At 35.3% G+C, this 60,948-nt stretch overlaps 3 protein-coding genes across 45 annotated transcripts; all 3 read left to right on the top strand.

The window, feature by feature from the left end:
• Window positions 1-4,136: 4,136 nt before the first annotated feature.
• LOC141684401 (uncharacterized) lies at window positions 4,137-17,335 on the top strand. 8 transcript variants are annotated; one of them, XM_074489337.1, is made up of 10 exons: window positions 4,137-4,527; window positions 5,615-5,731; window positions 6,023-6,130; window positions 6,287-6,358; window positions 6,813-6,884; window positions 7,105-7,152; window positions 7,243-8,610; window positions 9,472-9,826; window positions 15,060-15,104; window positions 17,201-17,290. In XM_074489337.1, exons 1-8 carry the CDS (start codon window positions 4,494-4,496, stop codon window positions 9,528-9,530), a joined length of 1,878 nt encoding a protein of 625 aa, XP_074345438.1. In that variant the 5' UTR covers window positions 4,137-4,493; the 3' UTR covers window positions 9,531-9,826; window positions 15,060-15,104; window positions 17,201-17,290. The 8 variants fall into 8 exon arrangements, with proteins under 8 accessions (XP_074345438.1, XP_074345439.1, XP_074345436.1 ...); XM_074489338.1 differs by lacking the exon at window positions 17,201-17,290 and adding an exon at window positions 15,633-15,672; XM_074489335.1 differs by lacking the exons at window positions 15,060-15,104; window positions 17,201-17,290 and adding an exon at window positions 13,539-13,674.
• A 1,440-nt stretch (window positions 17,336-18,775) lies between these two features.
• LOC141684404 (uncharacterized) lies at window positions 18,776-25,287 on the top strand. 19 transcript variants are annotated; one of them, XM_074489371.1, is made up of 12 exons: window positions 18,776-18,891; window positions 19,130-19,349; window positions 19,436-19,593; window positions 19,812-19,917; window positions 20,009-20,224; window positions 20,889-20,940; window positions 21,908-21,976; window positions 22,218-22,284; window positions 22,366-23,562; window positions 24,448-24,620; window positions 24,920-25,027; window positions 25,155-25,287. In XM_074489371.1, exons 4-6 carry the CDS (start codon window positions 19,900-19,902, stop codon window positions 20,916-20,918), a joined length of 264 nt encoding a protein of 87 aa, XP_074345472.1. In that variant the 5' UTR covers window positions 18,776-18,891; window positions 19,130-19,349; window positions 19,436-19,593; window positions 19,812-19,899; the 3' UTR covers window positions 20,919-20,940; window positions 21,908-21,976; window positions 22,218-22,284; window positions 22,366-23,562; window positions 24,448-24,620; window positions 24,920-25,027; window positions 25,155-25,287. The 19 variants fall into 19 exon arrangements, with proteins under 19 accessions (XP_074345472.1, XP_074345470.1, XP_074345469.1 ...); XM_074489369.1 differs by having other exon boundaries at window positions 20,889-20,963; XM_074489368.1 differs by lacking the exon at window positions 20,889-20,940 and having other exon boundaries at window positions 22,218-22,266.
• Window positions 25,288-27,300: 2,013 nt separating this feature from the next.
• On the top strand, window positions 27,301-32,909 carry LOC141684402 (uncharacterized). Of its 18 annotated transcripts, none has more exons than XM_074489349.1 (12): window positions 27,301-27,407; window positions 27,535-27,576; window positions 28,004-28,114; window positions 28,279-28,350; window positions 28,469-28,528; window positions 28,838-28,923; window positions 29,107-29,210; window positions 29,327-29,395; window positions 30,254-30,295; window positions 30,505-30,557; window positions 30,657-32,024; window positions 32,470-32,909. In XM_074489349.1, the coding sequence occupies exons 1-7, from the start codon at window positions 27,326-27,328 to the stop codon at window positions 29,203-29,205; spliced, it is 552 nt and encodes a 183-aa protein (XP_074345450.1). In that variant the 5' UTR covers window positions 27,301-27,325; the 3' UTR covers window positions 29,206-29,210; window positions 29,327-29,395; window positions 30,254-30,295; window positions 30,505-30,557; window positions 30,657-32,024; window positions 32,470-32,909. The 18 variants fall into 18 exon arrangements, 16 of the variants coding, with proteins under 16 accessions (XP_074345450.1, XP_074345448.1, XP_074345451.1 ...); XM_074489347.1 differs by having other exon boundaries at window positions 27,523-27,576; XM_074489350.1 differs by having other exon boundaries at window positions 28,007-28,114; window positions 32,470-32,908.
• Window positions 32,910-60,948: the final 28,039 nt, after the last annotated feature.

The raw sequence follows: 60,948 nt of genomic DNA, 5'->3' as shown, positions 1-60,948 counted from the left end.
GGTTGAGATGAACCTTAGATATAGTCTTGGAGCACCATGGGGAGGCAGAGCGTCTTGATTACTCCCAAGGACGAGAGCTAGTTTACTTGACCTTGCATATTCAATTTATTTATATTTGTATAATTTGCCGACCCTTCAGCCATGGAGCTATGGATCGTGGATCCGTCGTGATAGAGAAATTTGTTTATTTCATCCATAAGGTGGAGGTTATGATTGAGGGGAGGGCCTCCGGTGCAAGTTCAAATTAGCTTGTACGCAGGGACAGACCATCAAAAGAGCTAGTGTAGGTGGTAGCCCGTGTCAAAATAAATTTTTCCTCAAAATTACTTGAACTCTTTATCCAACCCCTATGTAAATTCATTTTGAATTGTTCATTTACATGTATATTTTGTTTTTTCTTACTATTTATATCCTTATGGTTGAAATAAATAAATCTTTAAAATAAATAGTATTATAAAAAAAACTAAATGAACAAATATTTTTGTTTTTTTTAAATATTTAGACTTATATAATTTAAAAATCTATACTATACTATAATATCCAGAATGGAGTATAATTTATAATTTGGTTAACCTCTCGTTTTGGTTATCACTTTCCATCACAACCGTCAGATCTTTTTCATCAAATAATCAAAGTGGTTAGATCTAAATCCTAAAAATATACACTCTACAAGTTCTCAGGTTCGAATCTTGTTAACAACAAATATTTATATAATTATTTATAAAGATATATATAAATTCTCATGTTCGAATCTCGTTGAAAATAAACATTTATATTATTATTTATAAAGATACATATAAGTTTTAATGTTCGAATCACACCAACAACAAACATTTACACTATTATTTATGAATAAGATCTCATTAATCAGATGCTATTTATACAATTTGAACTTAACTTGAAATTATAATTATATAATCATTATTTATTATTTAATTATCTCTATAAAATTTTAATAAAATTATATAATTTATAAATGAAAATATATAAATATTAATTAAGACACGTGCATCGCATGAGCCTTAAACTAGTGTATGTTAAAAGAAACAACTGAAGACCAGTTGAATTATTTCATCGTACTCAATTAAATGAACAAGTTAAAATTATGTGTTTGGCTCCTATTAATTCAAGAAATAAGTAACTTATTGTATTACTAGTTTTTGAAATAATTACTTATTTTTTTTAAAAAAATAGTTAACATTCACATTTAAATTATATAATAATTACTTTTCTTTGAAATGTTTATATTAATATGAACATTTTAAAAAAATTATGTTACTTATTACTTATTTTAAGGTTTGTGAAACAGATATAATACTAATTATTAAACTTATCTATTGATTATATATGTACTCGGGGGTTCATGAGACAATTTATTCAATTGAAATGACAATCATGCCCTCTCAATTGTAAAATGACGGTTCAACCCTTATCTTCTATCTTATTATTAATAGCCTAACAAGGGGCAATATTAGTGAGACATTTAAGTTGACTCAAAAACCTTGAGCCATTTTAATTCCTTCTAAAAAATGAGTAATTTTATTATTTTTAAGTAAAAAATTCAAATTGGCCCATCGGCGTAGCCCGTTATCTTTTAGTTTCCCTTGTCCGGACCCTTATGCATCTGTGTTCTCCCTCTTTGCTATTGTGCCAGCCAAACCGTCGGTGGGGATTTTTCCTTAATTTAGAGGGTCGTTTCTAGAGCTGTGTTGTCGGTGTGACCTCAACCATAGGATTCTATAAGTTTTGGTTTTTTTAATTTGGGCCTTTATATTTGGTCGTGTATGTGCTTTTCGTATGGTGAATGAATCGTGCTCATGTGTATGAGTTTATATAGAGTTTTGCCCCTTGTTATGGGATGCTTTTATTTGAAGTTGAAATGCTTTGGATTTACAATTTCATCGAACCTGAGGTTTAGGTTTTAGCAAGTTAATTATTTGGCAGGGTAACTTTTCCAGGTACAATCCTCTACTTCACTTTTAAGCACCATCTAAAGGATATAATTATATCCAATCCAAGTGTGTGAAATCTCCTAACACTTTCATTAACATTTGCTTTCCAATTTTTTCATGCTAATGTTGAAAACAACTGTACCTCTAATGGGGTTGTACCATTACGCCATAGATGACCTATTTGCACGTTTTTTTCCTGGTGTTGCCTTAGAAAACATTGCAATAGCTCAATACATCTGTTAGGAAATGAATAACACACAGAGGGGGGGGGGTGAATGTGTTTTATTATTTTTGAGCTTTTCTTGATCTTTTATGGTTGAACAAAGTAAATTAAATCTTGTAGTAAAAATGTGTTCATGCAGAAATTAAGCTTGCAGAAAATAAAGAACACAAATCTTCAAAACTCACTTAATTTTATATTAAAATTAAGAATGTTTTGATACAAAATTGAGAGAGTTACAAGATATTCTATCTTAATTGTTACAACTGACTAAAGGACCAGTGTTAACTTTATAACTTAGTTAACTGATGGTTTACACAGTGTACAATAAAATATGCTACTAGCTTTTGTAAACAGTCACTTGTCATTTCCATTTATAGAAAAGTATATCTTATATTTCTGGATTAGCATATCTTTAGCATCGTGTGATTATCTTGATCTTCCTTTGTCAGTTAATCTTCACCATTGATCTTGCACATTCTTCAAGCTGCATTTTATAGACTTGTCAATCCAGTTGTTTGGATTGTTTGTTGATTGTTAATCTTGGATATTGAGCTGATCTACAATTTTGTACTTTGAGATTTTACCTCGAGATCTCCATTTGGTCTATATAGAACTTGACATCTCGATAAGTATATTGGCTTATCGAAATCTCTAATACTCCATAGGAAATTTGACTTATAGAGGTCTCTGAGTTCTCTATAAGAGAATTTGGCTTGTAGAGATCTCTAGTCTTCATATCTTCACTTTGACTTATCGATATCTCTGAGTTCTCTAATGGTTTACTGACTTATAGATAACTCAGAGTTCTCTAGTCAAATTTGACTTATCGATAACTCAGAGTTCTCTAGTGAATTTTGGCTGATCGATATCTCTGAGTTCTCTAGTGAAATTTGACTTATCGATAACTCAGAGTTTTCTAATGAATGTTGACTTGTCGATAACTCTGAGTTCTCTAGTGAAGAAATGACTTGTCGATATCTCCAAACTCCATGTCTTCAATTTGGGTTGTCGATATCTCTGTGAGTTCTCTAGTGCCTTTCCTGACTTCTCGATAAGTCATTTTGAGTTCTCGAATGACTTCTCTATAACACTAAATATGTGACTTGTAGAGATCTTGACTTTGAATATTTTTCCTAAAACAGATTTATTCAACTCCAAACTTCTTCATAATTCTTTTGAGGCATGATCTTCTTGATCTTCTTCTAGATAGAATTCTTAGGCTTGACACTGTTTATAGAAAAAAGACTCCAGTCTGCTCCTTTGACATTTTTACAGACTTTAAGTGTTACAAGTATAAAATACAAATTAAGATAACAATACAACTTACTTAGGGTTTACAAAATGTCTTAATCTTGTTTAAGTAGAGGCATGCCTTATATAACAACATCTTTGGTGTTGACATGGATGTCTTCTCTATTGCAACATATAGACCGTGTTGCCATAAGTGGTTGATTTTTTTTAATTTGAATTTAAAATTAAATTTATCTTTAAAAGTAGTATATTTGAATAAAATAGTTTGTAGAGTTTTTTGGAAAGTGAAAGCCCCATATATAAACAAATTATTCTTATATTTATAGAAATTGAAATATTTTATTATAATTAAGATTAAATGAAGTATTTTTTATAATTAATTTAATAAAATAAAAAAATTACTTGATATTAGTAAAATATTTTATAAAAAATAACACCATGTAGTACTATTACTTTTTCATAAATTAATTAATTTAATAAATTAATGATAATATTCATAATATCTGTGATTTAGACAACATTATAAAATTTATAAAATTAAAAAATGAATTGATGTGGGCTGGGCTGCTGAAAAATTGGATTGGGCCGCTAAATTTTAGACAGATGGACAAAGGCGGGAAGTGAAATATCCTTTATCTATATAATAGCAGAACACGGGGTAAAAAATCGTGAGTCATTTAATCCTGATTAAAAGACAATTTTACCCCCCTCTATTTGTCTATATTCTAGCCACCACTGTCTGAACAGGCCACCGCTGTCTGAACAAGCTATAAAGAATTCAAAGCTGTCCAAAAGGGAGGCTGATAATACATAGGATCGAAGGCGGGCCAAGCCGTAATTGTATCCACGGGGTTGGGGACTGAAAAGGTGCGGGTCAATCATCATCGCTTAGAGTTTCGGGAATCGGGGTTTTTTAAAAAACAGTCGAAGTACCACTCCACCCGCGGGGTTGAATTAGACAAAAATGGTGGCTTAATCTGCATCAAGTGAGTTATCTAATATTTGGGCTTCAAGAATAAAGAATTGGAAGTTGAAAATTTCGGCTTGCTTAGAATCAGTGAGCGGGTATGGCTGAACATATAAATCATGTAGGCGTGTCAGGTAATTGATGAGTTCTCTTCGTGCTTAATGAATTGGAAACTTGCTTTAGGACATTAGTTAGAAATTACTTATATATATGTGCTTCTACTATCCCGTGATTTCAGTTTTGGATTTAGAGGGCATAGGGTTTTGATAATCTTTTGATTGTATGTGTTCCTATTGGCACCTTTAGAGGTAAATGAAGTTTAGAACATTATTTTTATCTGTTGTGATTGTTTTCAGGCAGTCATTATTAACTATAGAGCTGAATTCATGTAATCTATTTATCTAACCAGTTAAGTGTTTGAGAATCGCCTAAGGTGACCTATATATTATTGTGTGCTCTCAGCTTATAAATTGATTATTATCTTTCCTCTTATTTGGCTTTCTGAGGTCATCTTATTCCCTTTATATTCACTAAGTTCTATTCAGCATTCTGTGTCTGTGTTGGGTTAAAGTTGGTTCAACAAATATGTTGCTATAGTCATAATGTACGGTGCAGGGGGTTGCAATGTGTGTAATCGGGGCTCGGCACTAAATGAGGACTCGATTGTAGAGATAAAATATCAATGTGATACGGGTTGACTAGCACGGACACCTAAAATGATTACATTGAAATGAAACCTTCATGACCAATTGATAGTTCACGAAATTGGTTTAACCGTTGTTTGATGTAAGTAAACATTTAGATTAGGTACTTTAACTTGGTATTTGCTGAAATTTGAAATTTGAGAAGTGATGTGCTAGCTTGGTACATATACCAGCTTTGGCCTGTTTCAGTTAATATGAACCACTGAAGGATAAAAATGCTCGGGTGCTTGATCTTAAATTGTATACTTAGCGAGTCGAGTATAGCAAGTCTTGAGTGCACATGGCAGCATTATATGGGGTTTCTTATTTCCTTTGTATGTTTGTGTAGCCTGGCCCTCCCACATGATTTACAAATTTAACCTTCAATCAATTCAGAATTGTAATATCGAAAAACCAAATCAAATTGGTCGCACAATAGGGACATTCGAACATCCTTTATGCGCAGATTGTTAGGGTAGAGGCAGTATTACAACTAAATGCGCAAGTTATTGAAACCGTTTATGTCGGCACTTGATAGGTAAAGACGATGTGGGTCCGGCTAAAAAAAGGGGTCGTCCTCAGATTGCGGTGACCGAAGAGGTTTTGGAAAGACGGAGGTTAGCAAGGCAAAGATATAATGCACGCCGTTCAAAGAGTGAGTTATAATAAAAGTTTTGTAATCTGCATTTTTTAACAAGTACCTGCAAATTCGCAGTTATATGCATTTCTAAAATTTTCGCAGGATAAATATAGGCTTATCCTATGTTGTTAGCTGTTGCGCATAATGTTAAAATACATAGTGGGTTCCCTTCGCTTAAATTTTGTCCCCCAACTTTAAATATAGATTAGCTTTCATAACACTATACCTCAAGACTTAAATAAAAGGGTTTTAATTACTATAAATATGATTTTATGCAATTAATTTTTGTAATTCTGTGACTGAAAGCAGGGGAAGGCCCTTCTAGAAAAAGAGGCAGGCCCAAGGGCGTCCACGAAGCTGTATTGAATTCGCAGAGCCAATCAGTGCCAAGGCTTGAAACCTGCCCAATAATGAGTGAGCGCATCCAATATTACATGCATAAAACTCGTGATTCTGCATTTCCATAAGTCGATTATCAAGAGCATGGATTAATACCCGACCAATATAAATGAGCCAAGTTATGTTCAATTGTTCTCATAAATTCCTATGTCCAACAATTTATTTCTACAGATAATAATGTGTCTGGGGCCTCTCACACAGATGCTGCATGGCCCCTCATTCCACCTACAAGCTCAACGCAAGGTAGCATCCATTCATTAATTTTTTATATGCACATTTACATATTGATCCTTAGACTTTTTATTTGTGGCTGCGGCTGTTTTGAATTTCATCCAGAAAACCAAAAATTGAGCGTAGTTCCAGGCATGATGGAGTAATTCGCACAAAAAACGTAGATATAAACTAGCCCTTTATACCTGCATTTTCTAACAATTGCCTGCACATTGTCCATCAAATGTTTATTCCTATTGGATTTACTAAATCCTAACATGATTCCACTTTTATGATTTAGCGTGCCAATTCTACGCATTACTATTTTCTATTTTTTTTATGCCCAAATATAGGGTAATGCTATTAGTTATTCGACATAACATTATATACTATAGATAGTAGCCTTTGTTTGTTATTGATTTATCATTATAACACCGTTTTAAAGATATCTATTTCCATATATTGTTGATCAAATTGTTGCAACCAGATGGGGAGCCTGCAGAAGGTGGAAAGGGGAACAAAGACCCTGGCTCAGCAAGTTGCGGAGGAACAAACCAAGGTATTACTGTTTCTGTGCACCTTCTTCCGTATGCATTAATTATTACTCTGCCGAATGGCTTCACTGAGATTCTCATGCAAACGTTGTCCAACTCTGTAAAATATTCTCTAAATATCTTTGCTCCCAAATTATAGTTAATTCGCGGATATGCCTCCCACTAAAAATAAATAGGTAGGATGCCTTTTTCCATGCTTATGTGTTAGTCTTCCATACTTCGCAGAATCACGGAGAATGCGCACATCCATAAATCAGAAGAAAAAAGATTTTTGTAAGACTTCAAGTTTGTGGATGATTGTTTCTTTTAATCATAGTGCAAATGCTCTTTTTAAATGAACTCGCCGTTGAATTGTCAGAACAGTGGAGTGCGAAACAATCCTCAATATCGGTATACAAGAAGAGATATGTGGTTTCTGCACATCGCACGTTTGGGCTGCTGAATTTACGGGCAGACATGTGGGTACAGGACCCAAGGTCTATTTAATTTGTTATGGTAAAGGGAAGGTTCAACTTCCTTTATTGCGTGAAACACCTCCAGAATTGAACTACCTAATAAGTGCAAACGGGACAAGATCAAATGTTTATTTTAGCAAGAGGCGTGTCTATAACAACATCTTTGCATTTTGTTCATTCGGGGGTAATGTTGATCATTCGGTTAATAATGGCAAGGGGCCATATGTCTTTCGCGTGTGTGGACGTACTTATCATAGCCTCGGCTCTTTGGTACCTCCAGATGGACTAACACCGAAATTTGCACAATTGTATATGTATGATGGTCAGGAGGCTGTGGATCACCGGTTAAGCTTTACAGGAAAGGCAGGGGAAGTGGATCCCACTAATGTCTCAATGTTGCAAGAAATGTTGGAGCGGGAAAATGCTTTAGTCGGTATATTTAAGCAGGCGCATGAGCGATTTACAGGCGCTCAACCCGAACATATTCACCTAAGATTGTTTGAAAGGCGGACCTCTGATGGTCGATTTCAAAATGTCCCAACTGCTAATGATTATGAGTTTGTTGGGCTTGTGGTTGATAATGACTTTGCTAATAATAGGGATATAGTTGTTGAGCATAAAAGAAATGGTCTGCAACATATCAGTGAATTACACCCTTCTTTTATGTCGTTGCAATACCCTTTGTTATTCCCGTTTGGGGAAGATGGGTATAGAATCAATATTAAACATCGTAATGCAAACAATTCAGAAAGTGAAAAGGACACGGTAAGTATGCGCGAATACTATGCGTTTAGGGCACAATATCGTGTTGCTGAAGGACATACTTTGTTGCTCGGTGGGCGTTTATTCCTACAATTTATAGTTGATGCTTGGTGCTCAGTGGAGCGTGTCAGACTGGTTTGGGTGCAGAGGCATCAATCTATCATAAGATCGGATCTTTATAATAACATTGTAGATAGCCTAAGACGCGGTGATGTGGATGCCACAGAGGTAGGTAGACGTGTGATTTTACCGTCAAGTTTTACTGGTGGCTACCGATACATGCAACAAAATTTTCAGGATTCATTAGCCGTCTGCAAAGAATATGGACATCCCGACCTATTTAGCACTTTTACGTGTAATTCGAAATGGGATGAAATTGAGGAGGCTGTTCGGGCTTCTGGATCTCACAGTGCCTCTGTACGACCTGATATTGTGGCCAGGGTCTTCAAAATGAAGCTCGATGCTATGCTCAATGACTTCACCAAAAAACATGTTTTAGGGCGTGTGCTCGCAGGTATATTTTTTCTTAGTTTATGATTGCTACCACTACTTGACTTTGAATATGTCAGGGCTATATGTTTGTTTGGTTACCAAAACATTTGCCTACATGAATTTAACATTCAGGTTTTGACAAACATAAATTCATGTAACCCTATAATTAAAATACATCAATGAATTTATACTAAAAAATATTAAACTGTTTGAATAGTAGCGCCACATGCTAAAGTTAAATCTCGTCATAATACGAACTTGTAAACCAGAGAATGAAACCAAAACGTTTAAGAGGAAGCTCCTTACCATACAGGCAGATGTAAACACATATTTAAACTTAATTCAGAAACTTGTGTACTACCTCATATTATAGTACCTAATTACATGCTTCTGCACCGTCCCCTTTTAATATCTTTTAGGCAGTTGAGTTTTCTAATTGATGACCATTATCAGGTGCTTCAGGTTTTCTACAGTCGAAGTCTGCTGAGAACTTTTTTGCACTTAAGCCTTAACATGGTTTTTCATCACAGTGTTTTCTTTGGAGATAAATGTCAACCATAAATATCAAGGTGTCCATGTCCATGTGCGGCACTAAAATGTAAAACTAACTGTGGCCATGTAATTTAATAGACCTTTTATTACTTTATAAATTTGGTGCAGTTGTTTACTATGTTAACTTCAAAACTTTTATAAATCCGGTTAGGAATCCTGATTGGTATGTTAATTACAAACTCATTCAGCATTAAGCCATAAATAATTTATAGTACTGTCCTTTAAACTCCAATTATTGACATAAAATTGTCCATATAGCAGTATGTTTCAATAACAGCGGGTCCCTAGCAGTATACACACATTCTTACCTTTGTTTTATACTGAATTGCAGTGGTATACACAGTGGAGTTTCAAAAACGGGGACTACCACATGCTCATATTGTATTATAGTTGGCTGCTGCAGACAGGTTGTTGACTCCAGAGGACATTGATAATGTCATAAGTGCTGAAATTCCTGATAAGGAAGCAGATCCAATAGGGTACAAAACAGTTTCCCAACTCATGATGCATGGACCATGTGGACCTACAAATCCAAAATGTCCTTGCATGTCAAAAGGCCGATGCACAAAACTTTATCCCAAATCTTTCAACGATAAAACGGTTGTGGATGCTGACGGTTACGCCTTGTATAGAAGGAGAGATACAAAAGTAACAGTGGAGTATAACAGAATACATTTGGATAATAGGTACACACTTTTCTTCGACATAATATTTTCAAGCCCTGAAAGAGTTTCGACATCAATATGACTACTTTAATCTTTTACATGTCAGTGTGTTTAGAACCCACATGCCTTTCCCTTAAAAAATGGCATGCACATATATCCATAGGATCAGTAATATTGCTCATTTACCTAGATTAAAGTGTAGGAAACCCCTGCCACTTCTGCCACCCTCTGAAAGTGATTGCATGCTTACATCTTATTGTACTCTGCATTATTAACTTTAATTAGAACTCACTCTTTTAACTTTCAATCTTCATTTTCTTTCACTAATAAAATCAAACTCCTTTCGACTAACGAGTTTGGGAAAGCTATATATAAATACATAGATGTGTTTGTGGTCATTCATATTACTTATTGTTAAATGAATGCTAACAATCACTATCATCCTGAAACATTGTTTAACTATTATTTTTATGCATTTTTTTGGTAGTAGTATGTAATTTAAAACGTGGTTGCATCATAATCAACTATGAACACTGTGCCATATCAAACACTCTTCGTAATATAGATTTATAAAATAGATGTTTACTATATATATTCCAACAAAGTTTTCAAATGACGGACCAACATTTGCAGTTATTATAATTTGCTTATTCTGTAATGTTGAATATAAAAAAATAATAAATAAATTTTATAAAATGTCTACAATTTAGTAAGTTCTTTTTTTAATGGGTTCCTTTCTATCGTTAGACATGTTGTCCCATATCATCGTGGATTGTTGGTGAAATATCAAGGGCACATAAATGTTGAATGGTGTAACCGGTCTCTCTCTATAAAATATTTATTTAAATATATTGGCAAGGGTCCTGATACGGCAACTGCACGCTTAGAGAACGCTAACCAAAATCTCTGTAGCAATTGTGAGAGTTCATCGACTCTTAAAACTTCAAGTTCAGATGAAGTGAGCAATTATCTTTCATGACGATATGTTTCGGCAGCCGAGTCATGTTGGCGTCTATTTGAGTTCCCCATTCATCACAGAGAGCCCTTTGTACAACGACTGTATTTTCACTTGGAAAATGAGCAGGATGTTAGATTTCGTGACAACGAGACATTGCCTGAAGTTGTTCGCAGAGTTGATCCTGATGGCACTATGTTCATTCAATGGATGTTATCTAACCGATATGACAACCTCGGTCACAATCTAACCTTTATCAAATACCCAACAAAGTTCTGATGGGATGCATCTGCTAAACGTTGGTTCCGTCGAAAACAAAATATTGATGTAATTGGGCGTATGGTTTATGCGCATCCTGCCTCTGGTGAACGATTTTACATGCGCTTGTTGTTAAACATTGTCATTGGGGTCAAAACGTTTGAAGAAATCAGAACAGTTGATGGGATTGTTTACTCTACCTACAAAGAAGCATGATTTCACAGAGGCTTGCTTGAATCCGATAAGGAATGGCATATTGCACTTACAGATGCCTCCCTATGTGCCAGTGCCTCTCAACTTTGCGATTTGTTTGTCACTTTATTAGTTTTTTGCGAAGTTAGTAACCCCTCAGAACTCTGGGCAAGCCACTGGGAAAAAATGGCTGACGATATTGAATACAAACGGCGTAAAATCACAAATTTTCCAAAACTGAAAATCAATATTGCTGACAAGGAGATGCTAGCCCTTGAAGCAATAAATGAATTGTTAAAGCAATATGGTAAAAAATTGGCTGATTACCCAGGTTTGCCAGAGCTAAATACTGTCTCCACTTCTAAATATAAAAATGAATTATTATTGGAGGAGATGATGTATGATCGCGAGCAACTTCGTTTAAAAGCAAATGAGGCCGTACAATGCTTGAACCAAATGCAGCGCATCATTTTTGACCAAATTGTGGAATCGGTGGACAAGGATATAGGAGGATTTTACTTTGTGTATGGCCCTGGTGGAACTGGAAAGACCTTCTTATGGTCCACAATTATAGCCAGAGTAAGGGGTGAGGGAAAAATAGTGCTTGCTGTTGCTTCATCTGGTATTGCTTCACTCCTGATTGACGGGGGCAGAACAGCTCATTCACGCTTCAAAATACTGATTGATGCCGACGAATTTAGCTGTTGTGACATCAAACAAAATACGTTTCTTGCGGAGCTAATATGCAGCACAAGTTTGGTCATTTGGGATGAAGCTCCAATGACTCATCGTTTTGTATTCGAAGCTGTTGATCGCACATTCAGAGATATACGGTCCAAGGTTGACCCAAATGCCGGGACCTTGCCATATGGTGGCCTGACTATGGTCTTGGGTGGGGATTTCCGACAGGTTTTACCTGTCATTCCAAAAAAGGGCCGCGAGGAAATAGTGGCAGCCAGCATTAGCAAGTCACGGTTGTGGCAATACTGTAAAGTATTCACTCTACGTGAGAACATGAGGATTGAAAGGAATGTCCCAAAAGTTACAATCCGTGGTGAGAAAGTGCAATTCAGAGATTGGGTGTTGTCATTGGGAGATGGTTTGGAGCAAACAATTATAATTGGAGATGACCCGGAGCCATCATGGATAACATTACCCGATGAGGTACATATTACACGCCCTGCCTATCCAAACTTAAACACTATCATTTTTAAATGGGTGCTAATAACCAGGAATTTATCGAGTTGTTCCATTTATCAAGTCACTCTGGCACACTGCAAACATATATATACTTAGATTACGTATATTCGGGTTATATTGTTATAAACATTCCATTACATATAACGATTAAATCAACCAAATTAACAGCAGAAACTAAATAGCATACTTTCCATTCTCTTATTGGTGATAGAAAATCCACATATCTGCCCTCCTCGTGTTTAATTTAATGGAAATTTATTTGTGATAATCAATGTGTACCGGTTCCTCATATAGCAGTTTATGTTAAGTTTCATAAATTGCTGGAGGGTTCCTCTCGTGCCCTTCAGTATATAGAGCTTTAGAGCATACTATATGTATGAATAACACTCTTTATGGGGTACTGCATTCAAGATGTCGGAGCAACTGTATTTCCTCTTGCGGTGCACGTCTTACCAATAATCCCTACAACGCTTCATGTTGTTGTCAGTAATGGCCCCCATAAGATAGGAGCAAGGTTGTACGCCAACTACTATTATGTATAGCGAATCTTCTTGTTGGTCTAATTCTTATTAAGACACAGGGTTGCCAAATCTACAGAAGTTTCAAATTTTGTTGGTTATGGTGTAGTGTAGTTCGGTTCTTGAAAATAATATCAGAGGTAATTGATAGTTTGAATTATTGGAAATAAGTTATTCATGCTTATCAACCTGGTGGCATATACAATACAAAAGGGGGGAGGTCTGGATAGTACTATTGTTATTGTGGGGATTGGAAACACGAAGCCTGAAAATTGTTAGAAAAGGTGTGGGAACAGACCCTTATGTTTTTGTTTGTCTTCTCTAGAAATACATCCTATATTTTCTGTTCTCTCTATCGGTATCTATGTTTCAATGGATCATTTCATGTAAGTTAGTTGATTCATATTGAACTATGTTATTAATATTTTTCTTGCTATACCACATACATTACTTGTGAGAGAATAAGATCAGAACCTTTTAAATTACAATATTTGATTTAACAGAAATTAGTGTACCTGCATTAACCCCCTATTAACATAAATTAATTCTTAACGTAGTAAATCGGCCTCTTAAACCATGGTAACCTAACATACTACAAAATGTTTTACAGGTCCTCGTCAATTATTCTGATGATGCTATTGAGGCAATAGTCAATGAAATCTACAAAGACCTCCATCACAGACATGGAGATGTGGAATATCTACGTAATAGAGCTGTATTGACACCCCTCAATGAACATGTTGACAACATTAATGTCACTGTTTTACGCAGACTTCCAGGGGAATTCAAAGTCTACAAGAGCTACGATAGTATTTGTAAAGGTTCGTCCACATCAGAGGCTGACGAGGTGTTATATCCACCCGAATATCTAAACTCACTAAAATTTAGTGACATGCCAAATCATGAAATTGCGGTTAAGGTTGGTGCACCAATAATGTTGTTGCGTAACCTCAATGCCAAAAAGGGGTTGTGTAATGGCACCCGCCTCATAATCACTCGATGCTACCCGTTTCTAATCGAAGCATTAATTATAATGGGTACCAGGATTGGCGATACAACATATGTTCCTAGAATAACAATGTGCCCAGTGGATAAGACAGTGCCGTTCATCTTGAAAAGAAAACAATTTCCAGTTGCAGTATGCTATGCAATGACCGTGAACAAAAGCCAGGGACAAACGGTTCAGAATGTGGGCTTGTACCTTCCAGACCCAGTATTTGGGCACGGCCAGATGTACGTCGCAGTTTCTCGCGTTACTTCTCCAAATGGGTTAAAAATTGTTACGGTTGATGATAACGAGGTCACCAAGGGTTACACCAAAAACATTATCCACCGTGAGGTATTTGATAATCTTGTGTAGTCGTTGTCCCTATCAGGGATATCAAAATTCGTGACAGTTTTCTGCATTGTTACAGATTCTTAGGTATGGCAAAATCACTATATTTGGTATTTGGTTTCGAGATAACATGATTAGTGACTACGTGGGTAATTTTATTTAATTAGAGTAAGACAAGGTGCAACAATTTAGAATGTTTGCTCAGTCAATCTATTAGCCTGTAGTCAGGATCGTGGTGGGTTGCCCCTTGCTTAGCTTCTATCAAACTAATTTCACGGTATAGATGATAATAGTAGTGCTGCATCTGTAAACTGCATTATAATCTAGACGCCGAAAAGTTGTCTTAATCAACACGTGCTATAAAAAAGCAGGTGTTTTACGACATATTAACATTGCACATAGTAGTTCTAGGTCCTCTTAAATTCTTATGAGGGCACCTATTCCTCCTTTAAGTTATATAGATGGAGGACTTTTACAATCTTTAGGTAATTGTATCCTCACCACAAAATCACCGCAGTACAACATGGAAGAAACTTATCTCACTGAAAACGTGAATAGCCCCCGCTAGCATTGGTAACAAAATTTAGTCCTTTGTATGGAAGGGATTTAAATTCTAGGCATAACATTTCATTGCCATTGTCCATACCATAGCTGCACCTAGCATTTCTTTTATTTCTTAATAAATTTTGACACAAGTATTTCTGTTGCATTACCTAATATTTTCTTTCTATTTATATTTTTCCACAATTGTTTTGGTTGCATTACCTAACCTAAATGCAATTGAAATTCCTTTAGGACAACTGCTTATGCTGATGATGGACTGGTTTCTGAGGAGGAAAGGTCAGTTCCTTTTTCCGCAATGGGTACAAAATCTGATACAGATTTCATACGTGTCACTAATTATTGGAATTGCATACACTTTAATTTATTTCATAATTTTGTAGGAACATATCAACTGTTGAGAATCTAATAGAGCCTATAACAGACTTACCTAAACTTGCATTAGGAAGCACTATAGCTCCTATCAAATGCACAACCAACTAACCCTTAGAAACAGACTAAACCAGTATGCGCTGATACAATAAAACTAATATCATTAATTTACTTATCGGATCAATTAATGACACCTACAGGTGACATTTGCAGAACAAAAATGACAGACCACTACCCATTATCTAATAGACCTATTTTCAAACTCCAACAAAATCATAAACTGTTATTTTAAAACAAACAAACTACTTTCATACACACCAAAAACATTTAGCATGAACTACTTGAAAACATATTTGTCATCCTAGCAAGACTGCAGAACAAACACTCATCGGTTGACGGCATGTTATTGAGCAATGTTAGTTCTGAACCACCCAGGTGAATCGCACATGCCACTTCAATATCAAGTTCAATTGCAGCGTATGGCCCGAAGATAATTCAGAGCAGGAATTATATCTCTTTCATGGTGAGGAGTGTTATATATAGCAACAAGAGTTTGTAGTGTAGGAATTTTTTGATTTTTCCTGCAAAAAAATCTTAAGATATAATTAGCAACCATCGATAAGAAATGACCCTCAGAGGTCAAACAGTCAAGCTCAAGAAAATGGTCATTAATGCATCCAACACCGGAAATAATACTCCTGCATTGTGTATACATTATAGCATCATCAACCACCAAGTGGTTGCTGATATCGAAAAATCGCTCAAAACAAGCAATATCACGAACACTCCCGATTTTTCCAAACTTATAAAGCTCACGTAAAGGAAACTCCTTCAGCAACCGGACTATAACAACAGGTCTTTGCGCTTGTGCCCAAGCAATAAAAAAATTGAAAAAATCTTCAAAACCACCCGCTAACATTAGCTGCATTATGGTAACAATCATAGTTGTGGGCAGGCTTTGGAGATTGGTACTACTACGCTTCATTGTATTAAGAAAAAAATTGCTGGGAAAAGAAAGTATAAAGTGTATAACTCTGATACAGGACACTCATCAAACAAGATGGATAAGTTATGATGACAAACATCATATATATATGTGCAAAAAATAACTCATTAAAATATACAATTATATGACTTTAAATGCATGCATTAATATTCATCAGTTACACCCGCTCAATTCAGATTATATTCATCCTATCAGTTGTAAAAGGCCCTTAGGATACCAAGCTCCTGTATTTAACCCACATTACTTAGCAATTTATTTCTGACGTTCCAAGAAGCTGCCAAACTCCTTTGCTTTAGCTTTTAGTATAGTACAAATATGGGGATAGAGCTTGACATACAACTCTTCGTCTGACACAGATCAAACCTAACTTATACATGTTGATTCAATTATGTCATTACATGAATAAATAAATTAACTCGCATTCTTTTTTTTTTCTTATGATTTTAATTTTTATGTTGATTCAATTATGTCATTATATGAATAAATAAATTAACTTGCATTCTTTTTTTCCGTATGATTTTAATTTTTATTGTCTGAATATTTCTATGTAACTATTTACAAATCCTGTCTCATATGGATATATTTTTACATCTTAAATTCTTTAATAATTACTACTAATTTAATTTCACATACATATAAATAATCTATTTAATTTTTGATGTTTTCAATATTATTAAATTTGGTATAATAATATATGTAAGTATATACTAATTTGTAAAATTCCGTTAGTTACTCATCATATTTTACTCATCCATACTGAAAGAATATAAAACATTACAATATTGGAATATAATTTTTGTTATTAGTGATTTTGCTTTTGAAATTAATTAAATATATGAAACCAGCCTTTAAGGGCATAAAACTTAACACATTAGATGCAAACACATACAATACAGTTCTTAAAACATTAATTCAAATGCTACACCATCGGCCGTTTCTATTTATTTTAATTATCTCATTACACACCCTTCATTCAGCCCTTTTCCTATTCCTGCAGTTACTACCCCCTCTGTATATATAAAGGACAGATTGGAATTATTTGTCATAGAACACCCTCCCGCTTACAGTCTACCAGCATACAGTACACACTCAATCATGCCTCAAAGCACAATGATATCAGCTTTAACATCCAACATGGAAAATCACACAATTCGTGTTCGTGTTGGCCGGATATGGGAAGCTATTAACAAGAAAACAAAGTTGTTGTTGTACACCAATATCATCTTACTTGATGAACAGGTATGCATTAACCTTACTGCTATTAATCATATTAACATGTTATGGTGGAAATGCGATATGTCCCCAAACTAAGAAAATTACTCATATGCTATTCCTGGATATAATTGTTTTGTAGGATAACCATATCTTGGCAACCGTTCGAAACAATCAAAAGCAGGTTTATTTACCCCTGCTTAAGGAAGAAGGTGTCTACAACATCTCCAACTTCAAACTTGTACCAGCGCCTGCGTTATACAGAAGTGTTGACATAGACCTTGCAATCAGCTTCTATTACAAGACTAAGATCGAAGAGAAAACAGACATGAACGAGATTCCCCTTTACAAATTCGAACTCCAACCTTTCGACAGAGTGAAAAACTTGGTTGGACAGGTCAAATGTCTCATAGGTTAGAGCTAAAACACATATTACTTATTCGCTGCATGTATACGATAATAGATGACTAATCATATGCTTTGTCAGATGTAATTGTCATGGTACTCAGTTATGGACAAATGGAAAAAAGGTCCAATGGCGCGGAAATGATGGATGTCATCCTCACCAATGAATAGTAAGCATTCTTTTGCAACTCTTCGTGACTGACATTATAATTACAATTCATATGTGCCTATTATCCTTAACTTAAAATTGCTCTTATAAAAAATTGGTATGAATCTGAATTTACATATTCTTTCATCTAATTTTAATCATTAGGAACTTATTTACGTGAACATCAGTCCATACTTTTAAATATATGGGATATTACAGGGCCTCTAATTACATGATATCAAACCACCTCATGTATATACAATACAGTTTGAGTAGATGACATACATGTTGATGATTCCAATTAAGTTTTAAATTTATAATTTAATTCAAAATAAGGTATTTGTTTTTCCATATTTTAACCACCTCACAAGAAATGTACACATAAAAATAAAGATATTCTTGTCATACTCCTTTTTGTGGTTTTTTCCCGGTAAATTAGATATCCCGATTTTAAGATTTGAACTGGCCAATACACATTCTGGTTACTGGAAAAAAATATTTTTAGTCCCTTTTGTACCATTCCCTGCTAAACTATACGATTGCTACCAAATCTGGAGATGCAACATTTAAATTCAGTTGGGAAAGTGTCGTTTACACAAGTTTATAAAACAATTTCAACTATAACAAATATTTCAAGGAAAAAAAATCATCCACCACTATTAATTCCATTAAAAAGTGTAGCTAACATTAAATTCAAAACTTAAGACCGGAGAGTTAATGTCTTCATTACAGCAAATACTTTGCATAGGAATGCCCCAAAGACCCAGTCCCATCACAAATATCTTACATATTTATGTTGTCTTGCAGGAATGAGGCCATGGTGGTTACTCTATGGGAGGCCAGAGCAAAACAATTTCTCGAGGTATTTACCGACGGGCCTGTTTTTGTGGTCATTACCGGCCTACTTGCAAAGAAATTCTCAGGTAATAATTTACACTTTTTGATAAGTATAGGTAAGCCGTGCACCAACAAAATGACACATGAAGCGTATCAAATGATCATTCTTACCAAAAAAGCAACATGTATATATATATATATATACATAAATGTATTTAGTTATCAAACAAAACACTATGTATATGAATAAGTAAAGACATTTAAATTTATTAAATTATTAATTAGTTTATATATTCAACCGACTAAAAAGAAGTTAAAATGCAGATGCAGCATCCTTGTCAAGTACTGATGGCACTCGCTCTTATGTCAACATTGACTACCCCCTCTGAATGCCCTTAAAAATGCTCTCACAACTGCCAGCACCGGAAAAAAGGAGCCACTGCCTCCTCCAACGGTAGAACAATTTGTCACCTCAAACGGAGACCGTGTGCAGGAGCTAACAATAAATTCTATACTGGAAACTGTTATTCCAGATGGCACGCAGGTCAATCAGCTTTTTCAATAACCTTCAATAATACCTTGCCAGATTTGCCAAAGTGGCTTCAAAAATTTAAATCTATTAATATGCAGGTTTTCCGTTGCATCTGTCGTGCTAAAATAGTTGGGATACTTGACGGAAATGGCTGGTATTACAATTTTTGCCCTACTTGTGCTCGTGCACTTTGAGCCTTGGATGGAGCCTTTCTCTGCTTGGCATGTGATGCAGAGATACCTTCACTAGCACAAAGGTAAAACGCGTACTAACAAGACACAACTTCTCTAATACCCAACTGACTTATTTTTTTTTTTGACTAAATCACAACTGACTATTCAGATACCTATATTAACACCCATAATGATAACACCTCTTTATTAAAAATTAGTCAATACCAAGCCAAAACGGAACAAAATATTTTATTTGGAACATACTCACACACTATATTGACTGACGCTTAATCTTATGCAGGTTCAGAATTGTGGTGCAGATTGAGGATCAGACTACCTTATTCAATAAGGAAGCAGAACAGCTTGTAGGCGTTCCTTTACAGAAACTCATGGACGAGGCCGGAGAGGTATAGACCAGTTAATTTACAACAAAATAGGTCCATAATTAAGTCATTAACCAACTGATGAAATTTCTATTATGTTTCCCTCTCCCTCCAGGAATTGGTAGTCATTCCTCCTGCTGTCAATAATATTGTTGGAAAATTATGCGCCTTTCAGCTCAAAATCACACCATACAATATTATTCAGGGATGCGAGGAGTACACAGTCACAAGAGTGTCTGAGCTTAATGTCGTTGATTCTGGTACTGCCAATTTATCTCATTGTACAAGTGCTGGAAATCCAGTTGGACCCAACTCCAGGAAGAAGCAGAAGGTGACTTAACTACTTCTAACAAGCATATCAGGACCACCTAATAAATATTTCAAGACTATATTTCAAATTTCCAATTTATGGGTAGATTGTTATTTTAACAGACTTCATTTCTACGTTTCATCTTGCATGCTTGCACGACTAGGTCCGTATGCAAATCTTAAGTAATTTTCACTATTTATGAACAAAACATGGCGCACAGACTTTTTGCTGCAACCATCTTATTTGTTATTGCTATTAATCATTTATAGATTATGTCTTTGCCCCATTAATATCACTCTGCAAATGAAAATGATTTCTTGATATATATATTTTCCATAATTTTCTGCGACACTCTGTTCATAAAAAAGGTTCCATTAATATGTTCTCAACAGAAGCTTAAGTATATGTATAACAGTATGAGAAAATTTAGATTACATACTTGTGTGTATATATCTATGCACACCTGTGTTTTAACATCCTAAAAGTCAGCATTTTGTAGGAGAGCCAAGGTAAAGTGCTGTGTGAAATGTTTACATCACTCACCAGTCTTTTAATCACAGCCTGCGTATAAATGTATAAATGACATCAGTTATCCTTGCAAACATGTGCTTTTAAGAGTATGCATAAGCGGTGATGTCAATTTTTGAAAGAAAAAATCACAAAATCCTCACATCTTCAAATACAGGACTTAGAACGAGGGGATCGTATCGGCTGATGGAATTGCTTCAGAGAACCAAGTAGGATTGTACCATCTTTTCAGGTCTCCTAATTGGATAAACTATATTTAATTAAATCATGAAAAATGTATCTACCATGTTCCTAATGCAAGTGGTCAGAATCATTTGAATATAGTTAGTAGTGGGAAATAGAGTTTGAGGGGAGCCTGTAGTTTGAAGGGAGTCTGTATCTGTTCTTACGAAACTAGAACGGTGTAGGTGTGCTTCCCTTCTGTTACTGCAAACCGGAAACTGTGGATCATTTCCACTTTCTCAACTTCATGTTTGTTCCACATCAGTTAAAGATTTAGTCGCCCTTTCTTTTCCTGCTATCCTAATTATTCTTTAGGGTTAGCATCCCTTGCTTACATCTTCTACAGTGTTATATTTGCTTCCTTCTGTTAGAACTTATTTTCTGCATTGCTTTAGTTCCAAGGGGAATCCATCATCAACCGCAAATCAAACATAACAAAGCAAAGTTTGGAACCTCAACACCGTTACACCCCATCCAGACATGGTTTTTAGGACAAAATAATAAAACAGATTAATAATCTGCATGCACAAAAGACACAGCCATACATCCTTCATAGCATTCAAAACACTGGAAATAGGTACTGCATCAAAAAGTGGGTAAATCACTAGAAAATGACCCGTGCCTCGCACGGGTTGTTATGCTAGTTCATACATAAGGGGGAAAATAATTTTAGGGATTCACTTTTGTTTCTTCGTTTCATTTAGAAAAACTCGCCTCTCTCCTTCCTTCTTCATTCATTGGTCCCTAATTTCTCGTCATCTCTCTCTATCTAAATTAGGCTTCGAGGTGAGGTTGAATTTAATTCAAGGGTATGCTAGACTAGTTTGGTTGTTGATTTTGGTTGGTTTGGTTTAATGATGATTTGGTTGTCGATTTTGTATTTTTTTTTGAATTGATGTGGTTATAATTGTGGGTTTTGAGCTTATTGTCTTTTTTGTTTATAATTTTAAGCAGCTGTCTATCCAGCGGATGCTTGATTTCAACTTCCTTTGTGGTTCGTATACCCTTGTGAAACTTTTTGAGGTATATTTGTAAGCATGCATCGTGTTTGTTTGATACACATAGTTTTATGAATAAATTTATATATTCAATATCCAAACGGAATTTTTTAAGGGTTTAGCGATCAAAGGTTTGGTTCAGCAATTTATATTGCCATAATTTTCCTGTTATATATGTTTTTACAAATGCAATACAATGGCTCCATGAAATTGGGTGCAGAGTTAATTGTTGATGATGATTCAGACTGTTAATGATGTCTTTCTAGGAATAACAATGGTTGCTATGTCTCGCTATCTCAGTAGGAAATACGATAAGTTTGCTCAATTATCCGAGTACTCATACAATTTAACTCCCATCTCTATGTTTAACACAACCAGCGCATTCCTAATCTTAAGTAGCATTTTATTGTTTAGCACCAGTTACTTGTGGAAATGGAAAGGGGCAAGATGTAACAAGGAAAAATTACAAGAATCTGCTAGCAAATGCTCATCTCCGAGCACTTCTGGGATTTAATATTAGACCATCCCCAGGATTTTTGGTAAATTCACATATGTATACATACTTCTCCCAGGTCTTTGGATTTGAAGAAAAATCCATCTGCTTACTCCTCAGGGTTTGCTCTTTGATTTAGTATACAATAAACTAAAGTGGGCTGAATTGGTAAGAGTCTTTATAATTGAAGTTATTGGGGAACAAGTGCATCTTTCTGAAAACTCACTTGAGGGTACGTGCGGTGACTTTGTCTACATCATAATGTTCAACTGGTTTTGATCATTTTAATAATTTTTTTATCACCTGAAAAGTCAATATTATTTCAGATGATATTTATTTGTTGTTATCGCTCGTCTGTGGCCTGCATTAGTGAAGTCTGTTATTCTTATAAACTGTGTTGAATACTCTGCTGTGACTTCTTCCAGAGTGAGATCATTTTCCAATAACTTTATATCCCATTTATCAAGTACGCGAATTGTCTTTATAATCATTTGTATCCATCCATACGTTTTATTAGAACTAGAAGAGCTTATTGGAAATGTTTTCTTCGTGGTGAGATTTTTGTTATGTCATAAGTTGCTTGCCAGTTTGCCTTCACGCATTTTTGATTAAATGTACCAATTTATGTTGGATGATAGGAGTTTGGAGAGATTCGGTCATGCTCCTAAAATATAAAATGCAAAAGAATTCAGAGGATTTTGGAATGGAATAACATTATCAAGCTCCTGCATAAATTTATTCCCAAAATTTATTAAAAATAATTTGTTTAATTGCAGAAAATGTTTAGGCATAATACTTGGTAATGTGAAAATCTTTTAGGAGCTATGAAAAAAGGCTTGGAAACAAATTCAAAGATCATTTGCCGAGCAGTTCCAGAAGCTCTGTTTCCTCAAACCTCCATCATTGCGTATCATAACTCCATAAACTAGCTTTTTATCTACTTACAATGAATCTCGGCTCTTTTGCAGATACGTCCATTTGGGTACCATGTGACGTACCGACAATTGTAGCCTGAAGTTAGATAATTAGCCAGTACCGCTTTGGAGATTGGGAGATTGGAGCATGGCAGGAGAATCTAAGGGCGATTATGGACGACCAGATTGGAGGCGACACAGTCGGTATGAATAGAACCAAAATAATGTGTCTGATTATTAATATGTGTTTGGGTTTGTGTGTATGCAAATGTGTTCAGGTACTAAACAATTTACTGTAATAATTTATGTAATTTTGTTGTGTTGTATGCAGTCGCAACAATTTTTTCATACTCAAAACATAGCGTTGTTTATACAATTTTAGAGAATTTGAAACCCACAATATGCATATAATAACTTAATATATATATAGATAATAAGAAAAAAAAAACCATGCAGAAGAGGTATGTGTTCAAATGACTATCTAAAAATCAGTCAAAGTAATAATGAGAATTAACAATACTAATATAGAGTTACCCGCATATCAACTAATATAGAGTTTTGATGGGCCAAGAATAAACTCGCCATTAAAACGTGATGTGTTAGATATGCCTTCATAGTCATGGCATGCACTCCATATTTGTAGATGGAATCCAGGCTCATATGACTAAATCATAGCGGTTCACGTGTGTCATATGTTGAGTAGTAAATAAGCTAAGGTTTCGGGATAGAAGGTATTGTCAACCTGTAGTTTTGTGCTGTGGGTGTAAATGAGTAGTTATTGGGTATGTAAAATATTATGGAGAATGAAATATAGAAGTTTCCTGTGTGTGTCTAGATGTATCCCGGACTACTCTTATATAAACAAGGTTTGTGAAATCCTGGTAACTTTCTCTTTTCGGGAAATATTGGAAATTGCGGTAAAAAAAATTAGGCGTTAGTGCAGGGATGTAATGAAGAATACATTTTTTTCATTATATTATTTAGGTAGGTAATAGCTCCTTTGTAAAATTAAAAGCTACTACATACCATTTATTTACATGACTAATTACTATGTATAAGTTGTGTTCATATTCGACTAATGATGAATAGGTTCTTCAGGCCTTTGTATGATCCCTGTAATGTGAATTGGTGAATTGAAACAGCTACAGCTTCACAGTTGAGGTGGAACATGCCCCATGAATTCATGTTACCCTCTACATGGATTCTAACTGTTAGTATCTGCGATTCAACATAAAATTTTATCTCGTGCTTACGCATTGGCTGTAAGAACCCTAATTTTATTAATTCTAGAATATATATATATATATATATTTGAGATTACATGCTGAATTTTACTATCATGTGTAAATGTACCTATATGAACCCTAATTATTGTTAGTCTTGGAATCTAGATTCTAGACCACGTGATACTAGAAGTATGGTATGATTACATTGTTGCCTTCAAAGGTAATTTCAAAATGTGGTTGGGATGAATGTATTAGGGTAAAATATTGTGATGATGTCTTTCATATGACTTACCATGCCCCCAATATTCATTGGCTCTGTCTTCATTTGTAACTAGGAGCAGGGAAAATGAGAAAAGGGAGCAGCACCGGGCGTGCCGTATCAGAGTCCTTCCAAGGCGGCCAGAGTTTATCAAGTCCAACATACAACATCTCAGGTCATAAAGGTAGGCCGTGCATAAGATTAGTTGGTTGACCCAGACTTGTCGGTCTCTGTTGCCGTGTGTAATTTTACTCCACCTTCCGCTCATTATTGTTTAATCAGGTTGTGATTTAATGATTGTATGTTGCTAGTGTCATATGCATATTTTACCATGGCGCCTGATGCATATTACTTGAATGTAATATGGTGCTTTTCTGGTTCATTACGCAATTGGAGGATACAAGTTTAAAATGTACTCATAACCATTTGTATGCATGATATTCAATGAAGGGGATGTGCCCCCAGGAGGCAGGGGTCGTCCTCCAATACACATGACCGAAGAGGTGCTGGAACACAGAAGGCTCTCAAAACAGCAGGCTAATGCTTCCCGCCCGAAACGTAAGTTCAAATTGTAATATAATCCCAACAGCTTAATTCTAATTATTATTAAATTTATCGTGTCATGCCAGAGGCGACTACATGATTTAATAAGGGAATTACAAATGTATTGTGATTCTGGCACTTTTGTTATTACATTGAAGGGTAATGTGGTATTATACATGAAATAGCAGTGAAAGATTTGAACCAACATATGCGTATTCCTCCCTGCTATGTCTCAATGCCTATGTTATGGACCCATTTTTGTTGGAAACCTGGTCTAATAGAGAAAAAAATAAAAACGGGTTGGGTGTTGCGCTGTTACCTCGAAAGGATGTCAATTGTTGGTATGATGCATGTCATTAGTAGTATTTCCCGTATAAAAGGCGATATGGAGTTGGCACTGTTTACCTTTATGATTTGGTGTGTTTGCTGCCACCACATTGAGATGAATTCCTGAGCGAAATTGAGGAGAGTTATTAAATTACTTTATGGTTTCGTTAAAAAAATGTTATGATGTGCCTGGTTGATAATTCGGGTCGCATATCTATTAGTTCTGACTTATAAGACTACTCCATGAATATGATAGTGATCTTATAGCAAATCAATTACCCCACATTTCTGGTTGGCTGACTTTAGCGCTCATGCATACATAGTTCATTGCCCAGTTATACTGAATTAAGCTGCTTCACTTCTACACAGCCAAACAGAGTATAGCTTTGGAAGCCCAAAACCTTCCTAAGATATTCAATTCCAGTGATTGAGTTGTTACATTGAATTTTAAAAAAATGTTGGATAAAATACAAATATAGGGGTGATAGTTGAAACCAAAAAGAGAATCCTGATATCCAGTATCACTATGCTCATGTATATTTAGTCTGCTTTTACTTTCTGTCTCTCGTGTTAATTACCATTTAACCAACATTCAATAATGTCGTCATTTTAACCAGGGGAAGGGCCTTCGAGAAAAAGAGGCAGGCCCAAGCGTGGCATGCCAACAACCGTCCAAGGCGAGGAGGATTTATCAAGTCTGTCGATTAATACCGCAAGCCAGCAATGTGAGTCCTGCAAAAAAGTTATTAATTATGATATATTTATAAATTTGAATTGTTCCCTGGGATTTAGCCTGCGCTTTCCACTAATCAATCATTTATGTAGATGGTGTTGCAACATCAATTCAAACATCAAATTTAAAGATTCCAATAGCAAAACCAATGGCCCCACAGGAAGGCTTTCTTTTAAATGTTAGTTTAACACTAATTTGGAAGGTGGAAGATATAAAAAATGTGAAATATGCGTTATCATCATCTTCTGATGACATATCCCCGTGTAACCCCCTCAAATACAACTTTTCCATTAGTTGTACATGTAGCCCAGAAGAAATAAAGTGTTGTGGTTTTCGAACTTAGTATTGTAAATGTACTATGCACTATAACCACAGCTGCTCCATGGCCGTATTTTGCATAACATGTTATAACACTGATGTGATATTTGAGGTTGGTGACTGTGTGTGCAATATATTTCTGATTATTAATTCAACTTGTGGCAGCAAATCTTGGGGCTGTGGCTTCACGGAAGCGGGGTCGGCCTCCAATAGTTGTGACTGAGGAGGTATTAGAGCGTAGGAGATTATCAAAACAGAGAGTAAATGCTACCCAGACAAAGAGTGAGTTGTGATCCAAATGTTTGTGTGCATCGCCACTATCATGCAATAGTGCCCTCTTACCTTTCATTTAGTCATTATTTACTCATTACTCATGCTTACCCATACCTTTTTTTGGGGGGGGGGGCACATTATGTTGCCTCGTGAGGGTGCTGACATGCCAGTTTAGCATGCATTTAAATTGATATTTCTCCTTTCATATTGGTTATCTATTGCTTGATGTCAATCAAATGATTATTTCTATATTTCAGAATAGAGGAAGGACCTGCAAGGAAGAGGGGCATGCCTAGGTGTGATGTGATAGCACCTATTGAACATACCCATGGTTTAGAAAGCTCTGAAATTCAAGGATCGTGTCACCGATGTGAGCCACACTTCCGCATACTTAATCATGTTAGACCTCTCCGGGCAACTGCTTATTCCCAATATCTTGTGCACCTTATCGTTGATGTTCGCTGGATCATGTCATGATTCCCCAGCCTGTCATGCAGATGATGAGTGTCGGCTCAGTTCAGTTATATCCTTAGCCCAAGGTAAATTTTTTGGCTCCATTTTAAAAATGTTTGTGCATAGTAATGCTACATATTACCAAACACCTTTATCCCCGTCTTACAACACTGTTTGGTTTGCCAAATAATTATTCTGGTCTAAAAGCGTAGGGTAACTGTTGCCCGGGCAATGAGTCAGTTGTCATCCAAATATTCATGTATGCCCCCACTGTCATGCAATAGTGCCCTCCTGCCTCGCATTTGAATTATTTAAACACTTTTCATGTTTACCCGTGTCTTTTCTATGAACTAAATGCTTACCTCTAAAGGTTGCTTTATGGGGATGTGGGGCGCATCATCCTGCCTGGTGATGGTTCAGACATGCTTGTGTTGCTTACATTTAAATTAGTATTTTAACTTTCATAATGGTTATCTGTTGCCCCTAATAAATGATTACGTCAATATCTGGAAGTAGAGGAAGGTCCTTCGAGGATGAGTGGCAGGCCTAGGCGTGGTGTGACAAAGCTTATTGAACACAACTATGGTTTAGGAAGCTGTGAAATTCAACAATCGTGTGATCAATGTGAGCCACCCTTCAGCATATTTAATCATGTCAACCCTCTCTGCGTAAATTATTATTCCCAGTATCTTATGCGCCTTATCGTTGATGTTTCATGTTAGCCCTCTCTGTGCAAATTATTATTCCCAGTATCTTATGTGCCTTATCGTTGATGTTTGCTTGATCAGGTCATGATGCCCTAGCCTGTCATGAAGCTCACGGATGTCGGCTTAATTCAGTTATAACCTCAGCCCAAGGTGGTCTTAGTTGCTCCATTTTAAAATAGTTTGTGCATAGTAATGATGCATATTACCAAACGCATTTATCCCCGACTTACAACACTATTTGGTTTGCCATAAAATTATTCTCGCCACGTAGGTCTGTCTCCCGAATCTGTTTATGCGCCATTCCATGCACCACCAACAGAGTCTCCAATAGGTACAGTTGGTTGCTCAAAAATAGTTTGCCTTCTGTTTGTCTTGGCAGGCAATAAATTGAGTACCTGTATACACGTTTAGGAACATAGACACCTCATATGTTGTGTTGGGCATTAAATTTATAAAAAATAATGTCCTGTATAGTCAGACATGTTTCTTTATTTGGCAATAATCCTTATTTCCCATCGGCAATAATCTTGCAAAATATTTGCATTTTAAACCTTTAAATGCACAGGCCCTTATGTATGCAGGCCCTTATGTATGCTTCATTACCTATTTAGATAGATAATAATAAACAACCAAAATGTAGAGGACGTCATCCGATTCTTGTCACTCCAGAGTTGTTGGAAAGACGAAGATTATCAAGGAAGAGGATCAATTCCTCCCGGCCAAAAGGTAAGCTAAACATGTGTTCGACAACCTATTGGCCTCTCAAATCCTTTTCTTTGTTACATGTTCCTCAGTATGAGAAACACGTGTTTCCCATTTCGTGAAAGTTATTTGCATTTATTATCTTCCACCTCCCGTTACGAACTTCTGCCATAAAGCGTTTTCTAATGTGCTTTCCTTTTAAAACAGGGGGCCCTTAAAGGAAGAGAGGAAGACCTAAGTATGTCATATCGGATAACAATCAACTCTGTTGTATTTATCATGCACCATGATCCATTACCGGGATAACAATGGTAAGAGCAACCAAAAAGCGTGTATGTCAAAAAGTCATATAACTCTAGATTTTCCAAAAAGTCATGTAATATTATCACCTGAATATCATTCTTATGAGCATCTTCAAATTTTTCAGTAGGTGACGCATCAGCCTCCTCCACAGCTGCCCCACGTGACTTGAGTTAGGATGTAGACTTAACAGAAGGTATCTCCCATTCCTGCATTTTGAAAAACCTAAAAATTAGTAGGTTTTGGTGTGTATAGGCCCAACTAGTGGTAATACTACTTGAATCATGTGGCTTAACATCGAATATATATGTAGGATATGTGCTTACATTATTAGAGAACATTGGTAGAAAAGGTTATTTTAAAATTTGCCAATCAATCTCAATATAAAAGGAAATATAAGAACATGTATATCTCGCATAGGCTGCCAAACTATAACAACCAATTTAAAATTAAAATTTATGTCAACTTTAACACAAATGTTATTGGAGGCAGCTATATATATATCCGTAGTTAGTTAAGTTAATGCCTTGAAAATTTTCAAAGCTTAATTTCATATTTTAACACTAATTCTTTCTAAGAACATAAGCAAATGGGTTTTATGTTTTTTTAATACTGAGGTGGTTTACCATCAAATTAACGGATTGGTTACTAAGCATGGTGATGTCTCTGCACCTGGCTGAGGTTCCGCATAAGTTGGTAACTACTTGCTACATTGCGGTGTCTATCACTAATATCTATGATTTCTCTCAAGATGAGTGGTAGCATTTATATCAAATTCCGAATTATTTTTATTTAATTTTTTATCTTGGCGGCATGAAGTTAAGATGAATGTTTGGAGCAGAATCTTTTAGAATGCATGTCTTCATTATCTCATGCAATAGTCATACAACAAAATTATATAGCATGACATATCATTGGACCTACAATAAGATTCTGAACCATGGCATTAAAATATTATAAATTATGTGCCAGGAACAATTATCCTATATTTTATTTGAATTTTTCATTTTGTTAAAATATTTTTTTGCATGCCTCTTTGGAATCTTACAAACAGGCATGTCGATAGGCAACAATCTACCCTTGGCAGAACGTTTAGGTACTTTCTATATACTTTGTGAAGAAAACATTCCTCCACTTATTCTTTACAAGGACATTCATCATGCTGTAACATATACCATTCCTCTGGATTCCCAGAGGCAAAATAGCTCCACAATTGCCACTATTACAACATTGTGCCTTCATGCAATAGTTTTACGTTTATAACGACCAATGCATACTAACACTGCCGGTTCATGTCACTTGCAGAAACACCACAAATACGCAGATCCATAGATCGGAAGAAAAAGGAATTCAATAAGGCATATTTTTGTCCCCATATGAATTTAATGACAGCTTACTTTGTTCTATTTAAGCTAATGCACCTTCATCCACCTCTGAACGTTGCTTTATTGACATAGTGGAAAGTAAGATGATCCTTGACCTTGGAAGGCAAGAGGAGACTTGCGGATACTGCACCGCAAAGGTATGGAGTGCGGAGTATACAGGGAGGCATGTGGGTTCCGGGCTAAAAAGGTATTCAATTTGTTGTGGCAAGGGAAAGGTTCAGCTTCCTCTGCTACGTGAGCCGCCTCCAGAGTTGGAGGGATTGATAACTCCAAAAGGGGTGACATCAAATAAGTATTTCAGCAAGATTCGGGTTTACAACCACATTTTTGCTTTCTGCTCCTTTGGGGGTAATGTTGACCATTCAGTAAATAAAGGAAAAGGACCATTCATTTTTCGCATAAGTGGTCGTACATACCACAGTCTTGGTTCTTTGGTGCCCCTTGACGACCTGACTCTTAAATTTGCCCAATTATACATGTATGATGGTCAAGAAGCTATCACACACCGAATGGGTTTCTCGAGTAGGATGGGAGAAGTGGATCCAGCGATTGTGACCATGTTACAGGGAATGTTGGAACGTGAAATGTATTGGTGGGTATGTTTAAACAACTGCGGGACCGCATAGCGGGTTCTCAACCAGAACCAGTTACTCTGAGGTTGTTGGCAAGAAGAACAATCGATGGCCGTCTTGAAAACACCCTAATTGAAAATGATTACGAATTTGTTGGCCTTGCGGTGGATAATGATTTTTCAAATCACCGTGATGTTATGGATGGACATAAAAAAATGGGGTTGCAATATATCGGTGACCTCCATCCTTCTTACATGTCGCTATAATACCCTATATTATTCCCATATGGCGAGGACGGGTACCGAACCAATATTAAACACCGTAATGCTGACAATTCTGAGTGTAAAAAAAATAACACGGTCAGCATGCGAGAATATTATGTGTTTCAGGCACATTATCGCAGTGGTGAAGGACATACAATAATTCTTGGAGGCCGCATATTCCTGCAATTCAGAGTTGACGCCTGGTGCTCAGTGGAATATAGTCTCTTAATATGGGTACGAAGATACCAATCTCTAATAAGATCGGAACTTTACAATAACATTGTAAACAGTATGAGACGAGGTGACATAGATGCTACAGATGTGGGGAAATGTATGGTACTGCCATCAAGTTTCACTGGTGGGTATAGATATATACAGCAGAACTTTCAAGATTTTTTGGCTTTATGCAAGGAATATGGCCACTCATATTTATTCATCACTTACCTGTAATCCAAAATGGGCTGAAATCCAGCATGCAGTTCAGGCCTCAGGATCATATGATGCCTCCGTGCATCTAGATATTGTCGCACGTGTTTTTAAGATGAAACTAGACACCATGATAAATGACCTCACCAAAAAATATGTTGTAGGTCGTCTCCTTGCAGGTAATCATTGTCCTCACTTAACGATACACCCTTAACACCTTTTACATAATTCTGCAAATTATCATTCATTTAATTACTCTCGGAGTGCCAATTCAATCACAAGCACCACATTCCTCTCTACAAATGGTATTTTATTTAGTTTTAAAAGCAGCAATTTATGTATTGGTTTAAGGTGGAAAAATTGTTCGCAGAACAGTTCGAATGCGTGCAAGTAGAATCTACTATTAATGCACTTAACCACATTTTAAACTCGGTGTTTGATGTACATCTTTATTATCAACAAATATTTTTGGTGTCCAATTACAATCAATTATGTGTTTAATTGTTGTGGTATACACGGTCGAGTTTCAAAAACGTGGTTTACCCTACGCTCATATTGTCGTATGGTTGGCTACCGCTGACAAGTTACTCACTATGGATGACATTGATAGTGTTATATGTGCAGAGATTCCAGATAAAGACGTTGATCCAGTAGGTTACCAAGCGTCTCTCAATTTATGATGCATGGGCCATGCGGCACAACAAACCCTAAATTTCCATGCATGTCCAATGGTCAATGCACAAAATATTATCCAAAAACCTTTAGAGATGCCACAACTTTGGATGATGACGGCTACGCTCTTTATAGAAGGAGGGATATGAAAATTATGGTGGAGTGTAACGGAATACATCTGGATAATAGGCTGGTTGGGTTTTTATTAAGCTTAATAGGGTCTAGCTCTAATCATCTTATTCCTATCACAAAAACTATATGTTCAGTTTCGTGCACAACTGGTCCCTTTGCCCAGACCCATATTTGTTGATTGGAACCTTAAATTAAACATTATGTTAACTCAGATTAGCTGGCACAAATTTCAGATTGAATTAATGACATAGATTATTCGGTCTAGCTCTTGGTCTACTAATTCAGCAATATGTGATCAGTAGTTCACAACAAGCAAACAGTTGTCCCTGTTCCACTTTTCTGGTCTTACTCTGGTCATTAGAATTTATTTGTATGGTAGCAATGACATTAACCCCAAACGATCCCCAATGTATAGTTTGCGAGTTTGTAGATTTGCGGTTATTATATATAAAACTTAATTATCCAAGGAAAAAGTACAAACACATGAAATTGGAGGAGGAAAGAGGTGAAGTTTAAGATTTTGAGTGCCAAATAAAATAAGGTTTCGAGCAATTAAATACGTACACTGATTTTCGGGTGGATATAAATAGGCCTTCAAGTTGTGGATTGTGGTTTTAGTTAATAATAAACATGGCAGTATTTAACCCTTCGATACATACTTTAATTGAACCGTATATGACTTCCCCGCCTGTTACATAGTATGCAACTACATAATTAATTAACAATTTGTGCTGGCCTGTGGGAATTTAAAGTCCAACCAAACTCAATAGGAAGGTCGTATAAACAATCCTCCATCATATATATTTATATGTATTTACATTATTACTTTAACCCTAACATAGTGTCATCAACAACATGAACTACATTGCTATGTATTGGTGGTTATAAAATACTTTATTTCAATATCTTCCTCAGTTATGGGGAAGTGCACATGTGCTTACATCTTTATTATTGCTTCTTTGTTTAGGCATGTTGTACCCCATCACCGTGGGTTTCTTGTTAAATACCAGGGGCATATAAATGTTGAGTGTTGCAATCAGTCTCTCTCAATTAATATTTATTTAAATATAATAGCAAGGGACCAAATACAACAACAATTCGATTAGAACAAGGCAGGCAACACTAGCTTGGCATTGAAGATGCATCATCTTCAGTCAGGAAAAACAATTGTGATGAGGTCAGCAAATATCTCTCATGTCGACATGTATCCGCGGCCGAAGCCAGTTGGCGCCTGTTTGAGTTTCCCATACATTATAGTGAGCCATTTGTTCACTGTTTATACTTTCATCTGGAAAATGAACAGGAGGTTAGATTCCGTGACAACGAGACCTTGCCTGAGGTTGTTCGTAAGGTTGATTGTGATGGTACAATGTTTATTAAATGGATGCTTAACAATCACTTTGACATCCTAGTGCATAATTTAACCTTCACAAAATACCCAACAAAGTTTCGTTGGGATTCATCCGCTAAGCGATGGTTTCGCCGAAAATAAAATGTCAAGGTTGTTGGTCGTATGGTCTATGCACACCTAACTTCTGATGAATGATTATACATGCATTTATTGTTAAATATTATTATGGGCGCTAAAACATTTGAAGATATCAGAACTGTGTGTGACATTGTTTACCCTACTTATAAAGAGGCATGCTTCCAAAGAGGGTTGTTGGACTCTGACAAGGAGTGGCATCTTGCACTAGACGATGCTCCACTTTTTGCAACTACCCCTGAATTACGTGATCTGTTTGTCACTTTGTTAGTCTTCTGTGAAATAAGCAACCCATCAGAACTCTGGGAGAAACACTAGGCCAACTTAGTAGATGACATTCAGTATACAAAAAAGAAAATGACCCAGTTGCCGAATCTAAAAATCAATGATGCTGACAAGAAGATGTTGGCCCTCGAAGAAATATCTCAATTGTTAAAGCAGTAGGGGAAGAAACTGAAGGATTTTCCTGGCCTGCCAGAGCTCAATATTGTCTCCACAACCAGGTATAAAAATGATTTGTTATTGGAAGAGATGATGTATGACCGTGAAAAGCTTAGGTCAAAGGCAAGTGAAGGGGTTCATTACTTCAACTCGATGCAACACCTTATTTTTAATGAAATTTTGGAGTCTGTGCATACAAATGCAGGAGGCTTCTACTTGGTGTATGGCCCTGAAGGCAAAGGGAATACATTTTTATGGTCAACAATTCTAGCAAGACTAAGGAGCGAGGGAAAGATCGCGCTAGCTGTAGCCTCATCTCGTATAACTTCACTTCTAATTGAAGGAGGACAGACAACTCACTCATGCTTCAAGACACCAATCGATCCTAATGAGTTTACCTGTTGTGAAATCAAACAAAATATCTATCTCACTGAGATGATAAACACAAGCTTAGTCATTTGGGATGAGGCTCCAATGACCCATCGATACATTTTTGAGATTGTCGACTGCACTTTCCGTGATATACGCTCTAAAGTCCATATAGATGCTCGGCCCGACCATTTGGTGGCCTTACCATGCTTCTAGGGGGAGATTTTTGTCAAATTTTACCTGTAATTCCAAAGAAAGGATGTGAGGACATTGTTGCACCAACAATTAGTAAATCACCACTGTGGCAATTCTGTAAGGTTTTTAAACTACATGAGAATATATGGATTGAGCGAGATGTACCCCCTATTACAATCCGGGGCAACAAATTACATTTTATAGAATGGGTTTTAGCTCTGGGGGATGGATTGCAAGAAAGCAGTGCACGAGGTGATGGCCTGGACCCTTTGTGGGTAAGATTACCAGAGGAGGTATGCCTTCCAAGATTAACGCACATGAGTGCAACTGCCTCTGCTACTTCACAATTCACCCTCATTGAGTTACATGCTATATAATTTTGCTTTGAATAACTAAAATGATTATGCCCATAATTCAATCATCTTCGGATTTTAGTTTACACCCATTTAAACATATGTTCATGCGGCTAAAACACGTCACTCCAGTTTTCATGCCTACCAAAATAGGCTGCCAAACTTTCACCTCCATATATATTTTCAATTTGTTCAGGGAACTAACAAGATCTCATTTTTTGGAAGCTCTTCCTCGCGTACTCATGTGATCCCATTGAAGCTATAGTCATTGAGATTTACAAAGACCTACATTGCATGCATGGAGTCCTAAAGTATCTACGCAGCAGAGCAATACTGACACCACTTAATAAAAGCGTCGAAAATTTCAATATGACAGTTTTGAGAGTTTAAAGAATACAAAAGCTGTGATACTATCTATAAGGGTTCCTCCAATTCCGAGGTAGACGAAGTGTTGTACCCTCCAGAATACCTGAACTCCCTCAAATTTAGTGGCATGCCAAACCATGAAATTAAAGTCAAAATCGGTACCCCGATCATGTTGTTACATAACCTAAATGCCAAAAAGGGTTATGCAATGGAACCCGCCTCATAATCACTCGGTGTTATCCCTTTCTTATTGAAGCTGTGATTATAACGGACAAAAGAATTGGTGAGACCACTTACATTCCAAGAATAACTATGTGCCCGTCAGATAAGAATTTTCCTTTCATGCTAAAAAGGAAGCAATTACCAATTTCAGTATGTTATGCAATGACTATAAATAAAAGTCAGGGGCAAAGGGTACACAATATGGGCTTGTACCTGCCTAACCCAGTATTTGGCCATAGGCAAATGTATGTCGCAGTCTCAAGAGTAACTTCGCTGGCTGGTTTGAAAATAGTCACAGTGGACAATGATTTGACGCACGACGGCTACACCAAGAATATTGTCTACCGAGAAATCTTTGATAATCTAGTGTAAGTTGACAGCCAAAACCAGCCTTAAGGGCATGAATGTCATTAAAGCTACCAGCTTATTGTAATAGAAGAATATGCCCCCACTCTGTTTGAAATATAAATACTATCAGTACGCATTTTCTAATCTTACAGAACTGAATGAAAATGAACATTAGTGAAATACTATGGCATTTTTCGGGATTGTAAATTTGCACACAATTCCAACTCCATTTTGCACCTCAAATTATGGGCTTAACTAGGAAGATTCCTGATGTTTTCTTTGTTTTGTTTTAGATTGTTATGGATATAACATCCATATAAAGTGCCTTACTCTTAGATTTTTTGTTTAAGATGTGCTTGTGTTCATGCCGTTGTTGTAAGTCTAAAAACTGACAATCTTATCTAATTTTTATGAAAGCCTATACATGTTCAATTTTTTGATTGTGTGTGTCTCATGTATATTTTGATTTCCAGGAGTGGGTTTCAGGTAAACATTTCTTTTGATTTTTCTCAGTTTAAAAACTACTTATTTTAAACCTATCTTTCGCTACAGGCATTGTCCATTACAGTACCCAAATTTAATAGTTTTAGAGAATGCAACTACGAAATGAGGCCTGACATTATATGGTTTTGGGTAACATTTCTCCACAGTGATCAAGATTAGAGTGGTACTTGTAACTATGTAATATCCGGGAAAAATTATGTGAACATTATATGTTAAATAAATAAATATTATGTGTTTATAAATTTAAAGTGATTATAGCAATGATAATAGATGTTACAGTTGTTAGGTGTGTTTCTGTGCGGGCCATAAAATTTTTTCGATTGATTAATAGGTGTTTAAACTGCAATTATATGAATTGATCTGCAATTCGAACTCGTATTTATTTGCGTATTTACCAAGGTACTCGTTTTATTTCATTTTATGCGCGTTTGAATGTATTCTAGGTGTTTCCGGGATTTTCTAGTAATTTAGGGATCGTTCCTGTATTTCAAAAATTAGTGGACCGGGACCTCACCGGGACATCAAACCCCGCAAAATCCGTGTTTTTATTTTTATAAAATTATTCGTATTCCAAATATCCTTTATTTTTGTATTTTTGAATTTTTCGCAATTTTGGGGAATTTTGACAGTAATTTTGTATTTTATCATTTTTAAAATTATTCCCCGTAATTATTATTCTGGGGCCCTAATTATTATAATTAGGGGATAAAAACACCCTTGTAGGGTATTAATTTATGTAATAATATAAATGGCGGAGTATGAATTATTTTATTTATTTTATTTTATTAAAATTCAGAAAATAGAAATTAGCCAAGAACAGACTTTGGGGGTGTTATCTTGTTCTTGACACAAATCCCTTGATTTTGAGAGATTTACTGAACCTCTGTTAACGCTCTTGTAATCAATACAATCCTCTCGAAGAGACGGATCTTTTGGTACCAAAATCACAAATTGAGGTGAGCTGATGATTAAACTCGATTTTTATGCTTTTGTTCTTGAAATCATTTTTGAGTTGTGATAATTTTTGATTGATTTTGATGTTACCGTTAGTTTTAAAATGATATTTAGAATCGATTTAAGTAGTTGGTTGAATCGTTTTAGTCCCGAAATGCTATGACCGAGTTTAGGTGTTGAAACAAATTTTGATTCGATTATTCTGATTGTTCTTAAATCTGGGTTAATATTTGATGATGTAATTAGTTTAAAAAATAATCCCAGCTTTTTTTTGATGCCTGTAGCATCGTTTTTGGTTACGAGTTGATCGAATTCGAAGTTTTCCGATTTGTTTATCGGAAAATCCGAGCTATTGGCCGGAGAAATCACTCCGGTGACTGTTGTGTATGGTTGTAACTGCTGGAACGTTTCTGGGGAGATGTGGAATTAGTTCAGGGTCGAAACGAGACGTTTTGGGGTGGATTTGAGCTTCGTTGGAGGCTGACCGGAATAAGGCGACGGTCGCCGGTTTCTGGGTTCATCCCCAGATTCCGGCCACCTTCATCAGACTCCGGCAGCTCCCTCACCAGCCGAGTCCGCCGTTTAATCCAAACTCCGGCTATTCCTAGTCTGATTACACGTTTCTGTAATTCCTGTTTAATTTTAATCAAAATTCATTTTTCTTTTGTCTTGTTTTTAAAAATCATTTATTTTTAATTTCAAAAATCAATTACTTATTATTTATAATTCTAAAAATTATTTCCTTAATTATTTTAAATTCCTAAAATTATTTTCTTTTATTATTTTCAAAAATCTAATTTGATTTAATTATTTATAATTTATTTTAGTTAATTATATATGAATTTAATTAATTGATTAAAATCATTTAATCAGTTAATTTTATTAATTAATAGTTAAATAAATGTAAATTATTTAGAATTAATTCAAATAATTCCTAAAAATTATTTTTAAACTTTTAAAAATTATATTTTGGTATTTAAAAGTCAATTAATATTATTATTAATTTATTTAATTTTATTTATTTCTTATTTTATTCATAATAACTAAATCGTTCGTCCATTTAATACGAAACGAATGCGTACAGACTCAGAAAAATATTACGCTTTCAATAAAAATACTTTTAAGTCCTAATTTCTTTTGTATTGCAATGACATTTGATTTGTGTATCAGTTTGAGTCGGTATTTGATCGGTAAATGCTAATATTGACCTAATTTTAATTCTGAACGCACTGAGACATATCTTTTAACGATCTGACTTATGTGTTACATGAAATATGTGATTACTTGTTATACGAATGCCATGATTACTTGCTATGTGATATGCATGCTACATGTTTACAGTTTAAAATGCCATGAGTAGTTATAAACGATCGGGTAGATGTCAAGACATATAGCTACGTCGATTGAGTTTGGTTTTGTCAGTTAAGATAGTTCTTTTGTTTATAGAATCGAGTAGCAAGGAGTGTAGTCAAGTGTTAGAAGGAGATAGTAGCCATCAGCTATAAGCCAGAGTATTAGTAAAAAGTTATTGAGCATACCAGGCAAGTACCCTAACTTCACTTATCGTTCAAGTGACGTTTATTTCAAATCATATTATGTAAGTATTTATATCTTCACTTATCATTTAAGTGATATTGACTCTGAATTTTTATTCTTTCAATTTCTCTACTATTCTAAGTTCAGAATAGTTAAATGTTTTTATATTTCGCTATAACTTACTCTATACAGTGACGCCTTGAATTGAGATTAGCGAATAACTAATTGTTCTGCTTATTTCGCCATTAGTTGTTGAGATAACTCCGGACCATGAGAAATGGGGAGTTATGTGGTTAAGGATGTCATTTGATTCGACTCCTTTGACGGAAAATTGTTTTTTTTATGGGTTGGATGGTTGCGTAAGAGGCCGTGGCGGTGGTCCAACGTGAGCTATGTGTTATACAAGATATAACACCTTGCTAGGCCGATATGTGCCTTGGGTACCTTTTGTTTAGTTGGATATGCTTCGACATACTGGTGTTGCTCCGCGGCTGATCACCGGCGGCAACACACCGTCGTTCGAGGATTCCAATCCCAAAATAAAATATATATGCAAATGTTGTTTATTATCAAATATATATCAGTTTTGATACTGTTCAAGTATTGTGGTTTGGTTTTGTTCATCAGATATATTGTTGTTGTTGTTCTAAATCATATGTTATATACTAATTGCTGAGCATTTCTTTCGCTCATACTTGTTTCATATCCTGATTTCTTTCAGCTAGGCCAGGGCAAGCTTGAGTTCCAGCTCTAACCAGAGGTTGTGTGCTTGTAGATAGTTTGGTGTGTTCTCCAGGTAGACAGTTTGGGACACTTAACTAGTCTAGAGGTTTGTAATAAAATTTGAATAAGTTGTAAAACTAATTAGACTTATGGTTTGTAATAACAGTTGGTTTGTATTAGTGCATGTTCCATACTATAACCTGTGATCGATCCAGTTGCATGCAAGGGGTCATATTTATTATATTATTCTGCTGTGATTATTTTATTATGGTTTATTGGCTAGTGACCCCCAAATCTTGACCTCGGGTTTGGAGGGCGTCACAAACTGCATCAGTTCATGCAGAGTACCTAATTGATTTAATTTTATAATTATTTTTGTCAATATGAAACTTCAACTAAGTGATATATTAAAAGGCAAACTTAGTACTTTAATGTGCCTAGGAAGAGAAGTTTATACTTAAACATCATCGAAGGTAATTAGATGTAGAAACTCAATTGCTAAAAAATGTTAGTAACTTAGTTAAAATCTTTGATACTCGACTGAATATTAAGTTGTTCAACCAGATGTATGCTTTATTTTATCGGGTGATTTAATTATTTATAATTTTTTTAAAGTTAAAATCTCAAGTAAGTTTAAATTTAGTATATAAATAAACTAATTCATAGTGAATTAGTTAGTTTACCGTGAAATTAAAAAAGGGTGCCCCGCTTGCACCAACTATAGAAAAAAGGTATTTCAAATATGGGATCTTTAATTGATTCTTTTCTAAAATTGTCCAAAGAATATTTTCTGCACTATAATTAGTTACATTCAAATTAACTTCAAAATTTCCTAAATATTTAAATGTAAATAAAATTTAAGACACCTGAAGAATTCATGCATGTGTATGTACATCAAGTTATGGTAAAACAATGTGCATCAAATTTTAAAAGGGTAAAATAGGCAGTCATACAGTCCAGTTGAAATATATATATATATATATATCATTCATATTAATTTCATAGTAAGAAAAGATTTTCGTACCTCACTTCCTTTCTCCAGTCGATAATAATATTATTTTTTACAACAGAGTATACATTAATCCTCAATATCTTCTAACATATTTTAGAATATATGAAAAACCCTATTACATGGCCATCTATTCATGCGGCTTACTTTCTGCCTATCGTTTACACACATTTTTCATATACCCACATTACTCTATAACTGTAAGCAAAATTATATTATATAACCCAGATACAAATATCCAGCTAACACGTTATTTAGATAACAATACTAAATCACCGTTTACATTCAGATTTCGAGTACAAAATCATACACTTTTACAAACGGTGACTAAACTTAAAATTAAAAATTAGGTTAGAGAAGATTGATAGACTCATATTCCATATTTAGTAAATGATATAGATTTCTCTGACTGACTCTGGGTGCACTGCTTCAACACTTATTTAGAGAACCCCTTCAACTTAACCACCTCCCACATGGTCACATATTGGAGGCGCCCCCCCTGAGAACGCTTTCAACATGAGGTTGATTGTGCAGAAGAAATAGTCCACTGACCTCGTATCATCATTGAATATGAGCGCCTGCTGATCAGTTAGGTGGTTAGGAAGGACAAAACTTAAACATGGTTCATAACTAGAACCTGGACAACTAGATGAAATATAGATGCTATTGATGTCTATAAGGACAGGGCCAATCCCATACTTATACTTCGGGTGGCCGAAAATTCCGACTAAAGCTTGCACTGTATTGTTGCTTGACTCAAGCTTGTACATGCTATGCACAATAAAATTAGCAATCATGGAAGCTTAATGTCCCCCAGACACAAGTGCTTGTATTTCTGCAAAGTGGCCCTCAATATTCCCCCAATCACATAAAATCCTACGACACCTTTGATACAGAACAACATCAGCAACCCTTAAACTCTCACCAATGCTCATGAACCTACCAAAACAGGCTTTGTCTGCATCACTGACTTTGTCACAATACTTGTACATGGAATGAACAGGGAGATTTTTCAGGAGTAATAGTATCATGGCGGGGCGCTGCGACCTCGCCCACGCTAGAAATAAATTGAAACAGCTTTCAAACCCACCAGCCACAAGAAAATGCATCAGCAGAGCAATGACATCAATTGGGAGAGTTTCGATGTTCAAGCCACCATTACTCATTTTGGGTGAACAAGGGTACCTTATTTTTCACCACAATTTGTTGGCTGCATAAGACAGCAAAAGCAGGAGGCAACCCTTTATATAACAGGCCCTTTCAGGTACTGACATTTCATATACAAAACATATACGACCCTTGGCCTATGCGTTACTCAATTTAAGCCTTTCCATGTCTCATTCATTTACAACCCTTGTAATATTGCCAAGTTATATTACATTATCATATCTTCCTCTAAGCCCAATCAAAATAACTCTGTCATCGCACAAACTTGCCCACTTTTGTTATTTTATGCAGTATAATACAAAATAACCAATGCGATAAATTTATTTAATATAATAATAATAATAACACTAAAATCACCCGGCTATATATCCAAGTACTTGATTTTTAACTTAATATATGGACAAAATTAATTCTATATAGTTTTCAGGGAAATGGAAGCATCAGGATAAAAATATAATTGCGGTACTTTTATTATTTCACTAAAAATAACATATAACTATACGTAATTTACAAGTACTAAAATTATAATACAACAATTATATTATCCCAAAAAGAGAGGGTATATAATTACGTCTTCCTGCAGTGTGCCCATGTGCGTATTATAATATGTGATATAACATTTTCTAATAGGTCCTCGCCTCATAAATTAGTGATGAACACTACTAAATTTTGTGACATTGTCTAATAGGCCCTTCGGAGATTAATAATAAATCCAAATTATACTCAAAGTGTTAGCGAAACAGAAAACGATTTAGGACTTGTGCTACCAACATGCAAATCATTGTTTAGGTTTTTTTGTTAAGGTAACTCTACAATTAATTCAGGTAGCGACCACTAAAAAACCAAGTTAAACTAGTGAGCCAGATTTTAAATTATATTATTGGAACTTGGGGTTAGATTGCATATTGGGGTGGCCATGCTGCGGACATTATTCTTTACTGTACAACTTCAATGATTTATATTTTACTAATAGAAGTAGGAGTGCCGATCTCTTAAAATACTATATTACAAATATATATAATCTGAATGGTTCGCCTCTATAAATATACTCTCATTCCCTACTACTCCATCTGCAACAAGTATACATGAGTTAAGTTTTTTCAATAAAATACAAAATTGGGACTATATATAGATACAAAATTAAACTTAAAGAAAAGTTATAGAAATCAGCCTGAGTTCATCGTACCTCCATAAAATAAAATTAAAAGGTCATATTGTTATACAAATCATCTCCGTCAATATATATGAAATATGAACCGATGCTAAGTGCTCTTAATAAGGTCAGTAAATACTACCTTAAATTAGACATGAGTTACTGGAGATAATAGGTCAAATAGAATAAAATAAAGAGACACCTACTTGAAGCATATAGAAACCTATATAAACAACTCACAAACTCACAAACTCACAATCCCACCAACCCATTTCCTTACATATCACTTCATAAAAAGTTGAACAAACTCAAAAATAACTTCCTCGGACATTACCACCTTAGCTTCTTTGACACCAAACTCTGAGAAGAAGAAAGTCCTGGCCAGAGTAACAAGAATCTGGGAAGCTATTAACAAGCGTAATGGAACGCTGTTGCATACGAATGTTATTCTTCTTGATCAACGGGTTAGTTTTCCCTTCAACAAAAACATGAGTTCCCCACTGCACTATCATATGTGCGTCAGATAACAATATCAATTACATAAAAAATCTACCCCTACTAACTCTATCAACCCTGCAGGGTAACCATATGATGGCGATTGTTTGGAACAACCAAAAAAAACTATTTACCATTACTGAAGGAAAAGGAAGTTTATACCATCTCCGATTTCAAAGTGATGCCTGGACCTAAAAACTACAAAACTGTGGATGCAGATTATACAATCATCTTTTACTACAAGACTAAAATAGAAAAATCCGTTGAGTCCGCAATCAGTATATCCCAATACAAATTTGAACTAAGGCCTTTTCCTGATATGGAGAACTTGGTGGAAAATGTTTCTATGCTGATAGGTATATCCAACCCTTAACTTCAACAATATTCCAAAACATCGCACAAATGCTCTTCTAATATTTTAAAATCCTACGTATAGATGTGATTGGCTTGATCAAAAGCTACTGCAGTTTGGAGAAGAGAAATAACGGGCTGAGAAGATGGACTCGGTGCTCACTGATCACAGGTTTATTACGTTACAAAACACGGTTCTATTTCTAACTTCTTTACTTTATTCACTTAAATGGATATATTTCCGACTTTGTATTAAAATTAAGACATAAGCTACCCCTAAATTGAGTAACGTTGGCGTAATATTCTGTGAAAATTTAAGATAACTTAAATAAGATGCTTGAGCTTCCTCATATAGAATATTTAACATGCAAAATAAAGGTTCGGTTCTATATGCTCTTTTTAGCCCTAGGCCTTTGTGATTTTAGTTCCATGATGTCCAACTTTTAGCTCCTACTCACTACACATTCCTTTTCTCATATTTAAACTATTTAGATTGAATTTACATAAAAAAAGGGTGTACATGTTGCCTTAAGTTAATAGAAATTTGTGTCTAGCCAAGTAAATAAGGGCAAGAGAGTTGGCCTTTAAATATATATAGAATATGTGTTTAACATTATATTTAATTATAATATTCAAGTATTTCAGTTAAATTATTTTTTTAAAATAACTAGGTATACCGAATAGTTTTTAAATAATTCAACTTATTACCATCCTGAACTAACATACATAACATTTGACTTTTAATTAATAAAAATTCAAAAAGTTCTTCGATTAACATAAATTTTTAGTGTGTTTAGATGGTTTCGTTAGCGCATCTGATTTTAAATGTATATATACTATTACACTTTGAGAATAGAGAAAACTTACGTGTGTTCGAGAACTTGTGTCACCTAGAAGTTCTACTATTTTTTAAATGGGAATAAAAAATGCTTCAGTTAATTATATTATTGACATAAGTAAAAAATTCCATGTCAACACTTCCAATAGATTTTTACGTTCATGTTTCTTATTAAAATAATCATACTTTAATTATTCAAAATTATTTTAAAATATCACCATTTTTTTTTGGAATTTAAATTAAATTCCATACGCCATGTGATACTACCCTTATATTTTAGTATCGTCACAAACATATATATATATATATTCAAATATATATAACTGTCACATTAACAATTTAGTTTGGTACCCAAACAAAAATGTGGCAGATTATGAGCAAAAAAATTAGCCGACTGCGATGTAGGAAATAAAAAAACATTCATATGGACATAATATGTGAAATATGAAAAAACAAACATTTAAATATTCATTAAAATTAATTTTTAAATACATTACAACTCTTAAGTAATTTAGTTTAATGCATTGTTTTTTACATAAATTATTATTATTTTTTACAATTACCAGCTTTTTAACATGCAATAACACATAATTTGCTTTATAATTATTTTGGTTTAAGTGACAACTCCTACAATTGCTTTAAACCTCTTAATGTATATATAAAACCCACTCTATATTGTTCAGATACATTGTGTGTATTTCTTTTAACTGAAATAACCCCGTAGCCTAAACACTTCAAAACTCAATTTCCTGCAGGCAAAATTACATGTTGGTCACTCTACGGGAGGAAAAAGCGCGCCAATTCCCAGACATGCTTCCTGGAATCGGCGAGGAACCTGTGTTTTTGGTAGTAACTGTCTTACTAGCAAAAAAAATTTCAGGTAACTACTGAATGTACCCTGTAGTCCCTATTATATATGCCACATCCATAAAAATTTAACCAAAACTACTAAGCCCCAACAAAACCTACAATTGTGGCTTCCCTCTCAAGCACATATGCCACCCGCTGTTATGTCTATATTCACTACGAACCACTATATGCCCTAAAGGAGGCACTGTATGCATCAAGCGCTGGCAAAAATGCAACTTTACATCCGCAAAAAATGGCAGCTTTCGTTGCCTCAACCGGAGAAGCCGTGTCAGAGTTACTAATAAGCTCCATCCTCAACACAACTATTTCTCCAAAAACCCAGGTAGTTCAGTTCTAAACACTAATTCACTAAACACGTGTGTACCCACCATTTACTAATGCACACTCATCCATAACAGTAAATAAAATGTCTTCTTCAATTCACACACGTGGTTACATAATCTATTGACATTACAATAAGTTGTTGATACTATTTAACCTTTATTAATATTGGCTTCAGGTTGTGCGCTGCATTTGTCGGGCCAAAATAGTTGCAATTTTCAATGGAAATAGTTGGTTTTACAACTACTGACCAACCTGTGCTCCCGCCATCAAGCCTTTGGATGGGAAATTTTTCGGTCTCACTTACGGGGAAGAGCCGGAAGAATTGGCATAAAGGTAATATTGCCACTAGAACAAACTTCATAACACATTTATCCATCCTTACAAAAAACTATTCATACAACATAGGTTTAGGGTGGTGGCTCGCATTGAGGATCACACCGGTACCACAATTGTGACACTCTTTAACAAGGAAGCCAGGCAGATTATAGGTGTCCCTCTACAAAAATATATATCTGAAGAGGTATATTATTTAATCTGCAAACAATATACATATACACCTACAACTAGTGAATAACAAATTTGATCAACACTATTTATTCTTTGTATAGGCGGTGAACACGTCAACTCTCCCACCCATGGTTAATAACATCATTGGAAAGCATTGTGCATTCCAAATCAAAATCACTCCTTACAACATAATACAAGGATGCGGGGAGGATACTATGACCCGCATATCTGAAATTATTCAAGCATTTGCGGCACCTGCATCAGGGACCGCGATAACTTCCCCATCAACGACTTCTGCCAGAAGAAAAAGGTGGCGTAGATGGCGTCCATGCTTCCATTTGAAAATTTTCATATTAAATTATATCTACAAAATGTCTGCACAACAACCTTTGATATTTAGCCGGGCTTAATTAATTAAAATGTGTTTCCTTTTCTGATGCAATGCCAAACTTATGCAATATTAAATTTTATTAGCTCCATGATGACACGTTCTCTGTCATTATTTTATATTTACAAGGCTATTGGCAACATAAGTTAATTATCTTTTGTATTTACAAAATTGTTTCCAACGTAATTTAATTTCATGCACAAACTATATTTCAACTCTAATAAACCAAAACTACTACATCAATATACCGTAGAAAGCAAAAATATTTTTCGCAAACTCCTAAACTAAGGCTAATTATTAGGCTACATAAAATAAGTTTACGATACACTATAAAAATTTCACAAACATAAACTTAATGAAAGACACTTTAGCAAGAGAAATACATGGGAATCTCTAAAGGCTTAAAAAATATAATTAATTCAAATATTGGTCTTCTTGAATTTTTAAAATAAATTTATCTTCATAAAATTGGCGTTAACCAAACTCTAACGGTGGTTGGACACCTCCCAACAGTAAGTGATAGATTTTTTTACATAGATTAAGCTCAAAGCGGTTTTTAAAATGCAAATCATCATATAATGGATATCACAAAGTACGACAAATACTTCCCGGAGCAATATAAATTACGTTCAGCCATAAATACTCTCGCAAAGAAATATAGAGGAATGTAATTACAATTACCACTATCAAACAAAAAACATTGCTATAAATCAACTAATTCTTCTAAGTCTCTATCATTTCACTCTGATGTTACGCCCTAAAAAAAGACAAGTATCAGTTGGCAAATTCCATAAAATGCAAAAATACTTTGCAATTCATATAGACGGCTTATAAAATATTTTAATATATATATACTAGAGCATGTCCCGTGACTTGCACGAGTTTTCATGCTAGTTATATATGTAATAGAGCAACTAGGGGTTCATGAGACAATTTATTCAAATAAACTGACAGTTATGCCCTCTCAGTTGTAAAATGACGGTTCAACCCTAAACTTATTTATTTCATGTTAATAACTTTATTAATTATAACATATTAAATTCCATACCATTAATAACTAATCTTCATTAAAGTATAAGTATTAATTTATAAATAATGTACATATATATGTGTGTGTTATTTTAAATAATATATAGTATATAAAAATTAAAAAAAATACTATTCATAAATTAATGATACTCAAAAATTATGACTAGAACATAATTTATGATATCAAATTTTTGATAATATGACCTTTTTTTATATCACGTCATTTAGTATAAATGATTGATAAAAATATATGATTCATCATTAACTAATTTTAGAGTATAGACAAAGTTATTTTAGGTAAAGCTTATACTATGCAATATCAAATACTTACTCAAACATCGAGGCACACGTATCTTGCACGTATCTTGCACGTATCTTGCACGTATCTTGCACGTATCTTGCACGAACCTCCTACTAACTGAATATAATATAAAAAATAATGATTGTTAACCTCAAAACAACTAACTTAAATTTTGAAATATACGGAATTGATGAAAATTTGCTTAATATTTTAGAACATGCTAATAAATGAAAATCATCCAAATTCAACATAAGAATAAAACAATATTCTTCAAAATGGAAGGAACGTAATAATAATTATTTAGAATAATATTAGTCCAGATGATCTTCCAATCCAGAGCTCGCCCCTACAGGCATGGATATTATTGAGACCACATACTAATAATGATGCTCATATAAATGTGAGGTGTAGTATTATAATAATTGGACTTAGTACTCGTACTACACCTGTTGAGATGCAGAAGAAACTGGTCGTTCATATAATTGAATCCCCCTGAGCAATCACTAAGCTATGTACCTTAAATTATATAGAATAAATGGTTGTAACGAGTACTTGTAACAAGACAGAGATATGTTTTGTAGCTTCGTCACCGAATGGGTGCGCCAAAGAAATAACCCGCTGGTTGTCAAAGCTAATTTGCTTTTATCACGAAATCAACAGCCCAACAAATTTAAAATTCATAATTGGAAATGAGGAGTTTGAGGTGTGGAAAACCTGTAACATGAAAATCAGAATTATCAATTCAATTACACATGTCTATCATTTTAAATAATAATAATAATAATAATAAAGAAAAAGTAATTTTAAATAAGTTTTGGAAATATATTTCATTTATTTTTTTAAGAATTTGTCAAAAATGCCATACTTGAAGTATATTTTTGCAAAATTTAAATCCTTGCATAATTAATATTTTTTAAAGACACAAGTTACTAAATTACGTTTTTACGGTTACAACCACCTAGTCCCAATTTCATAACTCTTATCTCTCGTCACTCTCCTTTTAAGTCTCTTTCTCTCTATGTTCTCTCTTTATCTCGTTCTCGATCTCTCTTATTTGCATTTTTTGATCTGTTTCAAGTTATATATATGTACAATCTTCGTGTTTCATTTTCATACATGTGATTAATTTTGTGTTTTCAGTTTTTTTGATGTTATATACATTCATTGCTTAGATACATATATGAACACTAGTTTTTTTTGAAAATTCTCTTTCAAATAGTTGGTTCGAATCATCTATATATCATGTTTAGTTTGTATTTAATTCTTAGATGAGCACGGTTGGATAGCTCAAGTGGTTAAGAGTTTATCCTCTGTCGTCCCAGATACTGGGTTCGATCCTCGCTCACCCCGAGATTTCTGAGAACAGATACTCATTTGTAAGGCTATAAACCATATTTGTCAAAAAAAAAAAAATCTTAGATATATTTTTTTATTGAAACTTACCAGTTATTAGGTATTGATTTATTTTGCGGTTTGGTTTATATATGGTCCAATGTGCTTCTGAAACATCTAAATCCTATTTCAAATCCAAGTTGAATTTGAGTCCTATGAAAATTAAGAGGAATAATTTAGTAAAGTCTCCTATAAAGAAGAAGAAGAAGAAGAAGAAAAACATCTGAACGATTTTAGTTCAATATGGATTCATAGTTGATTTTAGTTGCAATATTGATTTTACAGTTGATTTTAGTTGCAAATGAATTTTGAAGATCTAGTATCCATATTAGTCTGTTTATAATTATTTATGCTCTTGTATTTGAGTTTTATCAAATCATTTATTTTTAAAGTTGTTGTACTGATGACCGGTGAATGTGTAGAAGGTAAGAACATCTTAAGTTTCTTTTGGCTATAGTTGATTTGTTTTCCAAGTAGAAGAGTCATCTAATTATAACATTCTATTTTTTGTGCATTGTTAAATAGTGGAAATTTGATTGTGCTATAGACTAACATAAATTACTTAAGATTAACATATGTTAGTTTATTACAGAATCTATACCATAGTGATTTCGAGAGAAACCTATGATCATTGAATTTCAGGTTAGTAAATTATGATATTGTTGTAGTATTACACTGTTTTATTATCGACATGAATATATTAGGGGGAAGTCATATCCTGAGTTAGCTTTTCATATATAAAACTTATACATATCTCTTTTCCATATTATTAGTTAGTTAATTTATTTATTAATTAGTTTAATTAGAAAAATCAAAACTCATTCTTGTGTTCAATAACTAAATTGTTTGATATTAATTGTGATTTACACACATAGACAGTCCTTGAGAAATGATATCCGGTATTTACTACTATATTACTCGTTTGTGATTGTGTACACTTGCACATTTGAATTTTAAGCAACAGCTTCCGTCTGTCCGTTGCTTTGGGGGTGATATACTGCGGCGAAAACTTTTTATGTCTTCAAGTTTTCACACATCTTCAATCCTTTGCTATCGAACTGCTTTCCATTGTCAGAGACAAAATTATACGGAATCCCAAATGGACATATTTTAGAGTTGTAGACGAAATCTACTATCTTCTTTGTCGTAATCGTTGCTAAGGTCATAGCTTCCACCCACTTGGTAAAGTAATCTACGGCTACAATTACATTCTTGATGCCCTCTTTGGCTTTGGGGAGTTCCCCAATCAAGTCAATCCCCTACGTGGCAAATGGCTAAGGACTTGCCATAGTGGTTAGATGAGTTGCCGGTATGTTGGAGAAGTTTACGAATCTTTGACATTTATCACATGTTTTATCTAATCAAAATGAATCTTCTCGCAAAGTTGGCCAGTAGTATCCCTGCCGTAACACCTTTACTGTAAGTGATCCAACCCCCGAGTGGTTGCCGCATATTCCTTCATGTACTTCTCTTAGAATATTATGACAACCTTCTCCCGCAATACACTTCAATAAAGGTTTATTAAAACCTCTTTTATATAACTCGCCATCATATTCCACATATCGTGTTGCTTTGAATCGGAGTCTCCTGGCTACCATCCTATCCATTGGAAGTGTTCTATTCTTCAAGTATTCCCATACACGAGTCATCCAAGTTTCCTCATGTAAGCTATCAACTTGCATAACCTTTATAGACATGACACTAGATTTTTCCTGAATTTTTAAAGGAATGACGCCTAGAAAAGTTGTTTCCTTTTGAGAGCCCCATTTTGCCAAAGCGTCGGCATTACTATTCTCTCCTCTTGGGATTTGCTCAACTCTCACCTCTATGAACTTGCGAATGAGGCTTTGTGAATACCTTAGATATATCTATGTTTGTGGCCCTCTAGCTTAAAATCCTCCGTCACCTAATGTACTGCCAGCATGGAATCACTTCGAATAATTAGATTTGCCATCTTCATCTCTAAATATAACTTCAAACCACTTATCAAAGCTTCATATTCATCATCTTCGTTAGTAGCCTCCATGCAAAGTTTATCGCACTCATGAGCTGATAACCTTCGGGACTTCCATAACTACTCCAGCTCCAACATCATCGTTATTAACAGCTCCGTCAATATATAATATCCACCAAGATTCAGGGATTTCTTCCTTGTATAGACGTTCTTCATTATTTGGCTCTATTGCAACGAGTGCTTTCTGTCCGTGAAAATCTTCAAGAGGGAACTCTAATATGAAATACACCAACGCCTGTCCTTTAATAGTCGATCTTGGCTTGTACTCCAAATCAAATCGTCCTAACTCTATAGCCCGCTTAAACATTCTCCCCGAAGATATCGGTTTATGCATGATATACTGCAATGGGTAAGCTATTCTTACTTCCACTTTGTGAGCTTCAATGTATGGCCGAAGTTTAATATCCTACTATCATCTTCATGAGAGACTGAGATGTCCATCGTGTCTTTCGCTGGACCAGTATTGCAACTGGCATACAAGGGTCGAGGTCGAAGTCAAAAACCTATTGGTCTTCTTGTGGCACGCCCAGGATCGTTGCTATGCCTGGGGCGCGCCTGAGGTGCACCCGGGGTTTTTTGTCACGCCTAGGGCGCGCCCCGAGCCTTCCTTTGTGAGGGTAATATGTTTTGGATCTTCCAACTCCATCAAGATGTGTTTCGTCTCACCCTGAAGTTCCCTGTCCTTTGTTTAATTACTATCAACACAATATTCCTTCTCGAACACATCATGTCCTGCCTCAATATCTTCTGTTTCTATACTTTCCTCATTCACTTCTTCCCGGCTGCGTGGTGTTTTGACTCCTTTACTTTGATTAACATCTCTTTTCTTCTAAAATCTGACAGAAAAATTGTCATTGCATTCCTTAGAATCCTCATATTGCACGCGTACGCACCCAGTCCCATAAGGTGTACGGAACTTTATGCAGAAGTGGTGGACATAGGTGATTACTCACATCTTTTTTAAAAGGGTTGTCCAAGGAGGATATTATATGATGACTCTTGATCTATCACCATGAATTGGATGTCGTCCGTAGTTGATAAAGGATCTTCTCCGATGGTTATTGGAAAGTTGATGGTTCCTTTTACTTTTATTGCATGCCCACAAAATTTGTAAATGCGACTTTCTTCTTTCCCCATATCTTTATCTCGCAGGCCTAACCTCTTGTATGCGTTATAGTAGAGAACATTGACAGAGCTTTATCGATGAATTCCCGATGAACACTCATTATTCCAATATTGAATCTTATAACTATAGCGTCATAATGAGGACGATGTATCCGATTTGCTACTTATAACCCTTTTTTGCGTCGGGTGGAAGAGATTCTCCCATTTCTTTTGCATGGTCATCGGTAACTTTATGACGCCGTCCACATGGTGAGGTCCTCCAAAGATAACATTGACACACCTTCTCTTGACATCACCCCCTTCTTGTTTTGTACACTTTGAGTATGCTCAGGCCTTTCCAATCCGATGAGGAGATCAACGTGGGCTTCCTTGTTCTCTTCGACTCTTCTTTTTCTTAATCGTCGTTGATTTGAAGTTTCTCGGACTTTTGTCCTACGCCATTGTACACCCTAAACCTTTTGGTAAGTTATTCTCCCTCTGCAATTAATGCATTCGTCACCACGAAGTCTCTTCCTTTTCTCAGAAAGCATGCAAGTGTATACACTAGATCTCTCGCCGAGTGTGTGAACATCCTTCATTTTGGTGTTATCAGTTCTTTGTTCATCTTGCTATCCTCGAGCACGTTTAAGCCCTCTCTGAGTTTTCCCGAATCTCTTGTTGTGACTAATTTCCTCTTGAAGACCTTCTTGAGCATCTTTAATCATTCGATAGCATTTTTTTTTGCTCGCAATCAGAGCTTTTTTGATCTTATCACAGAAGAGCATGCTTGTCATTGCAAAGATTTTCTCTCTTTTTGGGAAGCACACCGGTGTGTATAGGGAGATCTTCCTTGAATTGATCTTCATTTATCCGTGTTTTTGCAATCAAATCCTTAGATATTCATATCTAATTGCGTACTTAAACGGGCTTTTATACAAGAAGGTGAAGATTCTTCTTGATTTTTTTCCAATTTTTAAATCGTTGGATTGAACTGTTTTGGGTTCATCATTAATTGACTCCCCTTTGGAGTGATACCTTCGAGGGCGGTGTTGACTTTATCGCCCTCGCTCAGACACAAGATTTTCCTGAATTGTATTAAAAAATCTTTCATACGATAAAGTTGTTCCAATAAACCACTGTTGTTGAAGCATAACGGTGGTTGTTTATCCTAATATTGCTTAAAGCATGTGTCATCCTACCGTTTGAGGTGTTCATCATCATGTCACTTGAAGCGACCATTAGTCTGCCGTTTAAGGCGTTCATCATTATGTCACTTAAAGCGATCGTTAGTCTACCGTTTAAGGCATTCATCATCATGTCGCTAAAAGTGATTGTTAGTCTGCCGTTTAAGGCATTCATCATCATGTCGCATAAAGTGATCGTTAGTTTGCAGTTTAAGACGTTCATCACCATATCACATAAAGCGATCATTCGTCAGCCATTTAAGGCATTCGTCTCCATGTTACTTGAAATGTCCATCTCCATGTTGCTTGAAACGTCCATCTCCATGTTGCTTGAAGCATCGATGAAGTATCTCCATGTTGTTTGAAGCGTCCATCTTCATGTTGATCATGCATGTATCGTCCATCTTCATCAGAGTTGTAGCCGTTGTTGCAAGAGTTTCCATCATTTTTAGACATCTTTTCCACCTGAGAATTGATTTGATTTAAACCCCTCCTTCTAGCGCCAATTTATTAATGGAGGAATTTGGTTAACAAAGATTTGGGTTTCGTGGCCGGAATCAAGATCTGCAGCGGTGGTCGGTGATCAGAAAAATTACCGGAGTACGTTATTTTGTGCTTAAGAAATGGCTGAGCTTGCCAGGGTTTATTTTTTCCTTCTCAGAGCTCTCATACGCGCTCTCTCATAATGTGACTGCGTACTTCCTTTTATAGAGGATCAAGTCGGACGTAGTTCTTGGGGAGCAAGAAACCTAGATGAATTTGGCTTCTCATTTCGCGACCCAATGGGATTTGTCGAACAACTTCCTATTATAACTTGAACATTCATTTTCTTTATGAGTACCCAACGATGCGGCCTAGTCACAAAGGTCCAGGGCTCGATTAAGACTTCAACTCTTTACGGATAAAGAAACTCCCGGGCCGGTGGATATCCCATCCGCTACCGCTATCTTCGTCGATCGTGATCGCAGATATATCCATGACTTACCGCAAATGTGCAAGCGCATCTTTGCCCCCGATGATGATAATCCACCAAATTATAGGACAGACCAAGCATATAAGTGCAAAATGAGAGATAACCTCAAAGTCTCCCGGCGAGGACAACCGACAAATGCAGAGACATGGCTCTCAAATCACACACTAAGTGTTTACGACCGTTCCCCTACGAGAACAACTCGTTAGACTACAAAATGACACCTTCAACATGTTTTACGGGATGACGGGCTCCCGGAGGGTCCTTTTCATTCTTCGGGCGCGCCCTGTCCCTCGGCATGGAGAGCTCCTCCGGGGCTCCTCCTTTTCTCTTGTATGATTCTTATGCTTCATTTATTTTTTAATTTAGTTGTGGGAGCTACCTCCTTGCTAATCCTTCCTAGTCATTTCACTTGCATTGTGGAGCGGTCACCTCGTGCGGCCATATAGCATGGGGGCGCTCTAGGGGTGTCCGGGATCATTCTTTGTTCCCTGATTATTTTCACTCTTCCTCTCTTAGCTTAAAGTCATTGTTTATAGGCTCTTTATCAATATTTGTCATTCGTCGTCATCTTCTACTATAGAGATCATCGTAGCATCATCGTCGTAGCACGTCACAGACCCCCTTCACTATGGTTGTTGTAATCCACCGTTGTGATACTCGTCGTAAACCTTCATGTAAAACTTGACCAACCATTTTCGTAATTTCTCGTCGTCAATAGTCGTCGTAAGCGGCTCCCATATAGAGTGAGCCCAATAGGACGTGCCCTAGGCTTCGAAGACGCGCTCTACGAAACTCGTCCGTCTTCTTTCTCGGCGATGATCCGATCCATTTCCTTAAAGATCCGATAAAATAACTCATGACGATTTTATGGTATAACCGTCTATTTTAGTGCAATCATGTAAACTGTGCATGTTAGTCTATAAAGCATGTCACAAGTCCTTTGTTCAATTACAACTAAAACAGTCTATAATTTCTTGTATTCTCTCAAGAAGTAGAAGCTAAGTTATAAGATATGAAGAACTTAGATTTGTAGCATAAAATATTTGGCTTTTTAATAGAAGATCAAGTAAATTTTGATAATTTGTTTTTCTGTGTTTTTACAGTTAGTTTATTGTCACTATAAATTACTTAGCCTATTGAGTTCGAGTAAGCCAAAATATCTAACTTGATTTTTTTGAAAACAAATGACAAAGTTTTTATGGAAAAATCAAGAAACACATATTCACCCCCTCTCTGTTCATTTCATACCTAACATAGACTTTCATCTTCTTTTGAGTATTTAAAAGTTAAATTTGTGGTTGTGTAGTTGTTAAATTAGTAAATGATTTTTAATTTGATTTTGTGTTTATATTTTTAATTTTAGGGTTTACTTACTTTTAAGAAATTGGGGGAGTTTCAAAAATGAGTACGTATGTGTGTATATATATGTATACGTAGGTTGTTATTTTATTTTAAATGGGTTTAGTTGGACTTCATGTTTGTAGGCAAGTCTTTGCGAACCTGTTAATATTTTTAACGATAAAAGTTTTTTTGTCAAGTCAATATTTGATTAACGACATTATCATTACTTGCTATTATAATGATGCAAATGAATCCCTGGTAGCAAAAATAATTTTTTTGACATATACCCCTAAGTTAAGTGATTACTTTAAGATTTAACTCAAAAAATGTCTCATTTTTGTGGACACCTCCAACTACCATATGTCAACCAAACTTTACAAATTGTATCAAAATTACACCTCATCCTAAGCGTAATATTTTAACTAAATAATTATCATCTTTCAAAAGAGTTCGGGTTATAGATACCTTTGAAACTTTCCAACTAACAAGGAATTACTAAAATATATTGTTATGGCATTCCATTTATACTTGTAAGGAATATCATAGTCTGTACTATGATTATTATTAAATAAAACCTTCTTTGAAGAAAGTTAGTATTATTCCTTCTAGTGTAAAGTCTGATGCAAAGTCTGATATAAGTTCTGATAAACAACATGTTAGTATAAACTCTTAAATTAAATCCGCTGCAAATGCTAACAAACTTAAAAAGGCCAAAAGATCCAAGCAAGTCTGGGTCCTTAAAACTAACCAATAGTGGTCTTTGTGATTGCAGGGCAAAAGGAAAAATATCCTAGTACTGGACAATAGATGTTCAGGACATATGACTGGAAATAAAGCCCTGTTATCAGACTTTGTGGAGAAAGCTGTCCCAGGAGTTTCTTATGGAGATGGCAACATGGGAAAAACTCTGGGATATGGTAGTATTAATCTTGGGAATGTCAGCATTGAAACAGTAGCTCTTGTCTCAGGACTTAAACACAATCTGCTGAGTGTGAGTCAAATATGTGATAGAGGTTATCATGTGGATTTCTTTGAAGAACACTGTGAAGTTGTAAGCAAGTCTACAGGCAAAATGGTTCTGAAAGGTTACAGGCATGGTAACATTTATGAAGCCAGGCTTTCAACAAGTTCTGATGGTTCTGCAATCTGTCTGTTGAGTAGGGCATCATTTGAAGAAAGCTGGAATTGGCACAAAAGACTCTCTCATTTAAACTTCAACAACATAAATGAGCTTGTAAAGAAAGATCTTGTGAGAGGACTGCCAAAATCAGTATTTGCTCCTGATGGCCTTTGTGATTCATGTCAAAAGGCAAAACAAAGAAAATTTTCTTTCAAGAGAAAAACTAAATCCTCAATTCTTGAGCCTTATCACCTACTGCATGTTGATCTATTTGGTCCAGTCAATGTCATGTCTATTGCAAAGAAGAAATATGTTATGGTTTTAGTGGATGAGTTCACAAGATACACTTGGTGTATTTCTTGCACAAGAAGAATGAAATTGCATCTACTCTAACTGATCATGTCAGACAACTGGATAAATTGGTCAAAGATTATGTTAAGATTATAAGAAGTGATAATGACACTGAGTTCAAGAATTCAATCATGGAAGAGTTCTGCAAAGAGCATGGAATAAAACATGAATTTTTTGCACCTGGAACTCCACAACAAAATGGAGTTGTAAAAAGAAAGAACAAGACTCTCATTGAAGCTGCAAGAACTATACTTGATGAAGCAAAGCTAACAACCTGCTTTTGGGCTGAAGCTGTGAAGACTGCTTATTTTACACATAATGCTACACTCATAAACAAGCATGGAAAAACACCATATGAGATGGTGAAGAAAAAGAAGCCAAATCTGAAATACTTTCATGTATTTGTTTGTAAGTGTTTTGTTCTAAAGGCTCATCCTGAACAGCTGTCAAAATTTGATCTAAAAGCTAATGAAGGAATTTTTATTGGATATCCACTTTCCACAAAAGCCTTCAAAGTCTATAATTTAAGAACAAGGATTGTCATGGAATCTATCAATGTATCTTTTGATGATAAGAAGATTACTGGACTTGAAGATGTCAATGATCATGATCAGCTGAGATTTGAAAATGAAGATTTAAATTCTGATTCCATAATTCTGATGACTTAAACTCTGATCCTGTAAGTTCTGACGGGTTAAGTTCTGATGGCATTGAAACTGTGGTAACAACTCCAAAGGAAAATACACTTTTCTAGGGGGAGCAAGCTGAAGATCCTACCACAACTCAAGACTCTTAAGAAGTATCAGAACCTGTCACTGGCTCTTCAAGTTTTGATTCATCAAGTTCTGATGAGCCAAATTCTGATAATTCTGGAAACTCTAATTCTTCAAATCCTGAAAAATTCTGAAGTCTCAAAGAGCATAACTACAGGGAGAGCATCATAAAATGCTGATGGAGATATCATGGATCATGGGGAAGGATCCAGTTCTAAAGAATAACTTCCATCTGCAAGGAAATGGACCAAATCATATACACCTGACTTAATAATTGGAGATCTTGAAGCAGGTGTCAAACTAGAACTGCAACATCAAATGAATGTCTCTATCATTCTTTTCTATCTCAGACTGAACCAAAGAAAGTGGAAGAAGCTCTTCAAGATGCTGATTGGGTACAAGCAATGTAGAAAGAGTTAAATGAATTTGAAAGAAATAAAGTCTGGACCCTAGTACCAAGACCAAAGAACAGATCAGTTGTTGGCACAAAGTGGGTGTTCAGAAACAAAACTGACAGTGATGGCATAATTACAAGGAACAAAGCAAGGCTGGTTGCTAAAGGCTACTCTCAACAGAAGGGTATTGATTATGATGAAACATTTGCACCATTTGCAAGATTGGAAGCCATAAGAATCTTTTTGGGTTATGCTGCTCACAAAAAGTTTAAAGTCTTTTAAATGGATGTGAAAAGTGCTTTTCTCAATGGAGAATTGGAAGAAGAGGTTTATGTTGAACAACCTCCTGGTTTTATAGATTCAAAATTTACAAATCATGTCTACAGGCTTGACAAAGCACTTAATGGCCTTAAGCAAGCTCCTAGCGCATGGTATGAGACTTTAGCTCAATTCCTTCTGGAAAGTGGATTTCATAGAGGTACAATTGATAAAATACTGTTCTACCTCAACCATGGAAAGGACTTACTTTTGGTACATATATATGTTGATGATATTATATTTGGTTCTACAAATGCCAAACTCTGTGAAAGGTTTGCAAAACTAATGCAGTCAAGATATCAAATGAGTATGATGGGAGAACTTAGTTATTTTCTGGGATTTCAAGTCAAGCAAAATGAAGAAGGTGCTTTTATCTGTCAATCCAAGTACACCAGAAATTTACTGAAGAAATTTGGAATGCAAGACTGTTCAACTGCATCCACTCCCATGATCACTGCAACCAAGTTAGATAAAGATACTTGTACATCAGTAAATATTACTAACTACAGAGGTATGATTGACTCTTTACTCTATTTAACTGCAAGTAGACCTGATATCATGTATGCTACCTGTCTTTGTGCAAGATTTCAGGCTGATCCAAGAGAACCTCATCTAATAGCTATGAAAAGAATTTTCAAGTACCTCAAGGGTACAGCTGATCTAGGATTGTGGTATCCTAGAGAATCAGATATTAAGCTAAGAGGTTACTCAGATGCAGATTTTGCAGGATGCAAAATAGACATGAAAAACACTAGTGGAAGCTGCCAATTTCTTGGAGGCAGATTAGTTTCTTGGTTTAGCAAGAAATAAAAATCAATTTCCATATCAATTGCAGAAGCAGAATATATTGCTGCAGGAAGCTGTTGTGCACAGATTCTTTGGATGAAGAATCAGTTACTTAATTATGGGTTAGAATTTTCTAAAATGCCTATTTACCGTGATAATTAAAGTGCTATTGCTATGACAAGTAATCCAGTTCAACACTCAATGACAAAGCACATCAACATTAGGTATCATTTCATAAGGGAACATGTGATGAAAGGTACAGTGGAATTGCATTTTGTTCCAACAGATCAACAACTAGCAGATATCTTCACAAAACCACTATGTGAAGCTACTTTTACAAGACTGGTAAATGAACTTGGAATGGTTTCAGGTTCTTTTTCTAAATCTGCTTAGTTTTTGTTCTCATGCATCATACTTTATGATCAGTGTTTACAGATTGTCTTATCTTCATGTAATCTGTACTTAAATTAAAATACATTAAATGCTGATTGTTATCTGATGTGGATGTATATACTCTGATAGTGATTTGAATGTTCTGTGACTATTCAATCCAATGAGGATTACTGTGCTAGATGATGACCTAGTAGTCTTTAACATACTAGAAATCCCATGTTTGAAT

Source organism: Apium graveolens, chromosome 9, assembly GCF_009905375.1.
Source record: "Apium graveolens cultivar Ventura chromosome 9, ASM990537v1, whole genome shotgun sequence".
NCBI lineage: Eukaryota > Viridiplantae > Streptophyta > Magnoliopsida > Apiales > Apiaceae > Apium > Apium graveolens.
This window is presented reverse-complemented; position numbering and strand designations above follow the sequence as displayed.

Bases quoted from the DNA above. Each gene is read 5' to 3' on its own strand.
- LOC141684401 (XM_074489337.1), top strand. From the start codon at position 4,494: ATGGCTGAACATATAAATCATGTAGGCGTGTCAG. The intron at 5,732-6,022 runs GTGAGTTATAAT...TGTGACTGAAAG, and splicing joins TAATGCACGCCGTTCAAAGA to CAGGGGAAGGCCCTTCTAGA. The intron at 6,131-6,286 runs GTGAGCGCATCC...TTATTTCTACAG, and splicing joins TGAAACCTGCCCAATAATGA to ATAATAATGTGTCTGGGGCC.
- LOC141684404 (XM_074489360.1), top strand. The intron at 20,225-21,907 runs GTGACTTAACTA...AATTTTAAGCAG, and splicing joins ACTCCAGGAAGAAGCAGAAG to CTGTCTATCCAGCGGATGCT. The intron at 21,977-23,412 runs GTATATTTGTAA...GCTCTTTTGCAG, and splicing joins CCCTTGTGAAACTTTTTGAG to ATACGTCCATTTGGGTACCA.
- LOC141684402 (XM_074489343.1), top strand. From the start codon at position 27,435: ATGTTAGACCTCTCCGGGCAACTGCTTATTCCCAATATCTTGTGCACC. The intron at 28,115-28,278 runs GTGAGCCACCCT...TTGCTTGATCAG, and splicing joins TCAACAATCGTGTGATCAAT to GTCATGATGCCCTAGCCTGT. The intron at 28,529-28,837 runs GTACAGTTGGTT...ACCAAAATGTAG, and splicing joins ACCAACAGAGTCTCCAATAG to AGGACGTCATCCGATTCTTG.